Below are 72,089 nucleotides of genomic sequence, written 5' to 3' on the forward strand. Positions count from 1 at the left end.
TTCCTGGTTTTCCCTGATCAAAAAATGAATGTCACACTAAAAGGCCCAAAATATTTCCATGAAATATAAACATCATGCCACAATTATTTACGCTTACATATATTTATGCTTTTTGAAACTCAAAAACCGCTGCTTCATCTCGTCAAATAAGTCACTATCATTTTTAGTTATTGCAGGGCTCTCTAACTTCCCGCTTTTAGATTCCCTGGTCAGCCCTGGAACCTCTATTGAAGCCTTCAGTTTCAAGCCTGAATTGCTGAAAATGTTGAAGTATTTATGAGTTTATGACAACATAAACAAAGTTCCAAAAATGTTACACTAAATGAAACACAGCTTGTAATTTATATCAAATGAGAGACATGCCCATAAAATTCCAAAGGCTATATTGTAGTAATTGTCATAAAATTCCCAGCTTTTTTCCATAAATGTATTGTGGACAGAACAAACTCAGAAACTACCAGGCAGGTGTAAAATTCTCGGATAGCCATTAAAAAATTTTCATTGAATTGCACCTCAAATTATAAATGAACCTTGGCATTACACAGGTAAGTTGCTTCATGTTAGCATTACATGATAACCAGCATTTGAAAGTCAAGTTTAAACAAGAACCACATCATGAAACTAAGTAAAAGAACATCTGCTTAAGACATTATTCAATACCTTGATAAAATTCTATAAAAGATTTAAACCCCAACAATAAGATGGATGGACCAAATTAACACAAGTTGAAAACAATATGTATCACTAGAAATCTGCTAAAACGTAATGTTAGAGTTAATTGTTAAGAATTATCAACCATGTTCAGCATATAGAATATCAAAAAGCCAAGACATTCAGCTCAGTTAATTAAGATCGTCTCTTAGAGTAAGCAATTCAGCAGCAGAGCATCTTACAGCACCAGTTGTACTAAATCAAGGAAGAGCAACATAAATCTTAAAAATAAAACAATATATTTGGGGAAACTAAATCTTGCAGCAGCAGCGCAACTTACTTCAGGTTAGCGCACAATTTCAAATGGGTCTGCTCAACTCCACCTAATTTCCCTGTGGAACCAAAGATCTGCAACAAAACAATTAAGAATACAAATCAAGCAGCAAGAACCAAATGATGTATAGACACATAAGTGTTTATGAAGCAAGGAAAAGAGAGAGAGGATCGGAAGAGTACTGTCTGTGGACTCAGTGATGAAATTATGGAATTGGAGGCTTGAATCAAGGGTGGAGAGGATAAGGGTTGCTTTGAAACAGAGGAAGTTGGAGAAAGAATTGCCATTGGAAGGCTCTACAAAGCTAAATGGGTGCTTCCAATCCAAGCAATGAAATGCTGCTGAAAGAACTGTAGATTTGACGGGTATTTATGAACATAGCTTTAAAAAAGATGGGTATGCGCTGGATAGTTCAAGAAACGCTCGTTTGTCTCCAAGAAAGACGGAGAACTCGAAGTTTTTGTTTAATTAATTAAGCCACGTTGCTCTGGAAGATGAAAATTCCCATTCTTCTACTGTATAATTCTTTCATTACATTTCTAATGATGGTAATTAAAAATAAATAATTAATAATTTTCATAATATTCTTTCTTCTTTTAAACCGGTTGGACAAGATGCCACCATTTTTATCAAGGTGCTTTTTTTTTTTTATTATATTCTCTTTTGATTTTACAATTTTCCTTTGGACCTGTAAGTTTCATTGCATTTCAAGGCCCATCAAGGCTAAAAGCCTACAACAATGGGTAGAAGAGTAACTCACAAGATCCAGATGGCCCAGCTCAATAACTCAACCCAATTGAATCAAACCAATCAAAATTCAATCCGAATCAACCCGAACATAACTCAACCAGAAGATGAAGCTTTGGATTCTTTTCATTGGATATCTCTGAGGAACTCTTGACCATCAACAATTATATATTATATATTATTATTATTATTATTATTATTATCATCATTATTATTATCATTAATCGCGAGGCTCTCATAATTTCGGTACGGGTAGAGCTAAAATACCCCAAACAAGAGGTAAGAGTATTACATATGAAAAGGAGAGATCAACTGATTCATTAAATTATGGATATGACTTTAACACATATAATCCAAATTTTATGTATGATGATAGACCTGGTGGTAGCTCATCATCTGAATATACTTCTTTAAATTAGGGGTTCTATATCAATTTAGAGGGGTGTCATATCCAACAAATTATCCTTCCGTTGTAAAAATAATAGATAAAGCGGAGTAATTAATTTAAATGAATAAATGTTATTGCTTATAATTTAATAAAATTTTAATACTTAATATTACGAATATAATATAAAATGATACATCTTTATAAAAAAATAAAAAATAATACATAATCATTTTGCAGTTACTCTTATAGTATAATAATAATAATAATAATAATAATAATATATTGACAAAATATATATAGAATCATTCCTATTTAAATTGGATTCGCATAAATTATTTATATATATCCGCTTTATATTTATATTACATATTGATATATATATATATATATATATATATATATATATATATATATATATATATATATATTTTAAAATACATTTTAATTATATGTAATTTCACATTTTTTATTTTAAAAACTAAAATAATTTTCAATTTATTTTAAAATCTAAATTTTCATATTATTAGTAATTTAAAAATTCAATAATTAATAATTAACATCGTTAGATATGCTGTATTTATGATCTCATCTACTGAGGTTATTGTCCGTGGTATGTTGATATTATTATTACATCATTGATGATCTGAGATTCAGAAAATATAGTTTACAAAGCATTCTGTAAGTTTAGTCTGACAAGAGGGTGTTCTTCCCCTTTTATTCCTTTTCTTTATCTGTCAGTGACGTGTAACGGCATTATTTTTATTGGGCTACCTGTCTCTGTCATACTGATACGGACGTACGAGAGTATCAGATCTCTGTCCCATGCGTAACGGCCATTTAATTGTCCTCTGGTACGCATGCTGGGGAACCACCAGGCGGATGGACTGGCCACCTTCCTTCTTCTGGATTGGGCTGAAAGAGGAGATTAAGGCTGAGATTAGAGGAGGTATGATCTTTGGACTGGAAAAGATAGGGCCGGCCTGATTGAGAAATCTGAATGGGGTCCGGTCTTAAGACTGAGCGGGCTGGACCTAATTCACGCGGAAGATTTAGAAGCCTTCAGGTCATAGGCTGTCATCATGGATCTGGCCTTGGTCTGGTGTAGTGAAATCCAGCAGTCATCGATCATTAATATATTTTTTAATAATTTAAATATAAAAATTTAAAAGTATAAATTATTAAATTATAAATAAAATAAAATAAAATTTTAATTTCTAATTGTAAAAATAAAATGGATGAAAAATAAGAAAATAGAAAAAAGAGTGAAAGAGAGTAAAAGAGAGAGAAGATAAGGTAGTGAAGAGAGGGAAAATTGTAAAAATATATATTGATTCTCAGTAAGGCCACTGGGTGCCCTTCTAAATCTGATAATAAAACTACATTAGAGATGTGTCAGTGATATGGATGGATGAATTGACAATTCCCTATTCATTTCGAACTGGAGCTGCTCTGCTGACACTATGTCCAGGGAGAGGACAAGAGAAAAAATAATTTATATTATTATATTTAGAAAAAGAAAAATAGAAAAAACAGCAATTAAATTATAATTTTCACCTTAATTTTTAAAAGAATATAAAAATATATTTATAATTTTAAAATTTTTCCTCACTTTTATCTTAATATTTAGGAAAAGTAAGAGTGAAATCTTAAGTTATTTTCTTGTAATACTTTCCTTCTTTTAACTAAATATTTAATAGTTAAAATTATATAATTTATTTTATAAATTTATGTTTGAATTTTCATATATTTAAGTTTTATTGAATTGTTCTGATAATAATTAATTAAATGTATTTTTTTAATTCTTGTTTGAAATGTTAAATTTTAAAAATTCAAAAAAATAAAATTTTTTCTCAAAATTTAACAAAATTAATCATATAAAAATTAAATTCTTTTAAATTTTTGTAAAAACTAATTTTGAATTAGAAATAAATCTTATCAAAATTATTAAAATTTTATAAGGAATGATTTTATTTAAAGTTATTTACATCAAAATTATTTAATTAGCCACTGAATTTTTTTATTTTCTTTTTCTTTATTTTTAATTAATAATTACTCTTTATAAAAATTATTTTAATTTAATAGTAACTATTAATATTTAATGCATTTATAATTAATATTAAAAATTTATTATATTATTTTATTAATTAAAAAATAATTTTCATATTTTAATGGTAAAAAATTATGTGAAATTCAGACATTAAATGTTATAAAAATATTAATAATAATTTTTTAATACATATGATAAAAATTATTGTTATTTATAAGAATAAATATTTATATTTTATTTAAAAATAATAAAAATATGAATAAATTAAATCAATTTAAATTTTATTATTTATTTAATGTAAAAAAATTTAATTGAATTTTTTATTAATAAAAATTAATTGAATTTTATGGATAAAATTTAATTTGTTTTAAAAGAATTATATATAAATAAGGATTTAATATTTAAATAGGAAAAATTACTTTTTAGTCTCTGAGGTTTAACGTAATTAACATTTCTGTCCCTCTATTTTGGCGACCCAACACTTAAGTCCTCACTTTATTTTCTGTCCAAATTCATAGTTCTTCCGTCCAAAATAGTCGTTTGAGACACGTGAATTGATAAAATTAACCCTTACTAAACCCAAATTCAAATACCTCTTCTTTTTCTTCTTCTTCCTATCCTTTCTACAACTGGAGAAAACATGAAAGAGATAAGGATATTTTTGAAAAAAATTATAATCTCTCACCTTTAACTCTTTGATCAAACGGTTTAAATGGATGGAAGGACTATGAATTTGGACGGAAGAGAAAGTGAGGGACTTAAGTGTTGAGTCGCCAAAATAGAGGGACAGAAGTGTTAATTACGTTAAACTTCAGGGATTAAAAAATAATTTTTCCTTTAAATAATAGTATGGTAAATGAATTAAAATATTAAATAATATATTCAAAATTATTACCGAATTGAATTTTATCTTTTACCAAAAGAAATGTGATTTGTGAGTTGAAAAAAAAAATAATTATTGAAAGTGAGGAGACAAGACAGGTACGAGGGTACAGAGGTGTCTTCAATTCTGACGACTCTCCCAAGCTGTCCACTTGTACGGGAAGCAAATCTCGCCCACTACTTTCCTTATCTAAATTAATTCATGCGTAAGAAATAAATATATAAAAGAAATTTTTTTAATAAATGAATAAATAATTTATTTTCAAGAACTAATAATCAAGTGTCTTTTTCTTCTTGGAATTTAAGAATAAGGTGGCAAGCCCATGTCAACTGAGATTATATTAAAATTTTGGATTTACATTTTTTTTAAATTTCAAACTGAATTATTTTTTTATTTGATTTTGATTATTCGTTAAATTATTATATAAAAGAGAAATCAATTTATTTTTTTATCTATAACAATCCATATTGAGTTAGTCACTTAAGAGATTAATTTTTAGAAAATATATTAAAATAAAATTATGAATTCAATTTTTGAGTTAAATTTCAATTAATTGAGTTAAATTTAAATGATTAATTTGAATTTGAGTTGTTTTATTTTTATTTTTTTTGAAATTTTAATTTTTATCAATAAAAATTTAGGAAAACTTAACAATTTAGATCTGAATTAAACTCAAGCTAGTAGATTTTGACATACACCCAATTACATGATCCAGATATTAAGTTAAAAAATATAAAATAAAAAAAATAATATACACATTCAGATTTAATTTGTTGATAAGTATATGTAAGTAAATTTGAGAGATATCAAATTTTATTTTTTCGATCTCCAATTCTCGAAAAAAAATGATATACGATATAACCACTCATCCGGACTCCGTTGATCACTACAAATATAAATAAATTGAAAAAATATAAAAAAATATTTTATGATTTTATTAACCTTTCTAACTTAGGATTTATAATTTAATTTTAAAAAATAATATTTTTTTAAACGCAATTAAAAATATTAATATAAAAATTATGATTATAAATATTAATTTAATATAAATTAAATTATATACTTTAAAATAAAAAATAAAAAATAATTTATTTTTTTAATTAATAATTATATTTTAATGACTATATCAGTATTTTTTATTTAAATAAAAAAATTATTGTTATTTATTAATTTATAATATTTCACGTATTATTTTAATATAAATTAAATTATAAATTATAAAGTAAAAATGATCGAAATATAAAATATTTTTTATTGTTTTTAAATAAATTATTAATTTTTTAATTATTTAATTTAAAAATATTTTAATTTAATAATAAGTACAAACAAATTATTGATAATACAAATGAAAATAAAAATTATTATTATGTCCACTAAAAAAATATAAATAAAATAAAAGTACAAAAAATATCAATTAATAATGTAAGAAAAGCATATGTGTGTGGACAGTAAAGTATTATACTGAAATATGACTAAATATATCTTTTACTCTTTGTACTTTTTTCCAAAAATAAAATGTTTTATTTTTAATTCTATTTCTCTTTTTTATCTTCAAAAACTAAAGTGAGATGGCTTCACACCAAGTCTCTTTAGTCTCTACTGCTTGTTTGGCCATAGAAAGAATCTATCTTTTTCCATTTTCAACTAGGTTAAGCTTCCTCTTTTTCTCTCTCATTTTCCTTTCTCTTTCTTTTTTTCTTTAATGCCATTTGGTGAACAGTACCAAAAAGGACAAGCAGAGAAAAATCAAAAGCATGAGCTGAAACTACACATATGTTTGTGGTCAATCCTTGAGTCTCTTACTTCTTGTGAATGAGCTTTGATTGCTTGTCACTGGTAGGTTCTCTCACCCACTTTTGCCTCATGATTTCTTCATCTAGGGTTTCTTTCAAGGTCTTCTTCTTCTGTTACTGTTGATGTTGGTTACAGATTCTTATTTTATTTTATTTTTTTAATTATTTTTAGTCTTATGTTCAGATTCTAAGCTTGATTTGGCAAAAACAATTCTTTATGCTCCTTTCAGTTGTTTCTTATTAAATACCCATATTTTCACTTTCAGGATTTTTCCTTTATCACTGATAGTTTTCTATAAATTTCCATTTAAAGGAACATTTTCTAACTTGGGATTGGTCTACTTTTGCTATTATCCTCTTTATCTTCAATTTTCTAAGTTTCTTTTGACCTTTAAATACAGTAGTTGAAGGAAAAAAGCAAAAAATTTTCCCCTCTTCTGCAATTTCCATTTAGGTATAATTTTCTTTAGTTTCTTTGATTGATCTTCTTGAATATCCTATGATTTTTTTCTCTTTTTCTTAGTGAGTTAGGTAGCTGGATAACTTGTTGTAAAGCAAGATCTGTGATTTGTTTCTTGTAATAGATAATTATAACTCTTAATTTTTTAAAAAATGGTTTTTTTCAAACTTTTAGGTAAGCAAATGCAGTGTTTTTTATAAAAAATCATCACCAATTTCTTCTGTTTTCTCTCAAACTTTTCTCTCTTAGGTATTATGGTTTTTAGTTTAGCATATGTAAATAATATTTTTTTTGTGATTTTGCATAAAGGATTCTTATCAGTTGGAAATTTTCTTGTATAGGAAATGACTAGGCAGAAAATCCAGATCAAGAAGATTGATAACAACACAGCAAGGCAAGTAACTTTCTCAAAAAGAAGAAGAGGGCTTTTCAAGAAAGCTTATGAGCTCTCTACTCTTTGTGATGTTGAGATTGCTCTCATGGTCTTTTCTGCAACTGGGAAGCTCTTTGAGTATGCTAGTTCAAGGTTCATCTTCTCTCTCTCTTCCTCTCTCTTTTGAGCTATCTTCTACTTATTGATGTGAGAGTGAAAAATGAAATATAATTCAATAAAATAAATCAAAGTCAAAACAAAGAATTAATTATTTTAGTATCATAGAAAGAGGACTGGGATGTGGAGGCAGAATCATAGGGAGATGTGCTAAAATCACTGTAAGGGATTTGAGGGTTTTGATTAATTTCTCTTGTTATTGCTAGATATTATCAGCATAATCAGTTTATAAAAAGTTTTTTTTTTTTTTCTTTCTTTCTCTTCTTTCTTCCAAAAGATTATAATACAACTTGGATTTCCTTTTACTATACACAACCACAAAAATGACCAACCTTTCAGCATGTACTCATAAAATATTGGCTACACTCAATTGAATTATCATTAACAATAAATTCAAAAACAAAAGCTTTCTTTTACTTAGACCTATGAATGCTGCTGCCAATTATAATATCAGTAGTTTGCCACTATCAACGGATTTTAACTCATTAGTACTTGAGTTGTATTTAGGGTTAAGAGATTTCGAATTTAAATTTCCGGCCAAAACCAATTCAAAAAAGGACTTGTAGACTTAGATTGGTTTATAACTTAGTACGACGAAATGCTTAGATAGATTTATAAATTTTTAGGAAAATTCTACCCTGCATTCGGACGTATACACTCAATCAATTAAAACATGCATATATACTCATTTAATAGCATACAACTATGTTATCATCTAAAATACTATTATCACGGATTTATGTATATTTTTTTTGTCATTCCATATAAAATTTGAAAAATAATTAATGATGATTGAAGGTTTTAAACAAAACGGTGGGGATAAGGAAATTTTGGGTTTTTACATTAGGAAAATAACAAATTTTATATATAGGAGAAATGAGGAGATCATTTAGGGTTTTGTGTGAAAGGGAATGATTTCTGCTTCATCAGCCACAATGTGATAAATTTCAAGATGTGATCTTTTATAATATCTTATAATCTATATATATACTCACACAAACTAGGGTTAATATTCATCAAATCAAAATTATTGAAAGTTTTTCTTCTTTTTTTTCTTTTTTTTTTCTTTTTTTTTTTTTAAAAAATACCCTTACCCCAAGTATCTATCATATATAAACATTCAAGGAAAACTGACTATAGTTTTATTTATCATGATTTTTTTTTCTTTTTCTCTTTTTTACTTCCACAAATTACCAAAAGAAAAAAGAAATGAAGTCATAATTTTTCATTCTTTATTTATTTATTTTTTTAATTTGACTCTAATTGGAGTTTATACTTAATCCAAACTTGATTTTAACAACACTGAACTGAAATTTATTAATAAAAATAATATTTGTATTTTTTAACAATTCATTATTTTATTAAATGGTTCAATTATTAAATTTTATATCAAATGAATTCAACTGATCTTACACACCTTTCTTCTTGCTTTTGGATTAATATAAGGGAATTTACTTTATAGTTAATAATCTTAATTCCATATTACAAAATAAAAACGATAATTTTTACCTAATATTTATTTTTTTTAAAAAAATTAGTACTCATTTGAACATAGAATTCCCAAAATGTAACAAGCCACTGGTTAAAAAAAAAGGGAAAAAAAAAAAAGAGAGAATATATTAAATTATGTGAAGGAATTGAAAGCAATATAAAAAAATTATAATTTTTAAATATCGTAAATTGACTATAAAATATAAATAAAGTGGCATTAATGGCGATTAAATTCAATTAATTTGAAATTAAAACATAATAATAATAATAATAATAATAATAATAATAATAATTACTGAAGTCCCTTTCTCCTGCTAACCAATATTTTGTTTTGTAATGGACTATTAATTCACAAGCTTGAAAATTCTACCCACAAAATATAATATATAATTATTTTGAATAAATTATTATTTACTCCTATAATACGAATAAATTCACTAATTAATTATTCGATTTTAAAAAATAAATTAAAATAGTTTTGATATTTAAAAAAATTTATTTGTTAGTATCTCCGTTAGCCGTAAAATATACAAAAAAACTTAAAATGTCCTGATATAAATGAACCGATTAATAAATTTTTTAAAAATTTAAAAATTAATTAGTAATTTTTTTAAAAAATATAAAAATTAAAAATTAAAATATTTAATAATAAAGTTAATAATATTTTAATATATTTTTAAAATTGATAAATTAATTAGTAAGTATTTATAAGGATTAAACAGTAATTTTATTAATTATTTTCAATGAGCAGGTAAAACCTAAGAAGGATAGGCTTGAATTTGTGAGATAAGCTAACCTCAAGCCTAGCATTAAAATCTCAGTCCAAATTTCTTTTGAAGTGAAATTTGTATTTGATTGATTTGATTTTGATGCAGGAGAAATGAAATTGCATTTAAAAATTTTGTGATAATTCCTTATGAATAATAAAAAAAAATAAAATTTTAATATATTTTACTCTTGAGCTCTACATTTCATTTTCTATTGATTAAATTTTGAGAATTTTATTTAATATTTTTATATGTAAATTTATTAATATTTTTTATTTTTTAAATTAAAATTAAATAATAAAAAATAAATTATTTTATTAAAAAATATTTTTTAATACAAACTTTTTTTTAAAAAAATAAGCCTTATCTTCACTATTGAGTTTTACTTACCATAAGCTGATCTACTTTCTAATTTGATATAGAAAATGGTTAATGCCAAAGGTGATAACTTAAACAAATAAGTAGAGCTATTATAACTACAACATGTTAAATTTATTTTACAATTAATTTTTAATATTTTCTAAATAATATATATTTAAAAAATATTTTTTTTTCTTAATATTATCTCCAATATTAATTTCAAATGGACTATATAAGCAAATATATTATTCTTAATAATACAAGATATTTAATAAATTTTTTTCCCAATGAAGGTAATTCAAAAAATTGTATAAACTGGGTATTATATAATGAAAATTATAATAATGGTATTATATAAAATTATTATATTATTTTGTTAAAATGAAAATTTTAAATTAGAATAATGGGTATTATATAAAATTATTGTATTTTTAATAAATATAAAAAAATAAAATAGAAAAAAATCATGAAATAAAAAGAGCATGATGGTGCACATTTTTTTCGCTATTATTGTTATTTTTTATTAAATAATAATTATATTAAAAACTTTAAAGTTCTCTTATAACATATTAATTTAGCCCTCACAAGTTTAGTCTTATAATAAGTGCATCTGAGTAAATTTTGAGAGATTTCAAACTTTACTTTTTCAATTTCCAATTTTCATTTAAAAAAAAATATATATTAACCTAATTACATTCAACTCTAATTCATTACAATCGTCGGTAAAATATTTTATTCATTTCATTCGCATCTAAACAAAAATGTATGCTATTTTAACTTTGCCAAATTTTGCTGTTTGAAGTATGAATCAAGTGATTGAAAGAAGAAATTTGCATCCGAAGAACGTTGGCAAGTTGGACCAAACTTCACTTGAGCTGCAGGTAAGATATTCTACATTTGAAAGTTATTGTTCACAAGGGTTTTTTTTCTTGGAAAATATTTTTTAGAAAAATATGTTCTTTATTTTTTGGTATTTTAAACATTTAGAAAATTAATAAATGAAAAATATTTTTATAACAAGCGAGAAAATTAAACTTTTTTTTTTCAGAAAAACAACTTTCATTTTGAAAAAGGTGTTACTTTCTGAATTTTAATAATTTTATTAATACATATAGACTTTCTATATATGTAAATCTATTAATATTTTTAATTTTTTAATAGCGCCAACCAAACACTGGAAACAATTATTTTCTCAAAAATTATTTTTTGTGAAAATATTTTCTTCAAACAAAAAGAAGTCTGGGTTTCACTTAACTTCAAATCTTAATTCCTACCTATAATTTACTAGATTTAGGAAGAAAAAGATTGATGATGTTTATAAATTTTCCAGGAAAGTTCTTACCAACACATTTTTTTTCTCTCTCTATGTAGCTTAAAAATGGAAATATTGCTGCATTGAGCAAGGAAATAGAAGAGAGGATCCGTCAACTGAGGTAAAAATTTGCAGCGCCATTGATTTCTTTGCCATGAAAAGATACAAATGCCGATTTGCAATGTTAAGACATGATGGGTCGATTACAGGCAGATGAGGGGAGAAGAGCTCCATGGATTGAACATTGAAGAACTTCAACAGTTAGAGAATTTACTTGAAAGAAGCTTGAAACGAGTCTCGGAAACAAAGGTTGAATTATATAAACCATGTATACATGCACCTATAGCGTAAATATATGAAATTTTATATGGATTCACTGTATTTTTACATTGTGAATCTATGTAGACTCGATCTAAATAAGTATTTTTCTGCATATTTACATTGTGAATCTATATAAACTCGATCTAGACAAGTATTTTGCTGCTGGTTTAGTTCTTTTTAAATTGAAAACTTTACGTGTTGTTTCTCTCCTAAGTAAATTGTGTTGTGCTTTTCTGGTGTTTTAGGGTGAAATACTTGCAAATGAAATCAATGCTCTCAAAAGCGAGGTTAGTTACATGCATTATGCTTATCATTTGAACTGCTGAAAGCTACTCATTATAACAAGTAGTGAAAGAGACTTTAGAGGGAATTTTCTGAATTGGAGTTTACTCTGCTTAGTGATCGAACTCCATCAGCAACTGAAAAAACATGAATTATTCACCCGTGTGTGTTTAGTAGCAGCTGGAATGGCTTTCTTTCTCTACGTGTTTTTTTGTTTTTGGGTCTGAAATCTCTTGTTTGTTTGTCATCCATTTGGCCAGGGAGCTCAATTGAAGGAAGAGAACGAGCGACTAAAGAAGCAAGTCAGCAACAATGCATTTGTTTTATTTTTATTTTTTTATTATTTTCTAATTTCAGTTAATTTGTTCTTGAAAATCCCAACTCTTAAATCCCAGTTGATTGAAAAATGGCACAGATGATGAAAGAAAGAGGAGGGACGATGCATTTGTTTGAAGCAGGAGGACAGTCGTCAGATTCTATGATAACCAATACCAGTAGCTCAGTTGATCCTGCTCAAGACTTTGAAGATTCCTACACTTTACTCAGATTGGGGTTGGTACTCACTTTCCTTCCCATGCACAGAGTTTCTAAATGGCTAAAAGGCCAAATTTATAGCAAGGGTTAAATATATTAAATTTTAATTTTTTATTTAAATTTATTTTTAAATTATTATTAAAATTTTAAATAAGTTCATCATTTTAAATACAATTGAAAAAAAAAAATTACTGTTGCATTTCTGAATTATGTCAAAATCAATACATACATTGCTATATTTTTAAAACTCAATAATTTAATTTCTATATTTTAATTCTATTAAATTAGAGACTATTTTATCTAATTTTCTATTAATTATATTAGAAATAATTAAAATTTTTTTAAATATATAGTATTTTTTAATTCTTGACTTTTATTTAAATTAACGCTTATATCACTTGATTTCTAAAAATAAATTATTTAGTCATTATATTTTAATTTTATCAAACAAAAATATCAAATGGGTGTGTGGTATTTGAAACGTCTTCCTAGTTATATAGCATATCTTTTAGATAAACCTCTTAAAGAATTAGAAGACCTAGTAGGTGGCTTTTTAAGTCCGCCGTCAAATCTCAGGGCTCAACCCTGGAAACTATTATTTTCATGGAGAAGATTTCAATTTGATAAAATCAAAATATAAGAATTTCTATATTGAATTTTAAAAATAGAAAAATATAATTAAGGAAGATAAAGACTTTAAATCATGGGTATTGGTATTATCTTCCGAGCTTGTGAGCTATTAGTTCAAAACGTCTTAGCATGATGTGATTGAATGCAAGAATTGCATTTTTGTTTTGTTCTTGTAAACCATATTGGTATTGTTTGGACTGATCAATTTGCATATATTGAACAATTTTGCAGGTTACCATTCTCAGATTGAAAGTGAAGTCTGGAGTAGTGATATCTAATGATCACTAGAATAAATGAAACAGTTGCCCTAGAATATTCAGAAATCAAAATTCTTCCTCTATATTATTGTACGTATGAGTGTGTATATATTTATTTAGGTAAGATAATAATAATAACAATAATAATAAAAGCCTTGTAACACCAGGCAAGACACTGCAGCCATTGTAGAGGTCTGCATTTATTAGCATTTGGGTAAGTCTTGCTTAGGTTTCATTTATAGGCATTAGTGGATTCGTATCTAAAATAAGTGAGATTCGTATATTTATATTTTAAATGAATGATAAGAGGAGTTTTAGGTAAGTTTTCTCTTTATTATCGAGAAATATGAATGGTAGTTTGAATCAGATAATATAGCTGTTAAAATTTGTATGTAAAATAAATAGGATGCATATATTTATATTTTGAGTCGATTTGAGAAATTTTAGGGTTATTTATATTTTGAGTCGATTTGAGGAATTTTAGGGTTTTTTTTTATTGTTGGGTAATATGAGTTGTGGTTTGGAGTAGATTATGTTATGAAATGTATTCTGATTAGTAGGAATGGTAGCACAGTTTAATGATTTTGTTCATGTGCCTTCCTTTTGGCAGCAACTCATGGATTAGAGGCTTCATTAAGCCCCATCCCCTGTCCATATACTTACATATCTTTTAATTAAAGAAAATTTATTATTTAATTTTTATATTATGAAAAAAATTTATTTGTTGGTTTTTTATTTTAAAATATATATTAAAATATTTTTAATGTTTTAAAAAAATTATTAATTATTTTTTTTTATTAATTTTAATTATTAAATATCATAAAAATATTTTAAATACTATGATATATAGAAATTAATTAGTAAATTTATTACAAAATTGAAACTGATTAATAATTTTTTTTTAAATTTAGAGATTAAATAATAAAATATTTGACGGTTAAAATTAAGAAAAAATTTAATTAGCAGATTTTTTATAATGTTTGAGACATTTTAATATAATTTTTTAAAATTGAGAGATTAATTAATAAATTTTTTTATAACATAAAAATTAGATAGTAAGTTTATCTTTAATTTTTGGCCCAAAAATTAATGTTTATATTTATTTTGATTTTGATTATGTTAATGAGAATGGTTCTTATCTACATCATAATGTATATGTTCATTTAATTAATAATTAAAATAAATTATATTTTAATTATTAAATTTCGATAAAATTAATGGATTGATTTTCATATTTTTAAAATTAAATATTAAAATTTTTTTATAATTAATTTATTCAAATTAAAATATGAATTTTAACGTAATTAATATATTAGCTTTTACATTTTAAAATTAAATCTTTAAAATTTTTCTATATTTAGTCTATTTAAAATTACAGTTATTCTCTCTATTAAATTTTTGAAAATATAATTTTTTTAAAAATAATTTTTATAAAAATTTGCGACTTATTTAAAAATTATTTGATATCATTTAAAAATAGTTGAAATTATAAATCTTTTATAAAAATTTTAAAGTTATCAGGCACTAAAATATTTAAATATCTTAGAAATTAAATTGGATTAGAAAGATTTAAGTGTTTGGTTTAAAAAATACAGAGACTCATTCATTAATTATGCTAAAATTAAAGAACTAAAATATAATTTATCTTAATATTAATATATTATTAAAATAATGTGTTTTTATTATAAAATATGGTGGCTTTTTTTACAAAATCTATTTTTTAAAATTTTAGTTAATTGGATTTATGAATTAATTTATAACTTGATGTAAATAAAAATTTCTTTTCATATATATATAGATAATTGGTAATACGAATAAGTTTGTACATAGTTACTGGTTTTTCAAAATATAAAGAATTAATATTACACTATGGGTGGTTCTGGATTCAATAAATCCCTCATCCCTTAATAATAAAATCAATATTGAAAAGAAAAATATTATAAAATCATGCTAAACAATTTTTTTACTGTTTTTATATAGTTAAGACTATTGATTATTGAATTGAAAATTAGAAAAAAATAAGTATATATATATATATTTGATGTGGTTGGATTGGAGCTTAGTTTCGATTCATGTGACCGCCGCTCCAATACTCAAATTATACAAAAATTATAAAAAAAGTGCCAATATAATAAATTGTTTGAAAAGAATTTAGAATATATAGTTATATAAGAATGTATACTTTAATTATAGTGTTCATTAGTTATTTTTGTACTGTAATGGTGAAATTAATTATAAAATCTATTGAATTATTGATTAATAAATAAAATATGTCGCGATTATAGGTGTAACGAGAATTTATAAAATTATATCAATTAAAGTAATTTTTCGTGAAATTTTGTTTTATTAAAAAGAGATCGAATATTAATAAAGAATCGAGTACTATGATGTTTGAACCTTCTATTTTATGGAGAAATAATATATCAATTTATTAAATTTTTATTATGTGATTCTATTTTATAGTAACTTACTACTTACTTTAATTATTCTTATATCTCATCATATGTGTATATATATGAAAAAGAATATTCAGTTTCTGTCTTTATTGCTTCAACTAGGAAAAATCGATCGAACTGAATTAATTTCAAAATTCAATTCGATTTTTTATTCAATTCGATTCGATTCGGTTTTTAATTTTAAAAATTTTAGTTATTTCGGTTCGGTTTTGATCAGAAAAAATCAAAAAAATCAAACCGAATCGATTAGTGATAATAATATGTTATTTTCAATAATACAGAAAAATTAAATTATATTAAAATTAAAATATTTTAATTAAATTTTAAAATATTAAAAATAAAGTGTAAAAAATAAAAATTTATTAAAAATCGAAACTAATCAAACCGAATCGAATCGAACTGAATCAGATCGATTCAATTTGATTCGATTTCTAATTAAAATCAGTTCAGTTCGATTTTTATAAATACTAAAATTTCGATTTTTAATTTATTCGGTTCGATTTAATTTTGAACCGAACCGACCGAATACTGAACCCAACCCTAGCTTCAACATCAGTTTGACACTCTAATGCAACAATATCCGTAAATGCAATACACTTTAATTTAAAGTGAGGTGCTTTGCTTAGCTCTAAAGAAAGTATCTTTTAGGAAAATAGCTTTTTATATATAGAGAGAGAGCACTAAAGAGTAATTATTTAAAAAAAATTTAATTATTTTTTAAAGAAAATAACTTCATTTCAAAAAAATATATCCTTTGGATTTTATAAACACTACTAATATGATTACTATTAACACTATTACTTTTTTATATTAAAATTAAATAATAAAAAATAAATTATTTTATTAAAAAATATTTTTTATAAATTAATTTTTTAAAACATGCAATACACGTTGTTTTACTCATTAAATATATTTGTATTTATTTTATATATATAGTATTATATTACATAATAATCACTTATAAAAAATCATGCGTTTACGGTCGAAAATAAGACTATACGATAAGTAAGAATTTTATTAAATGATGTTGGGTTTAATTGAGAGAAAAGAAAATCTACACACTTCAAATCGGTTTTAGTTTGACCTTTTATTAAGACTCACGCTTTTTTAGAAAAGTTGAGTCTTTCCAAAAAATAATTATCGTTAGCGGCTATAATTCAACAGATTTTCTTTTTAGTCTGTAATCACGAAATTCCCATTAATTAGCCGGCAAGATATTTTATCAACGAATTCACTACATCATTGCCAAATTTTAAAAAAATACTATAATTTAGTTCATCTTTTTACGGTATAAAAAATTAATGATTATAAAAATAAAAATATATAAATTTTATATAATTACTATTGAGTTTTAAAAAATTCTTTATACTAACATATTTTTCAATTTAATGATTTGAGCATCGGAGTAAGTAACATAAAAATTAACCACCTTATATTCCCTTTGTTGCAAGTTTAACTAATTACAATATTACTTTATTATGTAGTTACGTGGTCAATTATATTCGATTTATATATTTTTTTTAAAAAATTTAATGATATTTTTATAATAAATTTATTTTCTTTAATATACATTTTCATTATAATATTTAAAATTACTAAAATTGCATATATTTTTTTAAAACATGAACAATTTTATTTTTTCAGATAACATTACATCATAAATATATGACCTATTAATTTATAAAATTTTTAAATAATAAAATATTTAAATTAATTAATATTAATATTATTAATAAAATTTTGGACTATATTAATAACTTTTTATTATTGAGTTTTTTCAATTATAATAATTGTAATACTTTCATCTTAAACTCTCTATATGATAATAATATTAATAGCAAATGAAACTATAATTGAATGCTAAGCATAAAAATAAATATTAATATTAATAATTTAAATAAATAAATTAAAATTTTATGATTATACTATAAAATTGTTATGTACATTGACCATCCATTTTTTTCCATTCCTTTTGTATATATATTATAGATAAATTAGATTATCGTCTATATTTTTTTTATTATTTTAAAATTATTTTTCACTTTTTCTTTTAGAATAATTATTATAATTCTATTTAATTTTATTTTTAAAATATTTTTTAATATTTAATAAATTTTAATATATTTAAAATGATTATAATTAAAAAATTAATAAAAAAAGTTCCTTCTCGAGATGAATTTTTTTTTTTAAAGAATTACGAGTTTATTATAATAAAAATTTAAGTACTTAAAAAATTCTTTAACTAATTTAAGTTTAAATAAAAAAAATTATTTCTTTAACTAATTTAAATTTAAATAGAAAACTATTTAACCAATCATATTCAAGATTTTTAAACAATAATCAATATTATTTTTTAAATAATAAAAAAAAAATAAAAGGGTAAGATGCACACCACGCGCTCGAAGTAGAGAGAAGGAAGCTTATATCTGAGCGTTATTATCGTAGGTTCCCGCTAAAGACCAGTTCAAGATCTTTATCAACCCACTCCTTCTATTTCATTTTTCCTCAGAAAAAAACACAACACACAGAAATCTGATCTATCAATCTCTCTTTATTTTCTGTTTTGGATTAAGATTAATTAGCAAAATTAATTAACCATGGATGAAGAATATGATGTGATAGTTCTTGGTACTGGTCTCAAGGAATGCATTCTCAGTGGCCTTCTCTCTGTTGATGGACTCAAGGTAAATCTTCAATCATTCTTCCTTTCTTATATTTTCTTTGCGCATTTGATCTTATTATTGTTAAGTTTTAGGATCTTGAGTTAATCATCTCTAAATACCTGCAAAATTACCCAATGATTGATCCTGTATAAGAAGTTTTACTACTTACTATAATCCACATTGTTAGGTTTCTTTGTAGATTTATACTTTGAAGAAATTATTTCATGCAACTGTTATATATATTAAAGGTTTAGGTTTCCTCTTGATTTGGATGATATTTTGCAATGATCAATTTCTTCTGCACTCTAAAATGCTAAAAAATATAGAATAATTACCTTTTTTTCTTCTTACTTTTCTCAAAACTTCCTCGCCTAAACCAATTTTTAGCAAAGAGATATATATGTTATCTTACTCTATGGAAGCAGCATACATTGCAAGACTTCTACAAGGGCTTCTTTTCATGAAAGTGTTCTTGAATCTTCGTAAAAATGTTATTCAGCAATTAGTAAATCTTCATCTGAAATAGGTGTTGCATATGGATCAAAATGATTACTATGGAGGAGAATCAACCTCTCTTAATCTTAATCAGGTTCCTCTCATACCCCTAATGCGGATTTCTTTTATTTAATATGTTTTTATCACTATAATTTTATTTATTTGATTTTCTTTTTCCTTTTCTAATTTGCTTTATAATTGTAGCTTTGGAAGCGATTTAGGGGAAGTGATGACAAGCCTCCAGAAAGCTTGGGTCTAAGTAAGGAGTATAATGTTGATATGATACCCAAGGTATACATTGAACACATGATATTGCCATTTTGGTGATATTTAGACCATGACTTTCCCATTTCCTTGCTTCAATTTGTTTTTCTTATGGAAACTAGCGATCTAAACCAAAAAGTTAAGACGAAATTTCGGTGGTTCCGCATACTACTTAGGTTGCAAGATAAATTCACTGTGAACAATGACGGATATAAGGGAGATGGCAAGAGCCACCACCACAAAATTTTAATTTTTGAATAGGAATAGATTGAATATGAATATATTTTTAATAGATTGCCATAGTTAGCCCTCTAGATTCTTAAAAAAAATTAAAAAGTTGATTTTATTATTGGCATAGCAAAATAAAAATGTAATAAGTTCAAAATTAATAATTTAGAGTTGTATTTTTGCTAAAATTTAATTCTAGTTAAATTAGAATTAGCTTATTATAGTTATATTGAAATTAAAATTGTTAAGCGCATACCTAGCCCTTCTAGAGTGTAAATGCCGCATTAGTGAGTATTTTGTCCCTCTAATTGTGAATGTTGTGTCCTTCACTGCATATGAAACGATGTAGCCACCAATAATCTCTTCAATCCCACAAACTCTCAAACTGATGCACCAACAGTTTTAACAATTTTTCTGATTTTCCCTCCCTTTCGCTTTGGCAGTTCATCATTGCCAATGGAAATTTGGTTCGAGTTCTTATCCACACTGATGTTACCAAATATCTTAACTTCAAGGCTGTTGATGGTAGTTTTGTGTACAATAAAGGAAAGGTATGAATATGATAAACTGAACTTTTAATTAGAGATAGAAAAAGAAACATATATTCTTTTGGTCAAAATTCTACAAGAGCTAATTCTAATTTTCAGATCTACAAAGTCCCAGCAAATGATGTTGAAGCATTAAAGTCACCCCTAATGGGACTATTTGAGAAGCGTCGAGCTCGAAAGTTCTTTATTTATATCCAAGACTATGAAGAAAATGATCCAAAATCTCATGAAGGGCTAGACTTGACAAAAGTTACAGCAAGAGAGATTATTTCGTATGAGCCTTATCTGCATACCTCTTTTATCACTTGTTGAGTTGGGTATAGATTGATGTTTGGTATTATCTTTTGAATGTAGAAAATATGGGCTAGAAGATGATACAATTGACTTTATTGGTCATGCATTGGCACTTCACCTAGATGATAGTTACTTGGATCAGCCAGCTCTGGACTTCGTGAAGAGAATGAAGGTGTGTATCTGAACTTTTATCCTTTCTTATATTTATTGAACACTATTATTCTTCTGTTAATATTCAGATGAATACACTTAATCAAGTTACTAATATGACTATGACTCTGTTCCGCAACAACTTTTAAGATAATATTTAGTAAATACTAACCAAATCAGTTACCAGCTACGGAAATAACTAGTCACTGCCAAAATTGGCAAACAAAGCCTATAATAGAGTCAAAATGATAATAGCACTATTTTGATAATTGGCATTAGAGGAGTTTGATTGAAGAATGAAACATTTTCTCTGAATTTTTGTTTCCTATTGGTTCTTAAAGGTTTATTATAGAAGATATCAAAAACTTTGGTGTGAAGATGTTATAAATGACTTTCTAACTATTGTTTGTTATTTGTTTCTATAAATAAAGCTTTATGCAGAGTCGTTAGCACGTTTTCAAGGAGGATCACCTTATATCTACCCTATGTATGGCCTTGGAGAACTGCCTCAGGTTTATTATCATCTGCCAATTTTATTTATTTGTTTATTTTTGTAAATTTAGATGGCAAACTGCGTTGTTTAACATGGTGATTTTGGCAGGCATTTGCACGCTTAAGTGCAGTATATGGTGGAACTTACATGTTAAACAAGCCAGAATGCAAGGTAAATCTACCAAAATTCAGACGAGTCCGGAAAGTTATACCTTTTTTAGATGCCAATTGATAAAATTTTGGAAGGTTATTGGCCTCTTAGAAGGCTTTGAATGTTTGAGGCTTATGGCTCTCTATTCATATGGAAAATCATAAGCTGAAATTTTGAACTCATATAATTGCCAAACATGTTGAAAATTTGTAAATATTTTATATCCATAACAGCTTGATTACTCAAGTAATTAAACATCACAGCTCGTATGAACCTAGCACAGAATGAATTTCACTAGTATTGTCTTCATAATTAAGTCATATTTGCTTCTGCTAATGTTTGTGTCTTTTCTCTGGATGACAGGTACAGTTTGATGCAGATGGGAAAGCCTTTGGTGTGACTTCTGAAGGTGAGACTGCTAAATGTAAGAAAGTTGTTTGTGATCCATCATATTTGCCTGACAAGGTAATCTTAAATTGCTTTATTACACTAGTTGATGTGTTGAAATGAATATAAGTCTATATCAATGATCCCCATCTGTCACTCCAACACATATAACAGGTTCAGAAGGTTGGAAAAGTTGCTCGCGCTATATGTATAATGAGCCATCCTATTCCGAACACTAGTGATTCTCACTCAGTCCAGCTTATTCTGCCACAAAAGCAACTTGGTCGTAAATCAGATATGTATGCCAAGAGAACTACTCTTTCCCCTTTTGTTTGCTACCTTATTCATTTTCTTGCTCATGTATCTCCTATGTATATTGGTTTTCAAGAACAGAATGTAACTGTAAAACATTTTGCAGGTACCTCTTCTGTTGTTCTTACTCCCACAATGTTGCTCCAAGGGGAAAATATATTGCTTTCGTTTCAACGGAAGCGGAGACTGACAATCCTCAGGTAGAATTGAAGCCAGGAATCGACTTGCTTGGTCCTGTAGATGAAATGTTCTATGATACTCATGATAGATATGTACCCACAAACAATTCTCAAGCCGATCACTGCTTCATATCTACAGTAAGTTGCACTATCATTTAACCTTTTACTAGCTATTCTTGTTGGGAATTTGCAACGGTTAGAATTTGAGTATTGGAAAGAGATGAGATAGTGAAATGCATGAGTGGGAATATACACTATCATTAGAATTCGAACATTTGCACTATCCTTTACCTTTTGGTAGCTATATTTGTTGGGGATATGCAATTGCTAGAGTTCGAACATTGGAAAGAGACGAGACAAGACAGAGTGAAATGCATACAAGTGGACAAGACAGAGTGAAATGCATACAAGTGGGCAAGACAGTAAACCTATTGACCAAAAGTTTTAGATCAGATGTGCTATCAAACCCATGAGTGTATTCATTTACATTTTGCCAGTAGAATCAGCAATTCTACTGGCATATGCAAATCAAAGGGGATAATATAATTACCTATAATTGGAGATACACATAGAAGTTCCTATAAAAATGGGAAATGCGGTTAGAACTATTGATTGATTTATGTAATTGGAAGTAACCAATTAGGTTTACAATGAAACCTAGAAATCGCTTGCAGATAGCGTGGACGGCAATATGAGGTTGTGGGAGCCAATAGTTCTTCCTCATTCTGTGTTATGTATATCCTGATAAACTAGCTAAAGTAGAACTAGAATCTAGCATTTTTGACATTTTAATATATAGTGATGAAATAATATCTTGCAGAGTTATGATGCAACTACCCATTTTGAGACCACAGTAGATGACGTGATTGAAATGTACAGTAAGATTACTGGAAAGGTAAACTTTAGGCCTTTTGATTCACTGCATGTATGCATGCATATGCCGAAGGATTTTCTGCTCTAGAACTAATCTACTAGTCAATAGATTTATATAGAAAAAAATTCTTTAATTAGTTGATTACAGATGGCAAGGTTTACTCACTATTTTCATTTTTGTATGTTTCAGACTCTTGATCTTTCCGTGGACCTGAGTTCTGCAAGTGCTTCTGAAAATTAACTTTTTTTTTTAATTTCTCATCGGTTAAATAATAGTGGAAGATAATGAATCATCATTTGAATTTTTTTTTTTTTTAAATTCTTGGATAATGAGAAATTATGGATTGTAATTTGCCTAAACTATTCACGAGCCGTTTTTAGTTGGCTAACCAGCTATACTGAATCAATAATATCATTTGAAAGATTCCACTTTTCTTTTTCTATTCCTTCATTTGTTACTCATTGGGCCCAAATGGCATGGTATGAACTTATAAATATTTTTTTATTTCCTTTTTTCTCATAAAAATACTTCTTATATTATAAGATAAATACCCAATTATTGAAAAATAATTAAATTGAAGTACATTCCTCTCATTGCATAAAATTTATTAATAAATTCAGATTTAAAAACGATGAGGGTTAGAATGGGTGGATCAGCTATTTTCTCCATGGATAAAATCTGAAATTATTTATGGAGCAAATATTTGTTGAAATTATTTTATTTTTTTAATGGACTAAGCTGATAGAATAAAATTTAGTTTTAATCTAGAAAACTAAGTAAACGTTTGGTAAAAAAAAATTAAAAATTTATGGGGTTTTGTTATGAGAATAATTTCATCGAAGCTCAAGAAACTGCGAATTGATGTAAAAAATTTTAACCGTTGAGGTATCATAGTCAAAATTTGGAATTTTTTTGCCAATTTAAAATTAAAAAAAAAATTATAAATTTGAAGTTTGACCGCCTATATAACAGTCAAAAAATCGACCACAAGCCTGCTTTATAAGCGCGCCAGGAACCAGCGCATTTTAAAAGCATCAAGATTTGTTTTTTGGCCTAGAGCCACTTTAAATCAAGTTTAATTTTTATTTATTTTTAATTATTAATATATTATAATGATATAATTATATTATATTAATTTAATAATATTATTTACATTATATATTTTATAATAATAAATATTTATTATAATTTTTAATATATCAACATTTAAATAAAAATAACTAGTATTATATAATTTCGGTATCATCAAACTAACATTGTGTTACTATTAGAATTGCTTCTTAGTCATGCACAATTGATTTTGTACTTTTGTTACTTTTTAAATCCAATAAAAGAGGCCGTGGTGGCTCGTGGAGCCTAAAATTTGAAGACGCGTGTAGTTATTGCAGAATATGCATTTCCTTTTATTAATATTTTCCCTAAAACAAAAACTTCTCTGGACCCAAACAAGATATCCAATTAACGACTTAGATGAGTTTTCTTCTCTTGATCTGTTGATGAATGCGAGTCTCCTACCTCAAGCTAGCCCCCTCATCCTCATAGCTTGGATGTTCAATTTTGCCTTCTTCCCCTCCTTGATGCTTAAGTGAGTGTTGCTAAAATCGTCTCGATTCTACTATTTATGGAAGGAGTAACACTGGCCATGGTTGTTGAGCCTTCTGCGAGCAAGGAGTGGGTGGCAGAGTCAAGAGCTTCCTTTTGATAGGGCACTATTGGCTTAGCGCGACTGCACTGCTGCGGCACCACCGTCTGCACCGCTGCGGCACCTTCATCTCCTTCAAAATATTTTCCGATCGCCGGTACGGCACATGTCTCGGCCATACCGTCCCTCCGACCTGGCGGTGGCTTAGAGCTCTGCCGAGTTTGTGATTCATTCGGGTCTGGAGCTTTATGTTTTTACTTTAGGTTGGAGTTTTTCTTGATTGGGCTTCCACTTGACCTTTGAAATTTTAATTGGTAATCAAGCATTCAGCCTCTTATCCTTGTAGACTATGAGCCTTTATACAATCTAATGAGTTTTTACTTTGAAAAACAAATAGGGAATAAATTAACCAATCATATAAATTAACAATTATTTTTATTAAAAAATGTTTTTTTTATCATTATTTAGTTTTATACAAAGTAAATACTATTTTATTAAAAAATAACTTAATATAAATTATAATTTATCTCCTGTGGTTTTCGTAATATGAATTTTTAGCAACTTCCAAACTATGAAAAATTTATTAGTTTAATGAAAAGAGTAAATTTTTTTTATTTAAAATTTACTAATTTTAAAAAATTCAATGGATAAATAAATATGTGGTAAATTTTATTTAAAAACTATAAAAATAAAATTTTGTTATCCTATACTACTAGATAATCCAGTAAATATAATATATTACTTAAAATATCAAAATAATATTAATATCTTAAATTTTTGTGTAAAATTTTATAATTTAATCTGAAACTATAAATTTTAACGTAATATCCTATTATTAATTTTAATTATTTAGTATTAGGCTCCATTTATTTTATAAAAAAATATTTTTTAATATTTTTTTATATTTAATAGATTAATTAATAAAATTTTTAAAATTATTTATTATAGAAATTAAATAATAAAAAATTTAATAAAAAATTAAACAAGTTTTAATATATTTTTTAAATTAAAAAATTAATAAATTTTTTTATATCATAAAAATTAAATAATAATTTTTAAAAAAAATATAATGTGATATAAATGATAAAATTATATATATATATATAAAGAAACCAACTCGGAATCTCGCACTTCCCAAAAGATTAAATAATATAAATATTTAAAAAAAATTAAATAATATAAATATTTAAAATTATATAAATTAAATATAGAACTAAAAATATAGAAATTAAATAATATAAATATTACAGAAAGTTAACTATTTTAATAGAAAAACTTAAAAAGTTAGATTTTTTAAATATTAATACGTTTTAATGGAATGATTTTAAAAATGGGACAATTAATTAATTTATTAAAAATTTAAGGATTTAACAGTAATTCACCCTATTTATTATGAGTTGTAATAACCAGAAAACGAAGTAAAAAGGGAACTGTCAATTTAGACTCGGACGTTTGACTCTCGCTAGAGTCATGACCCGGCCGCCGCCGAGTTGGCGTGTCTCTTCCGCCAAGCGATTAAGCGTTTTAGACTTCAGTGAGGATGATGACCGTGTTGAGAAGGACTCTTCGAAGTTTCTCGGCAAATTTGCAAAACCTAAGAGGAAGCGTAACTTCACTTCTCCTATCACCAAGTATAAGTTCCTTGAGTATTGTAAGTGCTACTTTGCTTTATACTTTCTTTTGGTTTTTTTTTTTTCAGAAGTTTTTAAAAAAAATTGTGTTTGTGCTTGATTTCCTTTGTGGATGGAGAAGTGCTGCAAAATGGGAGTGATATCGAATTGTGATCTTTCATGTGATGAGAAAATTTTGGCTTTTTCTGTGTTCACTTATAAGAAATGCGACCACTGCCACTGCGCAGTTTCAAATTGTTGGTCCGCATGTTTAGTCATCTATCTTCTTTCTATAAATTTTCGTTTTATGCCAGTGTGACTTAAATATTGCATTATGCTTTGTCATTTAAGAGGATTTTGCTGAACATTATTCTTCATTTTACTGTGTAGTTGCAGGATGTACCAGGGTGCAAGAAAAGGAAAGTGCCATCCAACACATCGTTGTTGACGACGAATCAGTTGATATTGACATGGGAAGTAAGCAACATAATTACTCTAGTTTCTTTTTTTCTTTCTTTATTTATTTTTATGTAATTTAAGTGTTATTTTTTTGTACTTTGCTATATAGTGCTAGAGTGACAAGGCTCCACAAAACGAAATTAGTGATGATCAGTAGATATAGGTGCCAATAAGTGATGAATCAGTATGGCTTAACTCTTGTATGATTCAATGTTGCGATTTTGCTGAATGCTATTTTCATTTTACTGTGCAATTGCAGGATGCCCCGGGGCTCAGGAAAAGGAAAATGCCAATGAACCCATCATTATTGACAATGAACCAGTTGATGGTGACATGGGATGTGAGTAACACAATTACTCGAGTTTCTTTATTTTTTTCAAGAAATTTTGTATTTTACTTGCTATGTTTTGTATTTTTTTTATATAGTTGCTGGAGGGATAAGGGCTCCACATAAGGAAATTAGAGATGAATCAGTGGATATAGATGTTAATGATGTAAGCCATCCTCTCAAACTCTCACTTTCACCTCCAATATGCATCCTACAAGAAGATTGTATAGTAAAGGAAGCTTCTCGTTTGGATGCAATGATGCTATCTGGTTCTCCCAATTATGAGGTATGCCTATGCTAGGCCTAATGTGTCTCAGCTGAAATTCTCTTCTCATTCAATTTAACTTTCAGTGAAATTGCATGCTGGTGTGGTAAATTCATCTGGCAGGACATACATGGCACGCTGAAATCTGATTTAGTTTTTATCTGATGTGGAACTCCTTATTTCAATAATTTGTTATACTAGAAAATATGCTCCATGCAACTGTAACTGGTTAATCAAATTATTGCAGAACAAGTCAGTGCATATGATCTCGGATGATGATGATGGAAGTGAAATAAGTTCTGCATCAATTTCCATCTCCGCTCTAAAAGAGACTGAAGGTTTGTTCTCCCTATATTTTGTTAAGTTTGCATACCTGTGCTGAATTTTCTTCTCAGTGCCTTGTATTGCAATACATTGTTACTTAAAACCTCTGCATTTTTTCAGTTCCATTGAAAGATCCAGTACCGGAATCTTCTTCTGTTGGGCATAAGATTGTAAGTATTTTTTTTGGGAGAAATTCTTTTGATGCAGTTGTTCTTTAATATTTGTCACTAGATGGCTGCCTAAAGATGTATTATGAATGGTTGGGCTCATAGTAGTTTTGAAATGATTTTTGCTAAGTAGATCTGCATAAAGAAAATGCACAAAAATTGTAGAAAGAAGCCTTGATGTAGGAAATGTTAAGTAGTCTGCCACTTCACCTATGAGTACTTTTGTGGCATTCAGAAGTTGTATTCTGGTGTTTGGGTTTCATTTAGAGAAGAAAAAGTAATGGGTTTGCGACCAAATATGAATTGAATAGGTGAGTGAGGGATAAGGGTAGAGAGTGACTGTGCTTACTGAAAGGGTAAATGTGTCTCAGATTACAGTAAGGGTAAAGGGAGACTATGCTGCTGTAGTCTGAGTAAAAAAATATGCATATGTTTCTTGATAAAATTTACTGTCCTTGGTAAATTTATGGTTTAGTGGTGGGGATTGTTCTAAACTCTTATATGCATGGATATGCTTCCTTTTTGTCTCCCCCCACCCCACCCCCCCCCCCCATCTTCCTAAATAAAGGCCATGAATAACCCAAATTGTATACTGGTTTGTTGAGTCCTTTTGTTATTAGATAAACTACCTTTCTCTGTTTTATTCCCTGTTGTTTATCTATCAATTCTAGTGGCTGTTGGTGCTTTTTAATTCTAAAAAGTGTATTGTTTAGAATTGTTTGACGAGATGGAACTTATGAATTCATCTCTCTCTTGTTTTTTTAATTTTTGTTCGCAGGATATTTTAAATAATGCAGTTGTTGTATTCCCTGATGTTATCCTATATGAAGACATATATTGTACAGACTCTCGCTTAACTTTCTCGAGAAGTTACATCAGAGTTGAGGGTTCAATTGTAAATGGGGCCAAGGGAACATTTAATGTTGAGTGGGCAATAAGTGACATTATTAGTATTGAATCTGAATGGTGTCAGAGGGTGAGTTGGCTTGGCTTTTACTCTCTTCTTATGTACTTTGCGATTTACGCAATTTAAATTTCTCATATCACTGAGTGTAGGTTGAGACTGCTATAATTAATCTTCTCTTTAAGAGAAATGTTTTCAAAGGAGCTGGAAATGCAAATGAAACTTCAGGTTTGTGATTTCTGCTAACAAATAATATTGGAGCTATCTGGTACATGTTGATGATTAATAATGACGAAGTACTTATTATTTTAGGAGTCTTGCACCCTTCTAGTAATGGGGTAAGTACTTAAGAAATGTATTATGGCTCATTGTTTGCACTAACTTATATTATAGACATTTATTCAGAAGCACCTTGCATAAAGGAATTTATATTTCTCAGTGCTGTAGGCCAGATTTGATGGATAAGGAAATGTTTTGTTTCCCATGTATTTGAATGTGTTGATGTGGGGAGTTCACATTGTTTTGTTTTACTTGTTTCAAAATGCTGATTTTCCTCAAATTTGGATGATAGTTGAGCTCGTTTTTGGTAATATGATGAACAATCCCCTAATTATAGTATTTTTTTTACTTATTACTGATTTAATGTAATTCTGTTGGAGAATTCCATGAAAAAGTAAGATCTCATTCCAAAAGTTTTTGAAATTTTGAATCTGTAGCTCAAATGATATTCCTTTTTCTTTTTCCCCAAACGTGCAGCCATTGACAAGTTGACGTTTTCAGTTTATGATCCATGTTGGTTTGAAGGACAGCAAGCAATCAAATCATTGGATGTCAGATACAGATCTATCTGGAATGTTATTTTTGAGTGAGTACAAAGAAATACTTTTTGAAAGTATTATTTTCTTATGCCACGTGTTTGTGATGACCTGTGATTGAATAGCTTGATTTTATTTCTTTTTTCTATGTATTTTGGCTATCACTTGCGTTATGATTGGGAACTGTCAATCACAATTTTACCTCTTTCAAGTGGAACCCTTGTGTTGCTGCCAAAGCTAATTTTGATAACTTTTTTGCTTTATGTGGTTCTCTGTTTTTCAATTACTACCTTTTCCCCTTTGTTGCGTTACTGATAGGGAAAAGGTTGATGATGCTTTTTCAATGTCAAACAGCATGGCCATCGCAAAGCCTTGTCTGAATGTGTAAGTCAAAGGATTGATTCCCCTTTTTTCTTCACCCCTTAAAGTCTAGTAAGGTATTATTAATGATCCTAGTTTGTGGCCTTTGTTCATTTTTATAGTATTTGGTTTTGATGGATAACGTTACATTCTTACATTATTCTCATCATTATTTTGTCTTTTTCATATTTCTATTGTTATACATATTGCATTTGTAAAGTTTTGGGTTGTGGTATAATTTATTTGGCAAAATTATCTATAGTTCAAAGCATGTAATTTCCCCTTCATACTCCAAAAGTTTATTGAAACTCAAGTATATATGCACTATATAGAGAGAGAGAGATAAAGCCAATTGGTTAGTAGTTGTTTTTGATAATAATAACGGATAATAGCTGAAAAAACTGAAACTTTACCGGTTTATTAATTGTACCCTAAACTCTCTCTCTTTTATTTATTTATTTATTTTTACAATTATATCCTAAAATATGACAAATGAATTAATTGTATCCTGCTTGCCGTTATCTACCGCTGTTAAATTTAATATCTGTTAGTCTCCTGTTAATGGTGAAGTATATTGTTAAAAGAAAAAATAAAAGTTACAATGAGTTTACAATTTTAAGGGAAACGGTAAAAAAAAAATCTCAAACTTTACACTTTTGATAATTACACTAAACTTTTTATTTTCTCCTTATTTTCAATCCTTTTGCAAGTAACTTTATTATCGTATTTATTTCTTTTATCTCCCTTTCATTCAAATAAAAGAAAGATAATAATGTAAAGGGAAATATTCTTTATGTTCCTCTATTTTTTTAAAGGAAAAAAAGAAATAGTTTACATTTGAATTGAAAATTTATGTTAATTGATTTTTTATTCTCTCATTTAATTTACATTTGTATTAAAAATTTATGTTAATTGATTTTTTTATTCTCTCATTTTGTTTTCTCTTCTTTCCAGCATAAGGAAAAAAAGGTATGTCCTTTTTTTAAGCTACTTTTCCAAAATAATTAAAAGAATTTTTTATTTTATTTTTCACATTTAATTTTTTCATTATGAAAAAATAAAATTTTATTTCTTTTCAAAATACTTATTATTAATGAAATATAATAATTTTAAAATTTCAAATTAGAACTTCTATTTTATTTAAGAAAAGAAAATAAAGGGAGGAAGATGAAGAATATTTTTCCACTCATTATTTCCTTTACTATTGTTAAGATAAGAAAGTACAAGAAATAAAAATAATAATAAAGTTATTTTTCTTGTAAGAAGATTGAAAATAAGGAGAGTTAAATGATTATGTTAAATTTACAATTTTAGCAAAAATGACAAAAGAATCTTCAACTTTACATTTTTTATAATTATAACCTTAATCTTTTGTTTTCTCAGTAATTTGTACCATACTGTTAAGGGGGGGGGTGTGATTAAAAACCATTAAGTTTAACCGCCATTGGTAACGACAAGACACAATTAATTCAATAACCATAGTTTGGGTATAATTATTAAGAAAAAAAGTATAGGGTACTAATGCAATTGGTAAAACTAATAAAATTTGTGGTTGTTTTGACCATTATCCCTAATAATGATAATTGATAGGGTTAATTACAAAAACCCAAGTTTTGCCTCAAAAAAGCACTTTGGTTTCAGCTGTTCCATAGTTAGCACTTTTAGTCCTTGAGGTTTATTAATGAACCAAACATTAGCAATGGACTATAAAAGTAAGAATTTTCTGTTGCAAGTTAGTTTCTGAATTCGCTTGTTTCTAAAGCAGATGGCTTTGTTTGGTGAACTTTTATTTCCTTTTTTCCTCATTTGTTATATAATTATTTTTTTTTTCCTTTTTGTTACATTGGAATTCTTGCAAGTGAGAAGCCCTTGAATTTATGCACTGCAAGGCTAGTGATTGACTACTGGTTTATTTGCCCATACTAATCTGTTATGGTGAAACCTTGTGAAGCCATGATATTTGATTGGAGACATCAATCTTGCAAGAATGCATTTTTTTTTTTAATTTTAAGAAAAGTAAAATTAAAAAAAAAAATGCTTTATTTATGAAATATGAGTTATGTTCATAAACTTGCTGGCTGTATCCTTTAATTTTCTGTTCTGTAATAGTAATTGCTTTTCACTTGATGATTCATATTGATTTAAGTTCTTTTGTTTCAGTCTTGATGAGCCTTTTGAAAATATTATTTATCCAAAAGGGGATCCTGATGCTGTTTCAATTAGTAAGAGAGATGTGGAGCTGCTACGCCCAGAGACATTCATCAATGATACTATCATTGACTTTTATATAAAGTAAGTATGAACAAGGTAACTGATATCTTTGTTTCATTAGGTGGAATTTGTTTCTAAATTCTACATTAAACCTTTTTTTTGTGTTTGTTTTATATTACTGCTAATGTAGTTTCAAGTTTCAACTTTGGAGTCTTATATATAAAAACACTTTCGTGAAGCTGTAGCTTATGTTGAGAAATTAACAATCCCTCATGTTTATTTCCTGTCTATTTTGTCCAATTTTTTTATTGGTTTCCTGTTATAGCTCATGCATTGGAGAACTTGCTTTATGATTGTGGTTTTATATTATAGGACATAGCAGTTCACAAGTTCTGTTCTAGGCTTATTAGAGCTTTTGCCTTATGGAATTTGGAAATGATTAATAAACGGGCACAAAAGAAGAGAAGTTATACAAGGATCACTGGTTTCAAGGAGAGACATTTAAGCTAAATTTGCTTTGCATTATCGATATTCAGTCAGTTCCTGAATCCTGAGATTGAACGTTGCTCATACATGAGTTATCCATAGAGCTAACCGGAAACTAAGTTGGTGTTAAGGCTTAGTTGTGCTCTGTTTTTGTTTGCTGTTCGGTAAGTTTTATTTCTTTGAGATGTCATAAACTTCTCAAGGTGCTAAATCAAGCCAGGAGTTTACATCTATTGCTCATTGTTTAGATTAAGAAGTTGGCAGTACATCTGGTTCTTAGACTGACATAAATTTTTATCTCCTACTTTTAGGCAGCATGACAGAGGAGATGATGTTGTTTAGACGTTCTTGCTAGTGATTTAATAGATGTTAACTTTTATTATATTATGCAATAAAGCAGGCTGGTTGATTTGAGAACTAAAAGGACTTGAGGAATTATATGTGATGTTCCTGCATTTCATTTATAAATTATTATACTGCGAAGCGATTTTTACACCAGTAGAACCTTGTGAGCTCTTAAGCTTATCATATTTCCTTGCCTGTTAGAAGCATTGTTACAATTTTATCAAGTTGTTGTTTTCAGGGGCTTATTCAGCACAGGCTTGTCATTTTTTTGTTGGATTTTAAACTATGTTTCTACAAAGTAACGCATATTTACCAGGTCTTTTGGTTCTGTCCTATCGTCAGATTTTTAAAGAATAAAATTCAACCAGAGGATCAGCACCAATTCCACTTCTTTAATAGCTTTTTCTTTCGGAAGCTTGTGGATCTAGACAAGGACCCAAGAAATTCTTGTGAGGGCAGGCAAGCATTTCAATGTGTTCATAAATGGACAAGAAATGTGGATCTTTTTGAGAAGGATTACATTTTCATTCCTGTGAATTATAGGTGTGGGAATAATTATGCATTTATTTTGGGTTGGGAACAGGAAAATATCCCCTTTTTTACTGCTTTCTAGTATGAACCACGTAATACTTTTTGCAGCCTTCACTGGAGTTTGATTGTCATTTGTCATCCGGGTGAAGTGGCCAATTTCAGAGGCAAGGTCAACGTGATTAACTTTTGGTTTTAATGCATTTGCAAGGTATCTTAATTCTGTATTTCTTTTTTAACAATATTGCAGATGATGAATCTGGAAGGGCTCTTAAAGTATCATGCATCTTGCACATGGATTCTATTAGAGGAAGTCACAGGGGCCTCAAGAATCTTATTCAAAGGTAGCCTTTTATTGCCAAGGCAAATTGTTAGTCAGCTTCTTGTTAACTTGGCAATATATGATTTGGTGCACCTAAAAAACGTTAAACAAGAGGTGATGTATTTTTATTTTTCACTTCTTTCTTTTGGATGTACTTCAAAAATATGGAAAATAATGTGGGAAGATTCTTATATTTTATTTTCAATTTTCAAATTTGTGCACTATTGCTTAAATTGGAGTCTCAAAAATGCACTTATAATTTTATTTTGTGGGTTGCTCGCATAATTTTTATTCATGACTTGACAGTTACCTATGTGAAGAGTGGAAAGAGAGGCATAGTGACACTCTGGATAATGTATCTTCAAATTTCTCACTTTTACCGTTTGTCCCACTTGAGGTAGTGCCTCATGTTTCAAAGTAACTTTCATGTAGCTCTCCTAAATTCATTTTTTAAAAGAAAATAGGAATGATTATTTGGGTTTTTACTTTGTAGTTCTCTCTAGATTTCTCCCTTTTCTTAAGCTTTGGATGGCAAACTAATTTCCTAATTCTGAATAAATGAAGAAATTTGATTTTCTTGGGAAGATGTGTATGGGATAGGATTAGGAATCAAATCTAGTTTAAATATTGAGTTCTGAAACCTCTCATGAAAGTAGATCTGTATACCTATTCACACAAAAAGAGAAGTAGCTTATAAGGAAACTACATCGGCACATACCCACTATTTCACCCTTTATCGACAATCTCCAGTCACTGTTGGCTGTTGTCAGTTCAATTTCATGGAAAATTATGGAGTTTTTAAGAAGTGTAGATTTGTTCTTTTTTTTTTTTTTTTTTTTTTTCTTTTATCGGAAGAAAGTTATTTTTTAGTGTATTCCAAAAGGATGGAAACTAATTTCTCAAAATTATGGAGTTTTTAAGAAGTCTAGGTTTTTTTTTTTTCATTTTTCTATCAAAAAAAACTTTTTTTTAACATACTCCAAGAGGACGGAAACTAATTTTTTTTTTTATATATTTGTTTGTTTTCTGGCATTTAGAGCACGCAAAAAAGTTAGTTAACGGAAAATATTTTTTTATATAAATTTATCGATATATTTTATTTTTCAATTAAAATTAAACAATGAAAAATAAGTTATTTTGTCAGAAAATATTTAACAAATGGAGCCTTAGTGTTACAACCAAATAGCTTATAATAATATAACCAAGATTTTTAGTGGAACCAGCTTCAGACATGTTAGACAATCTAGGATTAAATTTGGAAGGGCTGGTTTCAGGATCTAGGTGCAATGGAACTATATTAAATCCTGGACAACTAACAGTCATAAAGAACAAGCTATTCATGGATTTTGATTTGAGAAATTGGGATTCAGTCATCACATAGCAAGCTGGTTTCTAGGAATCACTAACTACAAATTCTTAGGCATCACTGTGACAAAAAGATAGATCATATGGAAAGAAAATGGTACTCAACCTGTGTAACAATGGTTGAAAGTTCTATCTTCCTACGCACATGTGTTCTCTTTGTTGTTTTAAACTAAATTGGACAATTAAACATATGTTTTCCATTTCCATAAAATGATAGAATAGATTAATTTATTTCAACTAGGGATATGTTTGTTTGGTAGATCAATAGTCTTTGATTTCTGCTATGCGCAGGTGATTCAACTCTTACTATGGTATAGAAACATAACTCTGAAGCAAGTTTGATCTTTGCAATTTTTATTGGGGTTGGGATAGGATAGGTCTTATCTTAAATCATAGTAACTGGCTAGATTAATCAGTGCTATAAAAATAATTAGTATATTGGTTCAATTTTTTAAATCTGGATTTAGATAAAAATTCTTCTTGAAATTAGCATTTTTAAGTTTTGGGTTTTTATTTTCAAAGTTCAAAATCTTTTCTAAACTTCTTTCAATCTTGATTGTCAATGCAATTATCAAGACATGAATTTTCTTGGTACAATTGAGAAATCTATTGACTTTAACTTTTCTAAACCTTGTTGTTTCAGTTGCCCGCAGCAAGAAAATTCATTTGACTGTGGCCTTTTTTTGCTCCATTATGTGGAACTGTTTCTTGAAGAAGTTCCTATTAACTTCAGCCCTTTCAAGATAACTGAATTCTCAAACTTCGTAAGTGATCTCGTTTCTTTACCCAGTTCTTGACTTGCATTGGATTGGTCTATTTAAGTTTGGAATTTTATTAACCTATGACTATTGTGATACTTGGTTTACATATCTTCAACCCTTGGAGCTGGGATCTAGCTGGTGACATTAACTATTGTTACAGATATTTATATTGCCCTCATGTCAGTGAGGATTTTGTTAATCTGAGAAGTAGAGAAGATTTGCGAATAAAAACAACAAAAAGAAATATACAGCTAATGAAATATCTTCGAAAGCCTTTGAGGCTGAAACCATGAAGCTGTAAATGGAGTTGGCCCATGATAATGCTAATATTGCTTCTTTCTATTACTGGGACTGTATTGCCTCTCACCAACTTAATGTTCTTAAGATGTGAGAGTACTTGAAGTCCATCCTGCTAGACTGGATTATGGGGAAGAAGACCATAAAACTTTTCACTTCCAATGATAAATGCTTTTGATGAGAGATATTGGCATTGTTTGACTGCATTCAAGACATTATAATAAAATTACGCAGCCATTATTATATTCGTATGGGCATTTGGCAATGCTTTCTCAATTTTTTTTTTCCATTTATTTGTTAAATACTTGTTGATTGTTTTTCTTCTGTGCACAGTTTAATAGGAATTGGTTTCTACCTGAGGAGGCTTCTCTTAAACGAGCTCACATTCGAAAGTTAATTTGTGAAATTATTGAAGATCAGTCTCAGCAACTTCCTAAAGGGGAATCTGTTGATAAGTATCCTTGCTCCCACTTTGCAAGTACAAATGAGGAAGAAACTGGAGTAGAGTTCCTTACAGTGGAATATAGTTCTCTGAAAATGTGCGAGGGTCATCCTTCTAGTCCTAATACCGAACTGGGGAATGAGATTACACTTACATCAGCATCTTCTTTGAGTGTGGTACCACAAAAATTAAAAGAACCAGGATTGGAATCCAGGGAGTTTGAGCCAGAAACCAGTGCTAGACTATTTTATAGTAGAAATTGCTCACGAGCATGTCATCAAAGTTTCACGTCACCAGTAGAGGTAATAACTTGTTCTTAACCTGTCAAGACTTTTACAGCATAAATTTTGTCTCTACAAGAAAAAAAAAGAACATTTAAGCCCTAGAAATATTGTTATCACTTCTTCTATGGTTATTTTTTATTCTTCTTACAATGTGGAATTTTGATCTGAATTTGTATATTGTTGATTGAGGGATGATTATTTGAAGCACTATTGTGTCTGCATCTCTGTTCACCTGATTGTGGTTTGCCACAGAAGACATGTGGACATTGGCTGTGCGATTCATTGTGCTACATTAGCTGAGAAACTCTTAGCTACCTTCCTTTCCATTTCTTTCCTTGGAGATTAATTTGCTTATTTTGGAACCTGCATTTTGGTGAGAGTTAATTGTGTTTCACCAAAACATGATGTCTCATCATTGTAAGGCATAAGAGTTGACAGACCATTCCATTTTTGCGGAAACTTTTGGCAGAAATGAGAGAACCATGGGCAGTTAAAGAGAAGCTTTCTGATTCTATTTCAAAGTTGCGAGAGACTAATTTAACTTTTGCTATTCCTGAAAACAGAAGGCAGAAGAAATTGGTGAGCAAATCTCTGATTCATTGTCGGATGCAAAAAAGTCTTGGAAACAGAACTATATGCAGGTTGAGGAACTTTATGATGTCAACTCAAGTTCCATAACATCTGTGAGCGAGTCCCAGAAATCATCAGAAATAGGATTAGATGATCATGATTCTGGTAATATAAGAGAAACTGCAGGACAGGAATCTTCTTCAACATCGACTGAAAACCTTTCAGCTTATATCGTTGAAGATTCTCAAGAGGCAAAGGGCTTGCATACTGGAAATGATGCTACCTCATCCGATGAAGAGCTCAAAGGAAATCGAGAGAACATCTCCCCAGGAAAAATAATGTAATGAGGAGCAATGAGATTTGGTTTCAGAATCAGATGAAGAGGCTGCAAAAAGAAATGCAATTTGCATGTGAAAGATATACAATTTTCCTTGTGAGGCATTATATGATGGGAACAGGGGCTTGGTTAATAGTATATATCCTCCGTTTGGCTGATTCCGTAAAAATTTAATTTAATTAATTTTTTAATATTTTTTTTAAATAAAAAAATTCAATTATTTTTAAGTTGAAAAGCTTTCATTTTAAAAAAAGGGAAATTTCTGATCTTTTATCCTTCTTTTAAATATATAATTTTAATCTAAAATGTATATCCAATAATTAATATATAAAATATTTTTTATTATATTTCACATTCTTATTAAATGATATCAAGTATTTAATTTCTACAATTTTAATTATTTATTCTATCATTTTATTTTAACTGGTCTTTTAGATGATGTTAACATAAATTAATATTGGATAAAACTATTAAAATAGTTAAAAGTTCAATTTCATAAGGAAAAAAAATATTTCCATTAAAAATAAAAAGTAAATAATTATTTTCAAAGAGATTCAATAATAGTTTACCAAATAATTCGCAAGTCATGGTTATTATAAGGTCTCTGAATTGTCTGGTCGTTTCAATTGGGTGAAAGAGCTTTTGAACAAAAAAAATATCTGGCGTAATCTCTCTTTGGCGTATTTCGACCAAGAGAGGAGGACAAGCAATGGCCATGGGAGAGGAGAAGGTGAAAGCTGAAGCCATGCAGATAATAGGAATGTTTCAAATTTTGCCCAAATTGGTCGTCTTCGACCTCGATTACACTCTCTGGCCTTTCTACTGGTACTCTCTCTCATCTCCAAGTTTGCATCTTTTCACGGGACTTTTTGTAATTGGTTAAGTAAAGATGAATTTTCAGGTATTTGAAATCTATCATCTACCATGCTAAAATTCTCAATGATTTATGGCTTTCCTTTTGTTTTCCCCCCCTTTTTTTTTCGGTGTTTCTGTTCTGGGTACTTCTTATCTGGCTCCAATTGAAGCTAGTTTTGTTTGTCACATGTACTGTTGGTTGAAAACGCAGGGCCATTTATAGTTGTTCAATTTAGGAGTAACCCTTAAAATCTACTTCTTAGTTAAATTATAATTAGGTTAATATAATCATATTGAACTAACATGTTAGGTGTACACTTTGGTCTCAAGAATAAATGCTGCTTAGTGAATTACTTTGGCCCCTGAATGTAAATTCTGCATTGGGCTTCTAAGTGTATATGCTGTGTCCATCACTGACCTCATGGAACAGAAAGGAAAGAAACTAACAGCTAGGGCTTGAGAGATATGAAATTTCTTTGTGCTTTCCTCTGCTGCTATTTGGCTTAGATTATGGTTTGTTTCAATGCCATGTTCAAGTTCTGGATTTTCATTTGAGAGGAGTTTATGGAGTTTTGGTTTCTAAGTTTTGGCAGCTTGGTTTATTTTGCCACATTTTCTTTGATTTTGATACTTGTAGATGTGTGCATGTATGCATCATAGTTATGCATAGACACTAATATCAAACAGCGATTCTTATAACTGTATATGAGCGATGCATCTTTGCTTTCCATCAAAACTATGTAACAAACTTGATTTTGTTGTCATCCAATGGTAGTTCGCCCTCCTCTGTGAATATATATTTAGTTTGAGATCTAATGCCAGTTTGAATCTTGTAATTACAGTGAATGTCGTTCAAAACGTGAAATGCCATCTTTGTATCCCCATGCTAAAGGCATATTATATGCACTCAAGGACAAGGGAATCGATATGGCTATTGCTTCACGATCACCTACCCCAGATATTGCAAAAACATTCCTTGAAAAGTTGAGCATCAAATCAATGTTTGTTGTGCAGGTGAGTTGACAACAAAAACTTTTCTTAATTTTTCTCTCTAATCATACTGCATGCCTTTTTGTTTCTTTGCCATTGAAGCATATGAAATGGAAAAAGTCGGCAAGTAATCTTATAACTCTATCTAGAGCATGACCAGCAGAGTTCCATGCTCTGCAGATCGCAGAACAAAAATAAGGAAGATGTGGCAACAGGAGGTTGTAACTGATGCACGCTTAACTGCTCTTTCTATCTCTTCTTTCTTTTAATATCTCAGAACTGTGTGCATTGTTCAGGTGGCGTCATTGTAGCAATATGACTTGTATTTACAAATGCTCATGGAAGCTTTAAAACGCAAAGTGACAGCGATAATAATGATTGGCTCCATTTATTATGGTCATTTGAAATGAGCAGCATCAATTTGTTCAAACTATATTCTGAATAGCAGATGTGTTGACTTGCCTTTGTGATTGGCATGATTCCTAGAAGAACTAAGCATTAAGGAAATTTACAATTCAGGAACCATCTCTATTTGTAGCTTCCACAGTGACCTACTCGTTTTAAATTATTCAGGAGATATTTTCCAGTTGGACTCACAAGACTGAGCATTTCCAGAGGATTCATTCGAGGACTGGGGTACCCTTTAACTCGATGCTGTTTTTTGACGATGAGGATAGGAACATCCAAGCGGTAAAAGCAGCCTTTCTTAAATTTCTCTTCATTGACATTTTATTTTATCCTGCCATTTGTTTAACGAGCGGCATCTCAATATTGAGTCAAGCCTTTTGTTCTTGTGAATTTGTAATGAACTACTAAGAATTTATTATCCCTTTGCGGTGCTTATCACTTATTTAAATAAGAATGCCAGGTTTCGAAGATGGGAGCGACTAGCATTCTAGTTGGTAATGGTGTCAATCTTGGAGCATTGAGACAGGGGCTCACAAAATTCTCTCAAAATGTCATTACATCTGAGAAGAACAAGCAAAGATGGCTGAAATTTTCACAAAAGTCAGATTCATCTAAGAAGAAGAAAGAGCAAGATTGAAGGAATGGATATTTATGACATTGAAAATTTAGATAAGAAATGCCATTTTTAGTGTTTGTTGTGGTATATACTTTCTAGAGTAATTAAAGAGAATTAAAAATGAAGTACATGATTTTATTCTGTGTTTATTGATTTGTTTAAAATAGCAGCAGTTGCAGTTCACAGCATGTTGTTACTAGAAGCTGCAAATGTCTATGCAGAAACTGTGGTTAGATGTGTTTTTCCCCTGTAGTCCTTTTCCCTATTCTGTCTTGCAGCAGCTCAATCAGCAAAAAGCCTTCAGCTTAAAATGCCCTCTAAAGACACCTCGTAAGAAAATATATTTGGGTACCACGGATTTGATCCGGCGGTAAATTCATGGAGTTGAACATGAGATTTGATATCCCCGGATTCCTCAATTCTCTTGTTAAAAATGTATATATAGGTAATTAGAATAAGTGACGTGCGTAAAACTTTAAAATCAAGGTAAGAATTCCTTCATTTCATGATTAAAATGTATTTGTTTCTAATAATTTTTATAAAACATAATTGATCAGTCTCTAATTTTAGAAATAACAATTTTTTTTTCTTGAAAAAATATTTTATTAAAATATCTAGTGTAATACCCGGCTCGAGTTCGGCCTCAGAATTCCTGTCGTCTGGTGGAATCTCGGGTGTCGGAACCCTCGAGAAGGATAATGCATATGTTTTCGGCTGTATTTTGACTTGTTTTAAGAGTTTTACATGTTTTGAAGTGTTAAAGAAAAATGAGTTTTTGAAAGAAAAGAGCCAAGGGAGAAAATGGCAAGTTCGACCGCCGAAGGTGACTTTCGGCCGCTGAACCTTGCATGGTTTCGGATTCACGTTTGGCCGCCGAAGGTGGTCTGGTTAGCCACCTATAAAAGGGCGCCAAGTCAGTGGAAGGATGATATTTTGCTTCCATCTTCAGACAGAGGTGAGTCCAACACCCTCCCTAGTTGACTTTCATGGTCTTGCTCAAATCTTGTAAGGTTTTGAAGAGTTTTCATGTGTTTTTGAAGGTTTTGAGAGTTTTGAGCAAAAGAACCAAGTTTTGAAGTTTGGAGAGTTGTGAGGAGATTTCTCCATATCTCCACGTTAGGATCACTTGATCTCTTGTTTGGAAGAGGTAAGTCAAGATCCAGAACCTCTTTTACTGATTTTTGACGGTTTTATGGGAGTTGTATGGCTAGTATGCATGCATAGGGTTTTGGTTGAGGTTTTGCATGATTTTGTGTTATAAGTGTTGTTTGATATGTTTCTTGAGGTTATAAGTGAGTTTTAGGCCTTTTTATGCCTATTTTATGGTATGTGCTAGTTGGGAGTAGTTGATATGCATGTTGGGTAAGTTTGGGGGAAAGGTTTGCATGAAACAGAGCAGGGTTCTGCCCAGCGGGCAAAACCAGGTTCGGCCGCCGAAGGAAGGTTCGGCCGCCGAACCCCTTGTGGAGGCAGTTTCGGCTGCCAAAGCTTGCCCCCGAAAGCTAGGCTTTCGGTTTAGAAAGGGACTTTCGGCCGCCGAAAGAGGGAGTTCGGCCGCCGAAAGTGTGTGAGTTTCGTCTCTGGACGAGACCTTCGGCCGCCGAAGGTGCCGCCGAACATGCATGAGTTTCGTCTCTGGAGAGGGGTTTCGGCCGCCGAACCTGCCGCCGAAAGTGCCCTGTCCAGCTTTCTTTTGCATGTTTTATGTGATTGTTTGGGGATCTTGTAGAGGGTTTTTAGGGAGTTTCTTAGAGATGTTCTTGAGTTAGTTTGGTCCCTCATTTGAGTCCACCTGTGTAGGTACGGACCAGAGGAACCCCAGAGAGCAGCAGTGAGCACTGTTTCAGAACCTGCAGAGTTAGTACAGAGTCAGCCAGAGGTGAGTGGAACTTCTCTTTTCAGAACTACACTGCTTTGAGCATATGTCATGCATCATAAGAGTATAGTAGGATGTTTGCATTAGTTTCACGAAGATGACGCATTGCATAATACGATGTGTATAAGGCTGTGGATAGACCAAGGCAACTCCAATAGCCCAAGCTCTGTTATAAGACCTGGCCGGGCCAAGCAGCCATCTGTAGGTAAGACCTGATTAGATCAGGCAGCAGAGATAGTAAGACCTGGCTGGGCCAGGCAGGCAGAGTTGTAAGACCTGGCCGGGCCAGGCAGATTGAGGTTGTAAGACCTGGCTAGGCCAGGCATCCTTCCAGTGGGATTTTTGGTGGTCATGTCTATCCCTGAGATGATGTGCTGTTATGCATTCCATGAGATCATGTTTTCAAACTATGGTTTATAGTTCTGCTCATTGGGCTTGTATAGCTCATCCCTCTCCCCTATCCCCCAGGTTTGCAGGTTCAGAGTTTAGAGGAAGTCCAGCAGGGTTTGCAAGAAGAAGAGTTATGTAATAGCTAGTGTGGACATGTGCATGTAAAGAGATAATGTATAGTGTGTAGCTTTGTGCTTGACTTATAAGAGTTGTAATCCCTTTTGGTATTCACATGATCATTTTATGTATGTTTTCTTTTATTGTTATGAAAATGAGAAAACCAGGCTTAACATTATGAGTTGATAGATCAGAAATAGTGCATGCACAGGTTAAGCCCTGGAGGAAAGAAAAGTTTTAATAGTTTGACAGAAAATGTATGATCATGTATGGGATTGCACAGGTACACAGACCATAGAGCAGGCTTACTACGGGTCCCGGCGACCTTAAGTCGATCTGGATCCTAGTGTCGGTAGCAGTTCGGTTTCCGGGCTGTTACAGATTGGTATCAGAGCCCTAGGTTCACATGGTCGGACCTATAGAGATAGAGTTGGGCTCATAGAGGTGTAGTGGGTCAAGCACAATAGGAAAACATGTCCACTAGGATAGGATGTTAGTCTTGTCTATCTGATGATGTGCAATGCCATGATGCATGTGCATTCTTTTATATGTGTTGCTTATGTGCTCTGTTATGTGTTATGTGTTGGTTTCCAGAGAGAGAGGTAAGATGCGAGGAACTCGTCGATCCGCGAGATTGACTGGAATCCCACCTGAAAGTGAGGGTACAGCTGCTCGTCCTCCTGCATTGCCAAGGGCAAGGACTCACAGGTCAAGCAGGGAGGGAACGTCAAGAGACCCGAGAAGGTCTTCTGACGAGAGCAGAAGAGGAATAGGCAGAGGGGGAAGATAAGAAGAAGAGAGAGTTGCTATGGAGGAGGATCAGAGTAGAGATGTAAGTATGGGTATAGGAAGGTCAGAAGAAGGTATGGGGGAGTCCCAGGGAGGCGCACAGGCCTCGGGGTTTGGCTATCCACCCTTTCCACAGGGCTCAGGGTATCCGATGGGAGGCACGTCGGCTTACTCCAGCTTTGCTCCATATCCACCCTACATGCCGTATATGCCCTATCCTTCCTTCTATCCACCATATCACATGTATCCACCCCCACCTTTTCATCCAAGTTCAGCATCGCCTGAATCCAGAGAAACAGTACCTCCACCACCACCACCTGAACCAGTAGCCCCTGTTGTTGACGCACAACCCAGTTCTTCAGGGGGAAATAAGGTGAAGATGACGGAATACTTAAAGTTGGATGCTCCTAAATTCAATACGGGAGATGATCCCTTTGAGTATCTCAGTGCAGTCAGAATGATATCAAGTGAGTTGGGAGCAGATGATAGCAGGGCCATTGAGATGGCAGGGTTCACATTAAAATGCAAGAAAGCCAGAGAATGGTTCAAGAACTATGTGGACCCCAGAATAGACAGTATGACATGGGAAGAGTTCGCCAACGAATTTGCTGGGTGGGCTTTTCCTGACAGTTCCAGGGAGCTTAAGGTTGTGGAGTTCGAACAGTTGAGACAGACGGAGGAGATGAGCGTTGATGAGTATACAGATAAGTTCCTGGAATTGTTACCATATGTGGGTCAGGCGTGTGATACGGATCAGAAGAAGGCAAAGAGATATGCCACGAGGCTTCACCCCAGGTATTTCTCCTTGATTCTCCACGCGGAGAAGGAGAGTTTCCACTCCATTGTGGATGCTGCTAGAAAGATGGAGGCCAGTGCCATAAGTCAGGGAGTAGTCAAGCAATCAAAGGCACAGTCTTCTGGTGCTAAACCAGGTTCCTCCTCACAGAGTACGGCAAGTGCGAGCAAGAAGAGATGGGATAAATTCAGAGGAAAGAGAGGCAAGTTCTGGAACAGGATTAAGACGGGTCTGGGAATGAGTAGTGGCTCCAGCTCTGGCACAGATATTCCACTTTGTAATAGGTGTGGGAGACCGCACAGAGGAGCTTGTTTGTTGGGATCGACAGCCTGCTATAGATGTGGGCAGGAGGGACATTATGCACGGGAATGTCCTCAGGCGACTTTGGTTACACCATCCCAGCAGATGACCTCAGGTAGTGTCGTACAGTCAGCAGCTTCAGCCCGACCATCAAGCAGTGGCAGAGGTAGAGGAAGAGGGGCAACCTCTTCATCAGGGATGGGTTCCCGAGGTGCAGGTCCGTCAGCTCCAGCACGGATTTTCACCATGACGCAACAGGAGGCAGACACTTCGAACACAGTGGTGTCAGGTACTCTCATCATTGGGTGTTCTGAGGTGTATGCTTTGATGGACCCCGGTGCTTCTCACTCTTTCATTTCTTCTAGAGCCGCAGAGAGATTGGGGTTGATCGTATCCGAGTTAGAGTGTCCTCTCTGGGTCAGTGGACCTAGATGTGACCCATCATTGGTAGAGTCAGTCTGTCAGTTCAGTCCAGTATTGATAGAGGATAGATGCCTTCCAGCTGACCTTGTGGTTCTAGAGTTGACAGATTTTGATGTCATTCTAGGGATGGACTGGTTATCTACCTATAGTGCGACCTTGCACTGCAGGGACAAGGTAGTGAGTCTCAGAGACCAGGATGGGTCAGAGTGTGTCTTCAGAGGAGACAGGAGAGGGACACATAGGGGTTTGATCTCAGCCCTCCAGGCTCGTAGGATGTTGAGGAAGGGTTGTCAGGGGTTCCTAGCTTATGTGAGAGAGCTAGACAGTCGGGTTAGGGAACCATCCTCAGTACCAGTTGTTAGAGAATTCCCAGATGTATTTCCTGAAGAGCTTCCAGGACTACCACCTGATAGGGACATAGAGTTTGAGATAGAGTTGATGCCCGGTACCAGACCGATCTCTATTCCTCCCTACAGGATGGCACCAGCAGAGTTGAGAAAGTTGAAAGAGCAGTTACAGGATTTGGTAGCTAAGGGTTTCATCCGCCCGAGTACCTCACCCTGGGGTGCTCCAGTATTATTTGTCAGAAAGAAGGATGGACCTCTTAGACTTTGTGTCGACTACAGACAGTTGAACAAAGTCACTATCAAGAACAAGTATCCTTTACCCAGGATCGATGATCTATTCGACCAGCTGGCAGGAGCAGATTGGTTTTCTAAGATAGATCTGAGATCCGGATACCACCAGTTGAAGATCAGGGAAGGAGATGTATCCAAGACTGCTTTCAGGACCAGATATGGGCATTATGAGTTCCTAGTGATGCCGTTCGGGTTGACTAATGCCCCTGCAGCATTCATGGATCTCATGAACAGCGTTTTCAGGGAGTACTTGGATCGTTTTGTGATCGTCTTTATAGATGATATCTTGGTGTACTCCAGGAATGCAGAGGAGCATGCCCAGCATCTGAGAATAGTGTTGCAAACCTTGAGAGAGCATGGCTTGTATGCCAAGTTCTCCAAGTGCGAGTTCTGGCTAAGGAGCATTGCCTTTTTGGGACATGTAGTATCAGAGAAAGGAATAGCAGTAGATCCCAAGAAGGTAGAGGCAGTAGCCAATTGGCCTACACCCACGACAGTGACAGAGATCAAGAGTTTTCTGGGTTTGGCAGGCTACTATCGGAGGTTCGTGCAGGACTTTTCGAAGATAGCTGCTCCTATGACCAGACTGACCAGAAAGAATCAGAAGTTCGTATGGTCAGAGGATTGTGATGAGATTTTTGAAGAGTTGAAGAGACGGTTGACTTCAGCCCCGGTGTTAGCTCTGCCGAGTAGTGATGAAGAGTTCACAGTGTTCTGTGATGCATCCCGAGTGGGATTAGGTTGTGTGTTAATGCAGAATGACAGAGTGATAGCTTATGCTTCTAGACAGCTGAAGAAGCACGAGCTGAACTACCCGACACACGATCTTGAGATGGCAGCTGTTATCTTTGCACTTAAGATGTGGAGGCATTACCTCTATGGGGTAAAGTGTGAGATCTATACGGATCATAAGAGCCTGCAGCACATCTTGAGTCAGAGAGAGTTAAACTTGAGGCAGAGACGGTGGGTAGAATTGCTCAGTGATTACGATTGCAAGATCCAGTATCATCCGGGTAAGGCTAATGTTGTAGCTGATGCCTTAAGCCGGAAGTCACTTGGCAGTTTATCCCACATTGCAGTAGAGAGAAGACCGGTGGTGAAGGACTTTTACAGACTCATGGATGAAGGGCTACAGTCGCAGTTATCTGGTATAGGTGCTTTGATTGCACAGATGAGAGTTACACCAGTGTTTCTAGAGCAAGTGGCTCTGAAACAGCACGAAGATCCGGAGTTAGTGAAGATTGCCCGAACTGTTCAGTCAGGCAACAGTGCAGAGTTCAGATTTGACAGTGAGGGGATTCTTCGTCATGGTAAGAGATTATGTGTACCAGATGATAGTAGTTTGAAGGAAGACATTATGAGGGAAGCGCATAGTGCGAGGTATAGCGTTCACCCTGGAGCCACCAAGATGTATCAAGATCTGAGAAGGGTGTATTGGTGGCCAGCAATGAAGAGGGACGTGGCACAGTTTGTGTCAGCCTGCGAGACATGTCAAAGGGTGAAGCTAGAACACCAGAAGCCGGCTGGAATGCTTAACCCACTGCCGATTCCAGAATGGAAATGGGAGAACATCGCTATGGATTTTGTAGTGGGGTTACCGGCGACGTCCAACAGGCTAGACTCCATATGGGTGATTGTGGACAGACTAACGAAATCTGCTCACTTCATACCAGTCAGGAGCAACTATTCTGTGGACAAGTTAGCGCAGATCTATGTAGAAGAGATAGTCAAGCTGCATGGAGTTCCAGTGTCGATAGTCTCAGATAGAGGACCGCAGTTCACCTCCAGGTTTTGGCGGAGTCTGCAAGTTGCTATGGGTACAAGATTGGATTTCAGCACTGCTTTCCATCCCCAGACAGACGGTCAGTCAGAGAGGACCATCCAGACCATAGAAGATATGTTGAGAATGTGTGTGTTAGACTTTGGCGGTTCTTGGAGGCAGCATCTACCTCTGGTGGAGTTTGCCTACAACAACAGCCATCATGCTAGCATAGGGATGGCTCCTTATGAAGCTCTGTATGGGAGGAAGTGCAAAACACCTGTGTGCTGGGAAGAGGTAGGAGAGAAGGCTCTTGTAGGGCCAGAGTTAGTTGAGATTACCAGCAAGTTAGTGCCTGTGATCAGAGAGAGGATCAGAACAGCTGTAAGCAGACAGAAAAGCTATGCAGACATCCGTAGGAAGCAAATAGAGTTCCAGGAGGGGGATATGGTATTGCTGAAGGTGTCTCCAATGAAGGGAGTGGTTCCCTTTGGAAAGAAGGGTAAATTAGCTCCACGGTACATAGGTTCCTTTGAGATCTTGCAGAAGATTGGGAATGTGTCGTATAAGCTGGATTTACCTGCCTCGATGGAACGAATTCACCCGGTATTTCATGTTTCTATGTTGAGGAAGTTTGTGTCGGATCCAAGTAAGGTTCTTAGTGAATCTAATGTAGAGATCCTTGGCGATCTCACTTATGTAGAGCAGCCAGTGCGGATCCTTGACACCCAGATTAGAAAGCTGAGAAACAAGGAGATACCAATGGTGAAAGTCCTGTGGAACCACCACAACTTCGAAGAGTGCACCTGGGAGACACGGGAGTCGATGCTCCAGCAATATCCATATCTGTTTTAAGGTTCGTTGTTCCCCGTTTCTATGTGTTTATGTGTTTAGTTGTTTGAGGAACATTCGGGGACGAATGTTCTTAAGGGGGGGAGAATGTAATACCCGGCTCGAGTCCGGCCTCAGAATTCCTGTCGTCTGGTGGAATCTCAGGTGTCGGAACCCTCGAGAAGGGTAATGCATATGTTTTCGGCTGTATTTTGACTTGTTTTAAGAGTTTTACATGTTTTAAAGTGTTAAAGAAAAATGAGTTTTTGAAAGAAAAGAGCCAAGGGAGAAAATGGAAAGTTCGGCCGCCGAAGGTGACTTTCGGCCGCCGAACCTTGCATGGTTTCGGATTCACGTTTGGCCGCCGAAGGTGGTCTGGCCAGCCACCTATAAAAGGGTGCCAAGTCGGTGGAAGGATGATATTTTGCTTCCATCTTCAGCCAGAGGTGAGTCCAACACCCTCCCTAGTTGACTTTCATGGTCTTGCTCAAATCTTGTAAGGTTTTGAAGAGTTTTCATGTGTTTTTGAAGGTTTTGAGAGTTTTGAGCAAAAGAACCAAGTTTTGAAGTTTGGAGAGTTGTGAGGAGATTTCTCCATATCTCCATGTTAGGATCACTTGATCTCTTGTTTGGAAGAGGTAAGTCAAGATCCAGAACCTCTTTTACTGATTTTTGACGGTTTTATGGGAGTTGTATGGCTAGTATGCATGCATAGGGTTTTGGTTGAGGTTTTGCATGATTTTGTGTTATAAGTGTTGTTTGATATGTTTCTTGAGGTTATAAGTGAGTTTTAGGCCTTTTTATGCCTATTTTATGGTATGTGCTAGTTGGGAGTAGTTGATATGCATGTTGGGTAAGTTTGGGGGAAAGGTTTGCATGAAACAGAGCAGGGTTCTGCCCAGCGGGCAAAACCAGGTTCGGCCGCCGAACCCCTTGTGGAGGCAGTTTCGGCTGCCAAAGCTTGCCCCCGAAAGCTAGGCTTTCGGTTTAGAAAGGGACTTTCGGCCGCCGAAAGAGGGAGTTCGGCCACCGAAAGTGTGTGAGTTTCGTCTCTGGACGAGACCTTCGGCCGCCGAAGGTGCCGCCGAACATGCATGAGTTTCGTCTCTGGAGAGGGATTTCGGCCGCCGAACCTGCCGCCGAAAGTGCCCTGTCCAGCTTTCTTTTGCATGTTTTATGTGATTGTTTGGGGATCTTGTAGAGGGTTTTTAGGGAGTTTCTTAGAGATGTTCTTGAGTTAGTTTGGTCCCTCATTTGAGTCCACCTGTGTAGGTACGGACCAGAGGAACCCCAGAGAGCAGCAGTGAGCACTGTTTCAGAACCTGCAGAGTTAGTACAGAGTCAGCCAGAGGTGAGTGGAACTTCTCTTTTCAGAACTACACTGCTTTGAGCATATGTCATGCATCATAAGAGTATAGTAGGATGTTTGCATTAGTTTCACGAAGATGACGCATTGCATAATACGATGTGTATGAGGTTGTGGATAGACCAAGGCGACTCCAATAGCCCAAGCTCTGTTATAAGACCTGGCCGGGCCAGGCAGCCATCTGTAGGTAAGACCTGATTAGATCAGGCAGCAGAGATAGTAAGACCTGGCTGGGCCAGGCAGGCAGAGTTGTAAGACCTGGCCGGGCCAGGTAGATTGAGGTTGTAAGACCTGGCTAGGCCAGGCATCCTTCCAGTGGGATTTTTGGTGGTCATGTCTATCCCTGAGATGATGTGCTGTTATGCATTCCATGAGATCATGTTTTCAAACTATGGTTTATAGTTCTGCTCATTGGGCTTGTATAGCTCATCCCTCTCCCCTATCCCCAAGGTTTGCAGGTTCAGAGTCCAGAGGGAGTCCAGCAGGGTTTGCAAGAAGAAGAGTTATGTAATAGCTAGTATGGACATGTACATGTAAAGAGATAATGTATAGTGTGTAGCTTTGTGCTTGACTTATAAGAGTTGTAATCCCTTTTGGTATTCACATGATCATTTTATGTATGTTTTCTTTTATTGTTATGAAAATGAGAAAACCAGGCTTAACATTATGAGTTGATAGATCAGAAATAGTGCATGCACAGGTTAAGCCCTGGAGGAAAGAAAAGTTTTAATAGTTTGACAGAAAATGTATGATCATGTATGGGATTGCACAGGTACACAGACCATAGAATAGGCTTACTACGGGTCCCGGCGACCTTAAGTCGATCTGGATCCTAGTGCCGGTAGCAGTTCGGTTTTCGGGCTGTTACATCTAGAAAAAAAATTAGCAAATCAAGTCGACTATTCTTTGAACCAATAGGTCTTCCACTACACTCTTATGACTAGCATACAACATAGTTATCCTAGTAAAATTATGAACAACCATATTAATTTATCGCCAAACCCAATTCAGATTCCAACATATGTGCAATCACGTATTACTTGTCAAAATTCTGAAATATTATCCTCCCTTGACTATAGAGCAGAAATACAAACCTTAGAGATATCAACAAGGGTCCAATCCTGATCCTTCAGCCAAATTAATACTTCGCCTAATAAGAGGGTTTCTACTAAGGTGTGATCTAAAATGTACTCAAAATAACCATTTAGACATGCTACAGAAACTCCTTGAGAATTTTTAACAACCGCTCCATATGAAACTTTACCTACATTATACAATACAAAAGCATCCAGATTACAGTTTAAGCGGCCACCCTCTGTTTTTCTCCATTGTCTAATCTCTTGAATCATAATTATTTGAGAGATTTTTTGAATTTACTCCCAATTACTTAAAAAAGAATCACCATGCCTAATTAGATCAGATGACGCATGATTTTGAGACTAAAATTCTCCCAACATTTTATAGTAAAAGAACAACCATATAGAACATGAAAATCATTTTCCTCCCACCATACGCGCTACATGTCACATCCATGAGAACCCATTTCGTTTGAGATTTACTTTGGAAGGCAAAATACCCATAGGCCACACCACAAAAAAGCCTTTACCTAGGGAACTATTTAGTTTTGAGAATCCGACTAAAAAAAACACTCAGATAAGGAAGAATTCTCCAACTCTGGCTAAATTAAAATAAAATAGATCACGGAAACCCATACTACCCACATTCTTCCTAGCACACATATTTTTCTAAGCTAACTGGTGAATTTTCCTATGACCTGCCTCCGTTGAACCCCACCAGAAGGAGTTCATCATCTGTTAGATCTCTTCCAAAGTCAAAATAGGAATAGTGAAAATACTCCTATAATAAGAAGGGATGGCTTGTGCCACATATTTAATCATAATTTCCTCACTAGCTCTCGATAAAAGATGACGTTTACAACTATTGATCCGTTTCCAAAGCCGCTCTTTTAAGTATGCAAAAATCTATTTCTTATTTTTTCCAACCAGGGACAAAAGTCCCAGATATCGGTCATGATCAAAGGGTTGAGACACTCCAAGCACTTGACAAGTATCAGCTCGCATAAATTCTGAACAATTAATACCGAAAAAAAATGCTTGATTTTTGAAGATTAATGGCCTATTCCGAAGCTGCCTCATAAGTAGACAAAATATTCCTTACAACAGTACACTCTTCTTCCTTTGTTTGGAAGAAGAAAAAATTATCATCAGTAAAAAGGAGATGTGAAATACCTAGAGCCTACCGACTAATCTTATTGCCATAAATAGCCCTCCGAATCTCAGCTTGTCGAAACATGGCTGAAAGACCTTTAGCACAAATAATAAATAGATACGAGAAAAGAGGATCCCCTTGGCGAAGCCCTCTATAAGGTTGTATTGGACCAAACTCGGCCCTATTGAGAGCTACAAAATAAGAGACCGTAGTCACAGACATCATCGTCCACTAGACCCACTTAGCATTAAGACCTATCTTTATCATTATAAGCCTAAGATAAGTCCAATCTATATGATCATATGCCTTGCTAATATCAACTTTTAATGCTATCTCTCCTATAGAGCCTCTAGTCTTGCGCTTCATATGGTGAATTATCTCAAAAGCTAACATCACGTTATCAATACAGGGTTGGTGCAATAAGATCAGGCAACACATTCTTTAACCTATTAGCCACGCTCTTAACAACAATTTTGTACAAGACATTACATAGAGAAATTGGCTGAAAATTCTTAAGAGTTGTCAGACTATCAACTTTCGAAATGAGTACCACCACCATATCATTAAGACCTTTTGGAAATAAACCCGTATTGAGCCATTTTATACAGTTATGCACTATTGCATCCTCTACCACACTCCAAAAGTTTTGATAAAAAGCAAAATTCATACTATCCTGTCCTGGAGTCTTATTAGAGTGCATTTGAAAAGTTGCCCTCTTAAATTCCTCAGTCGTAAAAGGCGCAGTCAAACTTTCATTAGCCTCTATAGACACTCTAATATCCACACAATCTATAACTGGTTCATACGAGCCAACCAACCTCGAGATTAGAGTAGTAAAATAGTCAATAATAACCTTACCCATCCCATTCAGGTCTCAATGCCATCCTCCATCTGAATCCTAGAGTGCTTCTATAAAATTATTTCGCTGTCCAGTAGATGCATGAGAATGGAAGAAACGGGTACTTTGATCTCCTTCTTTTAGCCAAAAAGTCTTCACACGTTGATTCCAGAACATCTCCTCTTCAGCTAGAACTCGATTCAAATCCTACTTTAAACCCTGTTCCATATAAGCTGAAATCTCATCCTCTTTGTTTTGGATTTCCCTATCTCCTTCTGAATCCTTTGAATATCCTTTCTTAAATCTCCACAAACTATCTTTCCCTAACACTATAATTTTTTACCACATAACAAAATACATTAAAAAATGGACATATCATCTAATTCAGCCTAAGAAGACCAAATAACATCGTCCACACTCGCATGATGCGACTAGAAGTTCTCGAATTTGAAACATCAAACACCACCCACCTCCTTACTAGGATAAGTATCAAGTAAGATTGGTGTATGATTAGAGGCAAAAATTTAGAGGTTACACAATTTACAATTATTAAACAAATCAAGCCACTGAGCATTCACCAGAGTGCAATCCAACTGCTCACTCACCCATCTATCAGTTCCTTTATCTCTTGCTATGTAAATGGATATCCTATTAAAGATAGATCAATAAAATTACATAAATCTACCTTATCACAAAACCCCTTTTAACAAGTATTCTAGGTGTGGAGCATCACCCATTTTATCAGTAACATGCAGGATATCATTAAAATCACCTATACAAGCTTATGAGAGAGATGAAGATCCCGTCAACACTTTCAACAAATCCCAAGAATCATGCCTTTTCCCTCTTTCAAGGTACCCATGAAAACCTCTCAGTCGCCAAGACTCCCTATTCGGACTCCAAATAACTATATCAATAAAATTCTTAGAAAATGCAAAAATATTAACAACAGAACTATCTTTCCACGGCACAACAATACTTCCACTATGCCTAATACAATCAACAACAAAACAACAATCAACATGAATATCAATACAATCAACACGAATATCAATTTTTATTTCATTTAGCTTAGTAGTATTAACCAAAGTTTCACAAAGAAAAATGACATCAGGCTTATTGATGCTAATAAGAAAGAGCACAAACTGCACGGGGTTGTCCAACCCCCAGTAGTTCTAACTTATAAAACTCATGGTTGTTGGCAGGTCTGTGACCAGGGTCTGCCGCTTCAACTTTATCCGGTGCAAATATCAAAACACATGAGGTCCCTCCCATCCCAACTGTTGATCTTGATTTTGTGCCAATCTTTGTCTTTTCTTGCATTCCTCTGGTTAACTGCATGGCCCCATTCTCATCCAAATTATCAGTCATCATCATATCATGTATATTGTCCTGATTTCCAAGAATTCCATGATAAACCCCACCATGACCCTGCCTAGTAAGCCTCATTGCTGCATCTTTAGCCACGGTCCCCTCCCCTTTTGTTGCCCATTCACCCCATCAACCCTTGCACCCTCCTCCATTCGGCTAAGAAAACCAGTTCCCCCGGTCCCTATAATTGTGCTCCATATTGATCATGCAACTACATATTACCAAAAGTTGAAATTTGCCTTGGAGAGACCCTTAACCACGAGCCCTATCCACACATGACCTCCCTCCCATCCTAATTGGAAAGCTGGAATAGAACACCTCATTGTGACCTAATCTTCAATAGATGAAACAAAAAATAGGCAACTTCTCATACAAAAAAGAAACCACAGCTACTGTATCCCCATGAACGGCCACCCGTTTACTTTGCTTTAACGGTAGTCGAACATCTACAGGGACTCTCACCCGCATATAGTTCCTTCACATCCTAGAATTGATCACTGCATCATAGGACACAAATTGCGCAACAAAATTGCCTAACAATCGAGCAGCTTTGGCAAAAACATATCCCATCGACACATTGTCAATCTGAATCCAGAACAGAGCATGATTAAATTGTAACGTAAAGGGATCATCGCCAAGTTGCAACTGATGAAACAGAATCAGATTATTGTTGAAAGTCCACGGCAAGCCATCAAGAATCCGATGACATGGAAGAATTGAAGTAATAACCTATATTCGACAGAGTATTCTGCATGGCTACGAAATTCACGATTCTATCAATGAGCGCACGGCCGACCATCGTGAGCTCATTAGTGCTCGGTTGAACTAATAAAATTAGTAGATATTTTTATAAAATTAAGAGAGTAATTAATAAATTTTTTATATTATAAAAATTAAATAATAAAATATTTAGCAGTTCAATTAATAAAATCATTTTAATGTATTTTTAAAAATGAAGGGATTAATTAATGTGTTTTTTAATATTATAAAATCTTTAATAATTAATTATTTAAAAAAATAAAAATTATTAAATAAAAAAATTATGTAGTTAATTTTATTAAATTATAGAAATTAAATAATAATTTTTTAATATAATTTTTTATTTATTTTTTAAAAAAAATTAATTAAATTATTTTACTCCAAATAATTAAAATAATTAGTTAAAAAATCAATCCAATTAAATATATATAAAATTCTAAATTTTCAAATAGGCAGAAAAGCTTGCCATTCGTATCTTCAAGCAATGCAAATGATGAGGTATGAAATAAGATTGCCATTTTGACTGTTCATCATCTCAATATAGGTTATGTCATGATCATCATAGGTTACATCACCATCATACACCTCCTACTATTCTTAATAAAAGTATGAGATAATTATAAAAAGTTACCATGTGATTTGATACTTTTTATAATTTAAATTCAGTAAATTAATTTGTAACAAAAAAATCATGTGATTTTATTTTGATAGCAAAATGAAATTTATATTTTTAATAGTGTAAATACATATTTATATGATATTTTAAAATTAATTAAAAATAATTTTTAATTAAAATAAATTATGTTTTAATTCTTAAAATTTTATAAAATAATATAATTTAGTTAATATATTTATAAATTCAATTTATAATTAAATAGTTCCTTTAATTATAATTCATTTTTATATTTTTATAAATTGATTCTTAAATATTATATATATATATATTATAAATTAATCTTACATGTTTATTAAATTTAATATTTTTTATTTAAAAATAAATTAATAAAATAAAAAAGCAAATCAAGAATCATAACACATTATGCATCTAAATTCAAGTACAAAGAATTCTTTCTCATCTAATATATCACTTCTAAATGATTTTTTATTTAATTAGAACAAAAAAAGACTTCAAATTTTTATTTTATTAATTTTCATATATAAGTTATTAAAAATAAACGTAAAACTTAATTTATAAATATAAAAATATATTAGTAATAATAATATTTAGAGATCAATTTATAAAAATATAAAACTTAATTTTAATTAAAAATAAAAAATTAAAATTATAATAAAGCGGTTTATAGTCAATATATATAATTATTTTCTCTCAATCTCTTTTATTAATAACCCAATATATTTATTATATCTATATTATAGAGAATAGAACGCCTTTAACGATATAGACAAAACCTTCTCTTCAATTTGACGGTCACTCCTCCACAAAAACTACTCTTCTCTATAAACAAAATCAAAATACTCTTTGTATTCATACTTCTATTAATAGTTTTAAGCCCTTCAATTCTAATAAATAAGAGATTTATCTCATTGAATAATAAATTTTTACTTTGATTAAGAAATAATATTTCACTCGGAATATGAATCACAAATTTAACCTTATATTTATATTTTAAATGATATTTTTTTAATAAAGATTAAAAAAAATTATCCATTTATTCTTTTAAATCTATTTTTGTAATACCCGACTAAACTCTGGCGTCGAAATTCTAACCTTTCGACGGAATCCCCGTTGAAATCTGAAATTTCGAAACTGGAATCTCTTAGAAGGGTAAAATAAGATTTTCATAAAATGAATTTAAATTTTTGAATTTTTAAATTTTTCATTAAGGAATTAAAAGAGAAACAAGGTTCAGAGAAATTCTCAGGTTCAGCCGCCGAACCTGAGAAGTTCGGCCGCCGAAGGTGGTTTCTCCAATCACCTATAAGATGCCTTCAGTCCGAAAATGAGAGAGTTTTCTCTCCATTTTCGGGCAGAGGTGAGTTTCCCTCTCTTTGTTGCTTTTGTTGTTTTTTCCTTCAAATTTCTCAGAAAATTCATGAGTTTTATTTTTGTTTTTGAAGATTTAAGTTGAATCCAAAGTTTTTAAACCTTGGGGGCCGCCGGAGATTGATTTTGCTCTCATCTCCAAGTAGGGTTGCTGCCACTTTTGTGTCTCCAAGAGGTAAGTTTAAATTTTTGTTTTTCTTCTGTTTTCTTTAAGTTTTCAACAAGTTTTAAAAAGGTTTAAGGGTTATGGATGCATGAAAAATGTTTAACCTAAGTTTTAAGATTTGAGTTAGAGTTTATGATAAATGCTTCCTCTTGTGTTTTTGTTGTTGTTTGATGAGGATTAAGCTAGTTTTTTTTGTCCCTTATGCTTGTTGAGTGGGTATTGATGTTTATGAGTCGTTGGGGATGAGGATCGGAGTGTTTGGTAGCTGTGTGCCTCAGGTTCGGCCGCTAAAGCAAGATTCGGCCGCCTAAACTGCCTCCGAAAGTCCACACTTTCGGATCTGTGAAGGAAAACAGGCCATCGAACCTGCCCTCGAAAGTTACCGACTTTCGGCTCTGTGAAGGGCTTTCGGCCGCCGAATCTGCGCTCGAAAGTTACTGATTTTCGGATCTGTGAGAGACTTTCGGCCGCAAAACCTGCCGCTGAAAGTCCCCTGCCCAGCCTTTTCTTGCTTGTTTTATATACATATTTTGGTATATTTTAGAGGGTTTTGGAGAGTTGTTTAGAGTCTTGTAAGAGTTATGCTTGGTCCCTCATTTGAGTCCATCTGTGTAGGATCAGACCTAGGAGACCGTAGAGGTCTGCAGTGAGATAACTGTGTCAGTTTTAGGCGAGCGTTAACCAGAGGTGAGTAGAACTGAATTAATCTATTGTTTTAAAAGAATCAAACTTTTTAAACATGCTCATGCATCACGAATGTCATGTATATGTATTAGTGTAACGACCCGGAAACCGGACCGCCACCGGCGCTAGGATCCAGATCGGCTTAAGGCCGCCGGGACCCGTAGCAAGCCAAACATACATACTATTACCTGGTCAAATCCCATACATGATTAAAACTTAACCATAAAAACATGAAAACTGAACATCTGTTGAACCCAAACCTGACCTGTGCATGTATCCTGACATGAAACATACATCATAAAATCATAAAATCATAAAATCATAAAACCTCCACTGGAGTCCTCATCATATACTCCAATGGGGTAACATTACATGCCTCAAGTTTGGTTCTCAACTCAACATATAACATAAACATAACCATGCATTAACAGGGACTAACCAGACGATAGGGCCAAGCACAACTAATCCATAGACACAACTTTACTTAACGTTACATTATCTTACATAAATTTATAATACATGTCCACTCTAACATACTAAACATAAACATAATCTAAGCTATTACAACATGCATAACCTTTACTCTTGAGACTTCCCGATCAACCTCAAACCTGCAACACTGGGGTTAGGGGAGAGGGGTGAGCTACAAGAGCCCAGTGAGTAGAAACAGAGAAAACAGTTCATTAATTATGATTTCATTTTACTAAAAACATTTGCTTTAATTCCTCCATTTTTAGGTATATTATTATTCATTTAACTTCTTCTTTCTTTTTCTTATTCATGCTTTCATGAAATGCGTCATAACACAGAGAAATCACATAATCTTGTCCGTCTCGGGGCTTATGCAAGATTTATTCCCCACGGACCCTGGTTTCTGAGAGTACTCTTGAATTGCTAGCATCTTTACTCTCAAGGATCAGACATGACCCCAAAAATCCCTCTGTCGGTGCCCGGCTCCCCAAAGAAGCTCACAGGACTATCATAGACATAACATGGTGTCTGGTCCACAGAGAGCTCACATGGACTTTCCTACAGGTACTCGTCCGGCTCTCAAAGGACTTGGACAAGACTCAATGACAGATATGGGCTATTGGAGTCGCCTTGGTCCAAACCTACCTCAGCATCAACATGAAATAATGCAATGCAACATATTCGTGAACTAGTGCAATCAACCTACTATACATAATCATGATGCATGCTCATGCTTTAGGCATTAGAATTTCTTAAAATAAAACATTAAGTTTAGTTCTACTCACCTCCTGGCAGACGCCGACTGACTCTGCACCTGCTAACACTGATGGCCTCCTCGGTCTCTCGGGTCCGATCCTACACAGGTGGACTCGAATGAGGTGCCAAACACATTCTAACAACTCATAAACAACTCCCCAAAAAACCCCTCTAAACATCACTTAAACATGCCTGGAAAACACCCAAGAAACGGCTGGACAGGGCACTTTCGGCGGCACCTTCGGCGGCCGAAAGTCTCTTCCAGAGACGAAACTCGGGTAGGTTCGGCGGCAGGTTCGGCGGCCGAAACCCTTAGACAGAAACGAAAGTCCCTCCTTCGGGGGCACATTCGGCAACCTAAAGACTGCCTCCCATGCAGGTTCGGCGGCTGAAACTCCTTTCGGCGGCCGAACCTGGTCCCCTCTGGACGACAGGTCCGATTCTGCCAAGCCAAAAACCAAACTCAAATATACCCAAATCCTCACATACTCTCTCCCAATCATGCATACTCACTCCCACAAGCATAAAGGAGCATAAACTAACATAAACTCCTCAACACAAACATCACATAACATACATTGGGTATAAAACCCTCATAAACCTTAAACATGCATTTCTACCCAAACTCAAACATCAAATCTCTTAAAAACTTACTTAAAACTCATTAAAACATAAAAGGAAGCATAGATCCACACTTACCTCTTGAAGATCGAGGGCTGCATGATCTCTAACTCGGAGGTATGGAGAATCCAAGCTCCAAAAGCTCCAAGCTCCCAAAACTCCTTTTTAAGCTTTAAATCTTCAAACACAAGGGTAGAAATCATGAAAAGCTTGAGAGATGGGTAGAGAAAACACGAAAACGACCAGAGGAAGGCATAAACTCACCTGAGCTCGAGAATGGGGAGAAAACTCACCCATTTCCGATCTGAGGGCCCTTTATAGGTGGCCTGGTCGAAGACCTTTGGCAGCCTAACGTGCCCCCTAAACTCATGCATGTTCGGCGGCCGAACTTGACTTTCGGCGGCCGAACCTTGGCTCGTTTAAACAAGACTTTCGGAGGCCAAAAGCACTCCCGAAACCTTTCCATGTTCGGCGGCCGAACTTCACTTTCGGCGGCCGAACCTGGCAAACGCCTCCTTGGTCTTTTCCTTTTCAAAACTCAATTCATTTCCCTTTAAAACCATGAAATCATGTGAAAAACATTTTAGGAAACACATTTTACCCCTTCTAGAGAGATCCAACACCCTAGATTCCGCCGGAAGGCAGGAATTCCGATGCCGGATTCTAGCCGGGTATTACATTCTTCCCCCCTTACAGAAAATTCGTCCCCGAATGTTCCTCAACTACTCCTGCATAAAAACATAACATAAGATCATATCATCGTACATACACATCAAGCAAGCAAGACCTCTAAACTTTCTCCTAAAAGAGACGCGGCATTGCCGGAGTCAAAACTCCCGGTTCTCCTAAGAACACTCCTCAAACTGGGGTGATTCTACAGGACCTCTCCATCTGAATCTCCTTGTTCCAAAACTAACTAACTGATGTGTCCATGATCCACAATAGCTGCTCAACTCAGGTGAGATCCCTTGGGACCTCCACCTCTGGTTCCTCAAGAACCCTACTTGGATCTGACACGAACTTTCATAAAGTGGAACGTGGAAATCTGAATGGATTCTCTCCCTTATGAATCATCCTTCGCAAAGGAGACACCTCAAGCAATACCTCAACCTCCTCCTGAAACTCCTCCTGCTTTCACTGCGCTACTCTGATCTTCTCTTCTGATCCGCAAGGATCCATTCTTCTTTTCCACAAAAACCGGCACTAGAACACCCCAAGGAGAGTGACTAGGTCGGATGAAACTCTCATCTACTAACTCCTGCAGTTGCTCCTCCAACTCAAAACTCTGCAGGTGCCAACCTGTAGGGAAGGATAGAAATGGTTCTGGGTCCAGACACCACTCCTATTCCAAGCTCTAACTCCCTAACAGATGGTAAACCTGACAGCTCGTCTAGGCAGACATCTAAGAACTCTCTAACTACTACTATCACTGAGGCTGGTTCCCGACCCAACTACTAACTCTCCAGCAAGAACTAGAACCCTCTGACAACCCCTCCTACGCACCCTATGAGCCTAACAGGCTGACATCAAACTTCTAGGCAACCTACACTGTCCCCTCAAAAGACTACCTCTGACCCATCCTGTCCTCTGAACCTGGCCACCCAGTCTCTACGGACCAAGGTAGCACCACAAGTAGAAACCCAATCCATTCCGAGAGTGACGTCTGAACATTCAAGTCCAAGACCTCAAAATCGGGTGGATGGATTCTACCCTCAGTTGACCCCTGAACTGAACCGGCAGACTGACTCTGCCTCAGATGGATCACACTTGGGTCCACTGACCCTGAGAGAACACTCTAGCCTAGAAGTTATCAACCCAACCCCTCGACGACTCTTTAGAGTAACTAAGGAAAGAGAAACACCAAGGTTCACAAAAGCATGCACATCAGAACATCAAAGTGAGCGTACCTGACACCACCGTGTTCGATGTGTCTGCCTCCTGCTGAGCCTGGACGAAGATCCGAGCCGGAGCTGACGGACCTCCTCTAAGGGAACCTGCTGAAGAAGAGGCTGCCCCTCTCCCTCTGCCTCAACCACTAGCCTGAAACATGGTTTGAGCTGCTGGCTGAGTCGCTCCACCTGAAGCTGCCCGTTGAGACTGAGCTGACCGGAGCGCATTAGGACACTCACGTGCCATGTGCCCCTCCTGTCTGCATCTAAAACACACTGTCGTCCCAGCCAGACAAACTCCCTGGTGTGTCTTACCACACCTCCTGCAACGAGTTGCACCTGAACCAGAGCTCGAACCACCAAAACCCAGACTGGCCTTCAAATTCTGCCAAAACTTCTTCTGCGACTTCCTGAGACCTCTCTTCCATTTCTTACCTCTCGTGGCAGCTGTACTCAGAGTGGAGGGATCAATCCCTCCTGAACCCGAGATTCTAGAATCCTGGGTCTGAGCATCTTCCTGGGAATCTCCCATACCTTCTCCAAACATAGCCACATCCAAACTCATATCTCTCCTCTGAACATCCATCTCAGGCTCTCTCATACTAGCTGACATCCTCCTTAGATCCATACCTTCTCTGCTTGCATCAAAAGACCTCCTAGGGTCCCTTGATGTCCTCCATCTACTGACTCCCCACGACTGCGCTCTCGGCAGGGTAGGGGGAAAGGTGTCCATACCTTCCCTCTCTGACGGAAATCCTGTCGATTCCACAGATCGACGAGTACCCCACATCCTGACTCCTCTGAAGCACACACACAAGCATGCAAACAACATCAGCATCATACGGTCCATGTGGAAACACATGAACCTACATTATACATACATAGCATACATAACATGTCATACATCATAGCATTTATGCACATACATGAAATCATGGCATATCACATCATCATAGCAAGACAGGACTCGACATCCTATCCTAGTGGACATGCTCTTACTCTTAATCTTTCTTAATGTGCTTGCCCTACTAACACAACCTCTATGACAACCTCTTTCCGATGTGAGATATCTCAAATCCCTGAGCACATCGCTCAACACATCGTACTCTTGAGGCTCTAAGCTTTGATACCACTCTGTAACGACCCGGAAACCGGACCGCCACCGGCGCTAGGATCCAGATCGGCTTAAGGCCGCCGGGACCCGTAGCAAGCCAAACATACATACTATTACCTGGTCAAATCCCATACATGATTAAAACTTAACCATAAAAACATGAAAACTGAACATCTGTTGAACCCAAACCTGACCTGTGCATGTATCCTGACATGAAACATACATCATAAAATCATAAAATCATAAAATCATAAAACCTCCACTGGAGTCCTCATCATATACTCCAATGGGGTAACATTACATGCCTCAAGTTTGGTTCTCAACTCAACATATAACATAAACATAACCATGCATTAACAGGGACTAACCAGACGATAGGGCCAAGCACAACTAATCCATAGACACAACTTTACTTAACGTTACATTATCTTACATGAATTTATAATACATGTCCACTCTAACATACTAAACATAAACATAATCTAAGCTATTACAACATGCATAACCTTTACTCTTGAGACTTCCCGATCAACCTCAAACCTGCAACACTGGGGTTAGGGGAGAGGGGTGAGCTACAAGAGCCCAGTGAGTAGAAACAGAGAAAACAGTTCATTAATTATGATTTCATTTTACTAAAAACATTTGCTTTAATTCCTCCATTTTTAGGTATATTATTATTCATTTAACTTCTTCTTTCTTTTTCTTATTCATGCTTTCATGAAATGCGTCATAACACAGAGAAATCACATAATCTTGTCCGTCTCGGGGCTTATGCAAGATTTATTCCCCACGGACCCTGGTTTCTGAGAGTACTCTTGAATTGCTAGCATCTTTACTCTCAAGGATCGGACATGACCCCAAAAATCCCTCTGTCGGTGCCCGGCTCCCCAAAGAAGCTCACAGGACTATCATAGACATAACATGGTGTCTGGTCCACAGAGAGCTCACATGGACTTTCCTACAGGTACTCGTCCGGCTCTCAAAGGACTTGGATAAGACTCAATGACAGATATGGGCTATTGGAGTCGCCTTGGTCCAAACCTACCTCAGCATCAACATGAAATAATGCAATGCAACATATTCGTGAACTAGTGCAATCAACCTACTATACATAATCATGATGCATGCTCATGCTTTAGGCATTAGAATTTCTTAAAATAAAACATTAAGTTTAGTTCTACTCACCTCCTGGCAGACGCCGACTGACTCTGCACCTGCTAACACTGATGGCCTCCTCGGTCTCTCGGGTCCGATCCTACACAGGTGGACTCGAATGAGGTGCCAAACACATTCTAACAACTCATAAACAACTCCCCAAAAAACCCCTCTAAACATCACTTAAACATGCCTGGAAAACACCCAAGAAACGGCTGGACAGGGCACTTTCGGCGGCACCTTCGGCGGCCGAAAGTCTCTTCCAGAGACGAAACTCGGGTAGGTTCGGCGGCAGGTTCGGCGGCCGAAACCCTTAGACAGAAACGAAAGTCCCTCCTTCGGGGGCACATTCGGCAGCCTAAAGACTGCCTCCCATGCAGGTTCGGCGGCCGAAACTCCTTTCGGCGGCCGAACCTGGTCCCCTCTGGACGACAGGTCCGATTCTGCCAAGCCAAAAACCAAACTCAAATATACCCAAATCCTCACATACTCTCTCCCAATCATGCATACTCACTCCCACAAGCATAAAGGAGCATAAACTAACATAAACTCCTCAACACAAACATCACATAACATACATTGGGTATAAAACCCTCATAAACCTTAAACATGCATTTCTACCCAAACTCAAACATCAAATCTCTTAAAAACTTACTTAAAACTCATTAAAACATAAAAGGAAGCATAGATCCACACTTACCTCTTGAAGATCGAGGGCTGCGTGATCTCTAACTCGGAGGTATGGAGAATCCAAGCTCCAAAAGCTCCAAGCTCCCAAAACTCCTTTTTAAGCTTTAAATCTTCAAACACAAGGGTAGAAATCATGAAAAGCTTGAGAGATGGGTAGAGAAAACACGAAAACGACCAGAGGAAGGCATAAACTCGCCTGAGCTCGAGAATGGGGAGAAAACTCACCCATTTCCGATCTGAGGGCCCTTTATAGGTGGCCTGGTCGAAGACCTTCGGCAGCCTAACGTGCCCCCTAAACTCATGCATGTTCGGCGGCCGAACTTGACTTTCGGCGGCCGAACCTTGGCTCGTTTAAACAAGACTTTCGGAGGCCAAAAGCACTCCCGAAACCTTTCCATGTTCGGCGGCCGAACTTCACTTTCGGCGGCCGAACCTGGCAAACGCCTCCTTGGTCTTTTCCTTTTCAAAACTCAATTCATTTCCCTTTAAAACCATGAAATCATGTGAAAAACATTTTAGGAAACACATTTTACCCCTTCTAGAGAGATCCAACACCCTAGATTCCGCCGGAAGGCAGGAATTCCGATGCCGGATTCTAGCCGGGTATTACAATTAGGTTGTTTTGCATTAGAGTTCACGAATATGATGCATTGCATAATTTACTATTATTGTGGATGGATGTTGGATGACCTATTAGCACTCGATTATGATATGTTATGACGAATATAGAAAAATCAGGACTTGCCCATTCTACGCCTCTGGCACTATGTAAGGGAAAGACCATGGCTTGCCCATTCTACACCTCTGGCACTATGTAAGAGAAAGACCAAAACTTGCCCATTCTACGCCCTTGGCATTATAGATATATTATGTTATGTTTAAGAGGAAGTCCTTAGAAGCTCCGTCGAGGGCCGGACACTATTGGAATATGTAGAGGGTTACTGGTGACAAGTTCATCTTGATGTGAATTACTTGTGTTGTGACGCATTTCATACGAGTATATGTTTATTTAACTGTTTTTATGTTTTGCTCACTAGGCTCTTGTAGTTTATCCCTTTCCCCTAATCCCAGGTTTGCAGGATCAAAGTTAGATCGGGGAAGACAACTAAGTTGCTGGTACAGCCTAATGTAATAGTATAAATGTAGACATGTAATATTTTATAGACTAGAATTGTACTTTGCCCTAGTTTTTATCCTTGTAAATCCCTGTTTACATGATATTTTTTATAAAAGTTTTAAGTATGAGTTATGTTTGAATCAAGCTTGAGGCATGTATGTTAACCATACTGGAGCATTTGATGAGAGCTCTAATATGAGTTTTTATGTTTTCAGTTTATGACGTATGCCGCTTACTATGGGTTCCAACGACTTTAAATTAATATGAACCCTAATGCCAGTAGCAGTCCAGATCCCGGATCGTTATAATTTTTATCTCCAAACAATAATATTATTAAAAAAGGTATAGAAGAATTTTCATATCATATAAAACCTTTGATAGTAACTCTAGATATTCTTTCATGTTAATTTTCATGTCCACAAAAATATTCTCGAGATTCATGATTGCTCATTTGAATAATATTTTTCAAAAAATCAAAAGTAAATTATTTCACAAGAGTGTAGTCAATCTTACTACTGCACTAAATATTTATTGGCAATAGATTATTTATTTTGGATAAGTTATCACCGAAGCTTATCTGTTTATTTAATTTTATTTTATTTTTAAAATAATTTCTTATTAATTACCAAAATATTTCTTAATATTTAATAAAATTTAATATTTTTAAAATAATATAATTAAAAATAATAATAAAAAAATATTTTTTTAATATGCATAAAAAATATAATATATAAAAATTATGAGATAAATTGAGTGATTTTTTATTATGGGGCTTACTTCATCTTATGAAAAAAAATATAAAATTCAAGAGGTTATTGTGATATCTACCCCAAACCCATTTTTAGATAAGTCAACTTTGACGATTTATTATAATCAAATTCTGAATCTAGCCTTCTCTTGGTTCATTGCATGGAGGTAGGAACGTTCCTTCTTCCATGTGATAAAATTAGAATATAAACAGGTAAGGTGTTCATAAAAATTATTCTACTTAAATTCAAAGTGGATTACAATTATTGATATTTAAAATTCATTTTAAATTTAATTAAAATTTATTTTACACTATTCGAATTTACTTTAAATTTGATTATTATTACATAATAATAATTACATTTTTATAATTTTATAAATTTTAATTAATAATTTATATACAAATTTATTTTTATTATAATTTTCATTTTAAAAGATTAAGCAATACATAAATAGAGGGCAATTTAAGTTATTATTGATTATTGTTTATTTAAATTTGAATATTATATTGAAAATATTTAAAATTAAATTTAGATTACTTTAGCATTTAGTTGGATGGTAAGTTCATCTTACTAAATTTGAGAGTTTTTATATTCTAATTTTTTAATCTCTAAATTTTTATTTAAAAAAAAATTAATTTATAAATTTTAGATCATTTTAGAACCAACTATTAATTAAAAAAAAATAAAAAAATAATTTTTAATATTAATGTTATATTAAAATTAATATATGTACCTCTTAATTTTTGCAACTCAATAATTTAGATTCTAAATGTTACCTATATCAAATTAAAAATCCTTTTTTAATTGTCTAAAATAGTATATATATAATAAAATTATTTTTTTAAAATAAATCATTTTAACTTAAAACTCCAACTTAAAATATTATGGTCTGATATATAAAATTTAATGTTAAGCAATTAATTTATTATAAATTTTATCAATTATACACAAATCATAAAAATTGAAATGATAGCCTATTTTAATATAATTCAATAGGTAAATATTGAATCGCACATCGATCGTAAAAATGAGTGATGTATCCTTCACATGAATCATAAATACTTCTCTCTTAAAAATTAAATCTGATCTAAATTTAATATGATATCACAAGTCTATCTGATATTAATTAGACTTTATAGTAGTTTTTAAAGATGAATTAGATCTGATTCAAATTTAATATATTATTAGAGTTTTTTATTCGATATTAGACCTTTTATAAATATATCATGTATTTTTAAAATTATAAAAAAATCTGTTATAAATATATCACGCACTAATAAATTTTGAATGCGCATTAATAAATTTTGAGCGCCAGCACTTTATTCTTAATTTTTTATTAAAAAATTTACTAAAAGAAATTCGTATAAGATAGCTTTCAAAAATGATAATTTTCAATTAATCATCAGTATTTATTTAATAAAAAAATTAAAATTATTTTATTTAGTACTTTGTTCTTAATCTTTCATCATGTTATTAATCACTAACATAAAATCAACATTGGATTATACATTTTTTTCTGCCATGAGCAGAATTTATTTTTATTATTATCAATATTATTATATGTTTTTTTTTTAACATAAAAATTGACTAAGAAATTAAATAGTCCAAGTCAACCAGTAAAGGTTAATTTATTAAAAGTTGGTAGTCGGTGGCAGTAGGTCCCATCATATTTAATTTTCCATAACAACTGAAAATTATTCACTTTCATTACTTGCCGTTACGGTAACAATATTCAGTTCAAATTGAAAAAATCGATCAAACCGAATTGATTTAAAAATTTAATTTGATTTTTTATATAATTCAATTTGATTTGATTTTTAATTTCAGAAATTTCGGTTATTTTGGTTCAGTTCGGTTTTGATAAAAAAAATTAAAAAAACCGAACCGAACCGATTAGTGATAATAATATATTTTTTCAATAATATAGAGAAATTAAATCATATTAAGTTTAAAATATTTTAATTAAATTTTAAAATACTAAAAATAAGTGTAAAAAATAAAAAAATTATTAAAAATTGAAACCGATCAAATCGAACCGAATTGAACTGAATCAAACCGGTTCGATTTGATTCGATTTCTAACTAAAATCGATTTGATTCAATTTTTATAAACACTAAAATTTCAATTTTCGATTTATTCAATTCGGTTTGATTTTAAACCGAACCAACCGAATGCTCACCCCAACCTGCCCTCTGGACTTACCTTTCTACTCTGCAAAGCATATAATTGCTACAAAACAAAATTGTACAAAATTAAATTATTACATTTTGTATGTTATACGTTTGAGAATAACATTAAATATAGAATTGTTTAATATATCTACGCCTGTAGTTAATCTGCTAAAAAATTTTGAGTATTTACTCTATTACTTCAATACTTAAATTAATAAATTAAAAAAAATTATAAATATAATAAATTATTTTAAATTTAAAAATATATATTTTAAATTTTATATTCATCAATTTTTATATGATAAAAAAATAAAAATAATTATTAAATCTCTTAAAAATTCAATTAATATTAATTAATAAATTTAAAATTTTATAATTATAAGTCTAATGAGAATAAATCATATTTTCTAAATATAATTTTTCGTGAAATTTTTTCTTGTTAAAACAAGAGCAAGTTTTCACAAACGACTGAAAACTACAGTGCCCCACTCTTCTTTTCTATGAGTCCAACCTCATATTATCTAATTAGATTCTTTTCATATAATTTTATTTTATAGCGACAACTCATAATTTATTTTAGCTTATTATTATCTTATATCATTTAATATTTTTTTTATTTATTTTAAAAATTTTTTTAAAATATTTTTTAAAAAATATTTTAATATTTAAAATATTAGAAAAATTAATCAATAAAAAAAAATTCCTATTTGAAAAAATTAAGTCATCTTAATTTTTTCCTAAAAAAATTATTTTTCACATATTAAAAATCTTATTAACATATTTATACATAAATTTATTAATATATTTTATTTTTTAAATTAAAATAAAAGAAATAAAAAATAAATTATTCATAAAAAATATTTAAAAATAAAAATAAAAACAAATCGAGCATTAGTTGACATAAAAAATTAAAATTAAAATTTCAGTTTTTTCGCCGTGCATGGTTTTGAAGCATGTTATTGTATGGATTATATAATTACATCACATTATAATATCTTAAAATCAATTTGATGAGTAAAATTAAAAATAGACAAGAAATATTTCAAGTTAAAGTAATTTCAATTATCATTCGAACGTATATTTATTAATTTTTCAATAAAAATATATTATTATTATTATATATATAAATTTAACAAAGGGAATATTAAGATGTTAATTCAGTAATTCTAAAAAAAAATATTAATTTTGTAACTTCATGGAATTTTCTTTTGTATAAAATAGGTAGCTGCTTTCTGGTGAGATCCCAAATTATAGGCAAATTGCTTCTCTCAAGCTTTGCCTTAAAGGAAATTTTTAGCTAAACGGTGAGATTTAATAAAGTTAAAAATATAAAATTTTATTTTTTTAATCTAAATTTAATATATATTATCATTAAAAAGTGAAATAAAATTATTATTTATCATAATTATAAATGTGACTTACTCTCTATCCAATTTATTTATTTATTTAGTGGTTATAAGTGTGGCTTAGATTCTTATCAATTTATATCATATTTGAGTTTATTTAAACTTATTATAAAAAACTCGCTTGATTATTTTATTTGAGTGGAATGTGTTTATGTAATACCCGGCTAGACCCCGGTATCGGAAGTCCTACGTTCCGGCGGATTTTCCGTTGGAAGTCGGGATTCGAGGATGTCGGAGCTTGCCCTAAGGGTATAAGAAAGGTTTTTAAGATGTTTTTTTAAGTGTTTTTAGCATGGTTGCCTGTTTTGAGTTAAGAAAATTGAGTGTTGAAATGAAAAGGCCAAAGGGACAAAAGTCAGGTTCGGCCGCCGAAGGTGAAGTTCGGCCGCCGAAAGTTGCATGGTTTCGCATGCACGTTAGGCCGCCGAAGGAAGAGTCGGTTGGCCACTACAAAAGCCCCTTTGCCCGAGACTGGAGTGTTAAACACTCTGTTTTTGGGTCAAAGGTAGGTTCAAGCTCTCCTTGGTGTGATTTCTCATGTTTTCCTCAAATCTTGCATGTTTTAACTTGTTTTGAGCTTTGTTTTAGAGATTTGAGCAAAAGGAAGCAAAGTTGAGTACTTGGAGAGTTTGATTGAGTTTTCTCCTATCTCCAAGCTTGGATCATCAAGCCTCTAGTTCTTCAAGAGGTAAGCATGGATCCTCACCTCCCTTTATGTTTAAAGTATGTTTTAAGAGGTTTAAGAGAGTTTTATGGCATGTTTTGGGGTATAAGCATGAGTTTGAGCATATGTTGATCATATGCGTTTTGTTGTTGTTTTTGGGGCTTGAACTAGTTTTTAGGCCTCTATATGCATGAGATATGTTATATGTTAGTTCAGAAGTGTTGGTATGCATGTTATGGGTGTTTGATAGGATTTGGAGGCTGAGAGCATGAGTTGTGCTCGGATTCTGCCTTTCTGGAGAATCCAGGTTCGGCCGCCGAAGTAAGGTTCGGCCGCCGAACCCCTTGTGGAGGCAGTTTCGGCTGCCAAACCTTGCCCCCGAAAGCTAGGCTTTTGGGTGCGAAAGGGGCTTTCGGCCGCCGAAAGAGGGAGTTCGGCCGCCGAAAGTGCATGAGTTTCGTCTCTGGATGAGACTTTCGGCCGCCGAAGGTGCCGCCGAACATGCATGAGTTTCGTCTCTGGAGGGAGGTTTCGGCCGCCGAACCAGCCGCCGAAAGTGCCCAGTCCAGCCTTCTTTTGCCCATTTTTCCATGCATGCCTATGATGTTTTAGAGGGGTTTTGGGGAGATTGTAGGAGTTATGTTTAAGTACGTTTGGTCCTCATTTGAGTCCACCTGTGTAGGTACGGACCCGAGAGACCAAGGAGGCCCACAGAGTTAGAGTTACAGAGACTGCTCAGCAGTTGACAGAGGTGAGTGGAACAGAACTTTATTTTAAAAGTTAAGAACTGTTTTAGCATGATTCATGCATCATTAATGCCATGTTTATGTAGGATGCTTTGCATTAGTATGCACCAAGTTGATGCATTGCATTATTACTTGTATATGTGGATTGGACCGAGGCGATCTAAGTCTGTCATTATTGTATGTCCTGTGTGAGCTCCTTTGGGGCCGGGCAT

General features: G+C 32.9%; 5 protein-coding genes across 12 annotated transcripts in view; 4 read left to right on the forward strand and 1 right to left on the reverse strand.

Moving 5' to 3' along the window:
* Positions 1-1,477, reverse strand: part of LOC110618405 (beta carbonic anhydrase 5, chloroplastic) — a 7,353-nt gene extending 5,876 nt beyond the window's left edge. Inside the window, exons 1-4 of the mRNA XM_021761529.2 lie at positions 1,168-1,477; positions 992-1,059; positions 98-256; positions 1-13 (exon numbers count right to left, since the gene is read on the reverse strand). The exon at positions 1-13 is cut by the window's left edge and continues 36 nt beyond it. Of these exons, the coding sequence (XP_021617221.1) occupies positions 1-13; positions 98-256; positions 992-1,059; positions 1,168-1,272 (345 nt within the window). The 5' untranslated portion in view covers positions 1,273-1,477. The remainder of the gene's footprint in view (positions 14-97; positions 257-991; positions 1,060-1,167) is intronic.
* Positions 1,478-6,640: 5,163 nt separating this feature from the next.
* LOC110618560 (MADS-box protein JOINTLESS) lies at positions 6,641-14,129 on the forward strand. 3 transcript variants are annotated; one of them, XM_043958008.1, is made up of 9 exons: positions 6,641-6,943; positions 7,645-7,829; positions 11,274-11,352; positions 11,843-11,904; positions 11,993-12,092; positions 12,350-12,391; positions 12,647-12,688; positions 12,802-12,938; positions 13,782-14,129. In XM_043958008.1, exons 1-9 carry the CDS (start codon positions 6,863-6,865, stop codon positions 13,798-13,800), a joined length of 747 nt encoding a protein of 248 aa, XP_043813943.1. In that variant the 5' UTR covers positions 6,641-6,862; the 3' UTR covers positions 13,801-14,129. The 3 variants fall into 3 exon arrangements, with proteins under 3 accessions (XP_043813943.1, XP_021617396.1, XP_021617397.1); XM_021761704.2 differs by having other exon boundaries at positions 6,643-6,886; XM_021761705.2 differs by lacking the exon at positions 6,641-6,943 and adding an exon at positions 7,036-7,297.
* Positions 14,130-18,664: 4,535 nt separating this feature from the next.
* On the forward strand, positions 18,665-23,732 carry LOC110619640 (guanosine nucleotide diphosphate dissociation inhibitor At5g09550). Its single transcript, XM_021763164.2, has 13 exons — positions 18,665-18,947; positions 19,453-19,515; positions 19,626-19,712; positions 20,357-20,464; positions 20,561-20,733; positions 20,816-20,927; positions 21,337-21,417; positions 21,507-21,569; positions 21,912-22,013; positions 22,110-22,234; positions 22,354-22,564; positions 23,247-23,321; positions 23,490-23,732. The coding sequence occupies exons 1-13, from the start codon at positions 18,861-18,863 to the stop codon at positions 23,538-23,540; spliced, it is 1,338 nt and encodes a 445-aa protein (XP_021618856.1). The 5' UTR covers positions 18,665-18,860; the 3' UTR covers positions 23,541-23,732.
* Positions 23,733-26,362: 2,630 nt separating this feature from the next.
* LOC110618415 (probable ubiquitin-like-specific protease 2A) lies at positions 26,363-38,291 on the forward strand. Of its 6 annotated transcripts, none has more exons than XM_043958474.1 (18): positions 26,363-26,593; positions 26,943-27,029; positions 27,265-27,351; positions 27,438-27,625; positions 27,852-27,942; positions 28,049-28,098; positions 28,874-29,071; positions 29,152-29,227; positions 29,756-29,864; positions 30,133-30,198; positions 32,335-32,466; positions 33,559-33,759; positions 33,856-33,916; positions 33,995-34,088; positions 34,373-34,463; positions 36,075-36,195; positions 36,823-37,233; positions 37,779-38,291. In XM_043958474.1, exons 1-18 carry the CDS (start codon positions 26,413-26,415, stop codon positions 38,127-38,129), a joined length of 2,595 nt encoding a protein of 864 aa, XP_043814409.1. In that variant the 5' UTR covers positions 26,363-26,412; the 3' UTR covers positions 38,130-38,291. The 6 variants fall into 6 exon arrangements, with proteins under 6 accessions (XP_043814409.1, XP_043814411.1, XP_043814410.1 ...); XM_043958476.1 differs by having other exon boundaries at positions 29,780-29,864; XM_043958475.1 differs by having other exon boundaries at positions 27,271-27,351.
* Positions 38,292-38,683: 392 nt separating this feature from the next.
* LOC110618583 (magnesium-dependent phosphatase 1) lies at positions 38,684-41,140 on the forward strand. The gene is made up of 4 exons (XM_021761745.2): positions 38,684-38,947; positions 39,820-39,991; positions 40,541-40,657; positions 40,836-41,140. The coding sequence occupies exons 1-4, from the start codon at positions 38,832-38,834 to the stop codon at positions 41,010-41,012; spliced, it is 582 nt and encodes a 193-aa protein (XP_021617437.1). The 5' UTR covers positions 38,684-38,831; the 3' UTR covers positions 41,013-41,140.
* The last annotated feature ends 30,949 nt before the right edge of the window (positions 41,141-72,089 follow it).

This window comes from Manihot esculenta, chromosome 7, assembly GCF_001659605.2.
Source record: "Manihot esculenta cultivar AM560-2 chromosome 7, M.esculenta_v8, whole genome shotgun sequence".
Classification (NCBI taxonomy): Eukaryota; Viridiplantae; Streptophyta; class Magnoliopsida; order Malpighiales; family Euphorbiaceae; genus Manihot; species Manihot esculenta.

Excerpts from the sequence above, each read along its gene's own strand:
- LOC110618583 (XM_021761745.2), top strand. The coding sequence starts at position 38,832 with ATGGCCATGGGAGAGGAGAAGGTGAAAGCTGAAGCCATGCAGATAATA. Across the intron at positions 38,948-39,819 it reads ACTCTCTGGCCTTTCTACTG|TGAATGTCGTTCAAAACGTG; the intron begins GTACTCTCTCTC and ends TTGTAATTACAG. Across the intron at positions 39,992-40,540 it reads AATCAATGTTTGTTGTGCAG|GAGATATTTTCCAGTTGGAC; the intron begins GTGAGTTGACAA and ends TAAATTATTCAG.
- LOC110619640 (XM_021763164.2), top strand. The coding sequence starts at position 18,861 with ATGGATGAAGAATATGATGTGATAGTTCTTGGTACTGGTCTCAAGGAA. Across the intron at positions 22,014-22,109 it reads CATCATATTTGCCTGACAAG|GTTCAGAAGGTTGGAAAAGT; the intron begins GTAATCTTAAAT and ends CACATATAACAG. Across the intron at positions 22,235-22,353 it reads CTTGGTCGTAAATCAGATAT|GTACCTCTTCTGTTGTTCTT; the intron begins GTATGCCAAGAG and ends AACATTTTGCAG.
- LOC110618560 (XM_043958008.1), top strand. The coding sequence starts at position 6,863 with ATGAGCTTTGATTGCTTGTCACTGGTAGGTTCTCTCACCCACTTTTGC. Across the intron at positions 6,944-7,644 it reads CATCTAGGGTTTCTTTCAAG|GAAATGACTAGGCAGAAAAT; the intron begins GTCTTCTTCTTC and ends TTTCTTGTATAG. Across the intron at positions 11,905-11,992 it reads GAGAGGATCCGTCAACTGAG|GCAGATGAGGGGAGAAGAGC; the intron begins GTAAAAATTTGC and ends GGTCGATTACAG.
- LOC110618415 (XM_043958474.1), top strand. The coding sequence starts at position 26,413 with ATGACCCGGCCGCCGCCGAGTTGGCGTGTCTCTTCCGCCAAGCGATTA. Across the intron at positions 27,943-28,048 it reads CGCTCTAAAAGAGACTGAAG|TTCCATTGAAAGATCCAGTA; the intron begins GTTTGTTCTCCC and ends GCATTTTTTCAG. Across the intron at positions 34,089-34,372 it reads CTCAAGAATCTTATTCAAAG|TTACCTATGTGAAGAGTGGA; the intron begins GTAGCCTTTTAT and ends ATGACTTGACAG.